At 48.0% G+C, this 72089-nt stretch overlaps 1 protein-coding gene across 2 annotated transcripts; it reads right to left on the reverse strand.

Annotated features, from left to right (window-relative positions):
- Window positions 1-34675: 34675 nt before the first annotated feature.
- Window positions 34676-56454, reverse strand: LOC123397694 (nuclear pore complex protein NUP1-like). 2 transcript variants are annotated; one of them, XM_045092230.1, is made up of 9 exons: window positions 56094-56454; window positions 55709-55752; window positions 51064-51179; window positions 49916-50078; window positions 42760-43032; window positions 41822-41905; window positions 37111-37701; window positions 36665-37014; window positions 34676-36436 (listed from the first exon to the last, which is right to left on the reverse strand). In XM_045092230.1, the coding sequence occupies exons 1-9, from the start codon at window positions 56380-56382 to the stop codon at window positions 35050-35052; spliced, it is 3297 nt and encodes a 1098-aa protein (XP_044948165.1). In that variant the 5' UTR covers window positions 56383-56454; the 3' UTR covers window positions 34676-35049. The 2 variants fall into 2 exon arrangements, with proteins under 2 accessions (XP_044948165.1, XP_044948166.1); XM_045092231.1 differs by lacking the exon at window positions 41822-41905.
- Window positions 56455-72089: the final 15635 nt, after the last annotated feature.

Genomic DNA, 72089 nt, shown 5'->3' on the forward strand with positions numbered 1-72089 from the left:
TCCATTTGAAGATCATCATGAGACTGTCGACATTCTGGGAATGGGGGTACCCAGTCCTGCGTGCGTGTGGCCCAGGGCGGTCCCACTTCGTCATAACAAGATCGGCAAGGAACAACACCACCCTGAACAAGGCCCTCGCGAGGGGCCAAGCCTCGCGAGGAAGAGCGACATCAAGACTCGCAGGGGTCCTCCTCAGGACCCCTCTGGAGCGGTAGATATTTCAAGGCAAGATCGGGCGTCAGGAGTCAAGGATGACACCATGGAAGGGCAGGCGATCAGAAGATGGCAAGAGAGGACAGTTCCCCTTTAGTGCAAAGAAGGTGGGAGCGAATCAGGACTCCAAAGGCATCTCCTAAATGTTTCCGTTCTCACCTATGCGGTGCTGGCAGCGGCTTTGCACGCGAAGAACACTTTTTACAGGGGAAGCATTTTCCCTTGTCTCCAACCAAAACTGGTCGTTGTGGGATCCCTTCCCGCCTACGATAAGGGAAGAGGACCCTGGCCTCCACTATAAATAGAGAGGGTGGAACACTTGGCAGATATACCGGATCATCGAAACCCTAGAGCAACACACCTAGCCACTTGGCCTCCAGAGGCTCGAAAGCACTTTACTAGTTCGTTCATCAACCAACGTGAGAGGCAATCCACCAAAAGTAGGAGTAAGGTTTTACGCTTCGCAGCGACCCAAACCTGGGTAAAGTATTGTGTTATGTGTTCCCCTCACCTTCGAATGAGTTCTTCGTTGTTTCCATCGAGTAGCGGGCCAGGTTAGGTCGAGCCGAGAGAGATCGTCGTGCATGCCCCTGTGTTTGAATCCTTAGGGTTTTGCGGAGCCCGAAATCCAACATTTGGCGCGCTAGGTAGGGGCGTGTGCAGGCTTTCTCCTAGCTTCCTCCTTCCCAGATCGCTGCACCGATGGTCGGCGATCGACCAGCCTCTCCGAACCTCACTAAGCTGGTCTCCAACCACCATGTCACAGTGGCCGGAAGCTCACATGTCGGCATCGCGGGATCAGGCGGCACGTACCAGGCCGTCAACATCGCCTCCAGCGTGACAACCACCCGAGTCAGCCAGGCGCATGGTGGCTGGGCGGCGGCCCAGGCACCCGCAGTGCGCCGCATCAACTTGGGAGACCTCAACGCACATGACGCTTTGCGGATGGCAAGAGAGATGCTCCGCCAATGACCGACGCCAGGAGGCTTCGACGCCTGAGTGGACCACATCATGGAGCTAATCGCCATCGCCCATAAGACTGTCCAGCCTGGTGCATCCTCAAGGCCACAGGCGCCAGGCACCGGGGTTTCGCACCGCGTGCCGGCCCCCGAGCCTGCAAGCTTCGGGGCCGTGCCTACCCTGGGCGGGGCCGAGAGAGACGCGCTTCACGCTGCCCTCCACCTTCTCCAGACCCCAACGACCGTCCATGAAGCGCCCCGCGCCGACAACCACCAGAGAGGCGAGGAGACCGGTTGCGCCACCGACGCATACGGTGGCGCACATCACCAAGACCAGGTCGGCCCTCGACAGCCCAGGGCGGCTAGACAGGAACTCTCCCTCAGGTGCAGCCAGCAGAAGGCGGAGGCAATTGCGCAGACGAACTACGACAATGGAGACATGATGGGACACCAAGGAGGGAATCAACATCGGGCGGCGCCAGGACCAGCCCACGACGGCAATAGAAACAAGCGACTTCACACGGAGGCTTATCGCAGGAAGATCTTCGAGCAGTACGGCACGGGGGATCACCCTCAACCACCAAGAGGGACCGCCACCGTCGCACTGATGACCGGCCGCGATGGACGTGTTGGAAATAAGCCCTCAATGCAATGATAAAATAGTTATTATTATATTTCCTATTTCAAGATAATCGTTTATTATCCATGCTATAATTGTATTGAATGAAACCATAGATACATGTGTGGATATATAGACGAAACAATGTCCCTAGTAAGCCTCTAGTTGGCAAGCCAGTTGATCAAGGATGGTTAAGGTTTTCTGACCATATGCAAGTGTTGTCACTTGATAACTGGATCACATCATTAGGAGAATGATGTGATGGACAAGAACCAAATTATAAACGTACCATGTGATCATGTCATTTTGTTGCTATTGTTTTCTGCGTGTCAAGTATTCATTCCTATGACCATGAGATCATGTAACTCACTGACACCAGAGGAATACCTTGTGTGTATCAAACGTCACAACGTTACTGGGTGACTATAAAGGTGTTCTACAGGTATCTCCGAACGTGTCCGTTGAGTTAGCATGGATCAAGACTGGGATTTGTCACTCCGTGTGACGGAGAGGTATCTCGGGGCCCACTCGGTAATACAACATCGCATATAAGCCTTGCAAGCAATGCGACTAAAGTGTTAGTCACGGGATCTTGTATTACGGAATGAGTAAAGAGACTTGCCGGTAACGAGATTGAAATAGGTATAGAGATACCGACGATCAAATCTCGGGCAAGTAACATACTGAAGGACAAAGGGAATGTTATACGGGATTATATGAATCCTTAGCACGGAGGTTCAACCGATAAGATCTTCGTAGAATATGTAGGATGCAATATGGACATCCAGGTCCCTCTATTGGATATTGACCGATGTCTCGGGTCATGTCTGCATAGTTCTCGAACCCGCAGTGTCTGCACACTTAAGGTTCGGTGACGTTTTAGTATACTTGAGTTATAGGTGTTGGTAACCGAAGGTTGTTCGGAGTGCTGGATGAAATCACGGACATCACGAGGGTTTCCATAATGGTACGGAAATGAATATTGATATATAGGATGGTTTCATTTGGTCACCGGAAAAATTTCGGGCATTACCGGGAGTGTACCGAGAGTGACGAATGGGTTCCGAGTTTTCACAGCGAGGGGCCCACCCACCTGGGAGTGAGCCCAATAGACCTAGGGTGGCGCACCAGACCTTAGTGGGCTGGTGAGGCCAGCCCAAGTGGGCTATGGTGCCACAAGGAGAAAACCCAAAGAAAAAAAAAGGAGGTGGGAAGGAAGGAGAGGACTCCTCCTTCCCCAAACCGAATTAGGGTGGGAGTCCACCTCCTCCTCTCTCGACCGGTGCCCTTGGGGCTCCCTTGAGCCCAAGGCTAGCCCCTCCCCTCCTCCTATATATACTAGAGGTTTTAGGGTTTTTGAGACACAACTTTGCCACGTGCAACTCAAACCTATACCTCGTTGTTCTTCCTCTAGATGGGATTTCTGCGGAGCTCACGCGGAGCCCTGCAGGAATAGATCATCACCATCACCGGCGCGCCATCACACTATCGGAGAACTCATCTACTACCCCGTCTCTCTTGCTGGATCAAGAAGGTGGCGATCGTCTTTGAGTTGTACGTGTGTTGAACGAGGAGGTGTCGTCCGTTCGTTGCTAGATCAGGAAGGATCGTGGGACGATGGTGGTTTGAATCACGAAGTTGTACCACTACATCAACCATGTTCCTTAATGCTTCCCGCTTAGTGATCTACAAGGGTATGTGGATCCGATCTTCCTCTCGTAGATGAACATCACCATGATAGGTCTTCGTGTGTGTAGGAAATTTTTTGTTTCCCATGCAACGTTCCCCAAGAGTGGCATCATGAGTTAGGTTCATCCGTAGATGTAATCCTGAGTAGAACACAAAAGTTTTTGTGGGTGTTGATGTTCGATTTTCCGCCCTCCTTAGTCTTTTCTCGATTTGGCGGTATTGTTGTATTGAAGCGGCCTGGACCAACATTACTCGTACACTTACGAGAGACCGTTTCCATCGACCAACATGCAACTCGTTGCATAAAGATGACTAGCGGATGTCGGTTTCTTCAACTTTAGTTGAATTGGATTTGACTGAGGCGGTCCTTGGAGAGAGGTTAAATAGCAATTTGCACATCTCTGTTGTGGTTTTTGTGTAAGTAAGATGCGATCGTACTAGATACCCATAGCAGCCACGTAAAACATGCAACAACAAATTAGAGGACCTCTAACTTGTTTTTGCAGGGTATGCTTGTGATGTGATATGGCCAAAGACATGATGTGATATATTGGATGTATGAGATGATCATGTTTTAATAGTTAATATCAACTTGCATGTCGATGCTACGGCAACCGGCATGAGCCATAGGGTTGTCTTTAAACTAATGTTTGTGTTGGCAGATGTGTTTACTATATTGCTAGGTTGTAGCTTTAGTAGTAATAGCATAGATAGCACGACAACCTCGATGGCGGCACGATGATGGAGATCATGGTGTGCCGCCGGTCACAAGAAGATCATGTCGGTGCTTTGGTGATGGAGATCAAGAAGCACAATATCATGTCCATATCATATCACTTGTGAATTGCATGTGATGTTAATCCTTTTATGCACCTTATCTTGCTTAGAACAACGGTAGCATTATAAGGTGATCCATCACTAAAATTTCAAGACAAAAATTTTTTCTCCCCGACTCTGCAACCGTTGCGACAGTTCGTCGTTTCGAGACACCACGTGATGATCGGGTGTGATAGACTCAACGTTCACATACAATGGGTGCAAAACGGTTGCACACGCGGAACACTCGGGTTAAACTTGATGAGCCTAGCATGTGCAGACATGGCCTCTGAACACAAGAGACGAAAGGTCAAGCATGAACCATATAGTTGATATGATTAGCATAGATATGTTCACCATTGAAACTATACTCAACTCACCTGATGATCGGACTTGAGTTAGTGAATTTGGATCATGCCACACTCAAGTAACTAGAGGGATGTCTATTTGAGTGGGAGTTTATTAGTAATTCGATTAGTTAAACTCTAATTGTCTTGAACATAGTCTAAGTCCACTTTGTAATATTTTATGCTGTAGATCAATGGCTCACGCAGTAGCAACCCTGAATTTCAATACGTTCCTAGAGAAAGCTAAGCTGAAAGATGATGGTATCAACTTTGTAGACTGGGCTCGTAATCTTAGGCTCATCCTACAAGCTAGGAAAAAGAAGTATGTCCTTGATGCTGCGCTAGGAGATGAACCACCCGCTACGTTTGACCAAGATGTTTTGAACGCTTGGCAATCACGTAAGGAGGACTACTCAGTAGTTCAATGTGCAGTCTTGTATGGCTTAGAACCCGGACTTCAACGACATTTTGAGCGTCATGGAGCATATGAGATGTTCCAGGAGTTGAAGTATATCTTTCAGAAGAACGCCCGGATCAAGAGGTATGAGACCTCTGATAAATTATATGCTTGCAAGATGGAGGAGAATTCGTCTGTCAGTGATCATGTGCTCAAAATGTCTCGGTACTCAAACCGTCTAGCTGAGCTGGGGATTTGTGGTAGCCCGATGCCGGCGTTCCAGAAGATTCCCCTTCTATTCCGTTTTCGTCGTGTGTCTATTTTCTTTTGTCGCATCATCATCGCATCATGCGCATCATCTGCATTGCATCGGCATCTTCGTTGCCGCCAGTTTTCAAAACATGCATCCGTTGTTAGTTGCCGGTTCACGTCGTTGTCCGTTCTGAGCCCGGTCGCACACGCACGCGCCCGCGGCATCGTTCGAACCCTGTTTTAAAAGCGTGCGTAAAACTTTCTCTAATCTAGGTGAAACTTGGCATGTGGTCGTGATTAGATATAGCTAGCCGCCTGTTGAATTTCGTCACGATCGGAGTTCGTCTGGTACCCGAACGGTCGACCGTAGCGACACCGTAGTCGGTCTATCGTCGGACGTCTTTCGGGGTTTTAAATCTCATTCCCACATGCAGAATCGTCCGATTTCGACCGCACGGTTGAAACCGGGGCGGAATTTCGCTAAACCTAGCCCCCCCATTTGTCTGTAAATAGACCCCAGATCAATTTAGACAGCCACCCTCTCTCCTCCTCTCGTTTTCCGCGCAGCCCCACCAAACCCTAGCATGCCCTCTCTCTCTCCTCCCACCAGCCAGGCCCGCCGAGCCCAGATCAGGCCCGTGCGAGGCCCATTCATCGCGCCGCCGCTCGATCCAGGCGAGCGCCGCCGCCAGCCAGCAGCTCGACGGGAGGAGCCCCTGAGCCTGCTCGTGCCGAGAACCAGTGGCGTGCCCGCCGCCTCCGGCCAGCCTGCTCGCAGCCGTTCGCCGCCTGCCTCGCCTGCTTGCCTCGCCGGGCAGCCGCCTCCTGCCGTCGCCTCATCGGAGAACGCCCCGCGCCGCCGCCCCAAATCCGACCGGCCTCCCTGCTCCCGAGGTTGCGCCGCTCCCGCGTGGTCTCCGCCTCGCCCCGCCGGCGGCCAGATCCGGCTGGATCCCGCCAGATCAGGGGCATCCCGGATGCCGTCACCGGTTTCCTCGCCCCGCCTCGTCTGCATGGCCGCCGCCATGGCTGCCGCGAGCTCCTCGTGCGGGAGATCCAGGAGACTGCCCGACCGCCCACTCGTGGGCCTCCCGTGGCTGGCGCTAGGTGGGCCACGCCGGCCAAGCAGCAACCGCCTCTGCCCCGAGGCCCATCCCCCTCTCCAAACCTCGGCCTCCTCCCCCGCGACATGGCCCAGGCCCACCAAGGTGACTAGCCCCCCAGCCTCTCTATTTACGCATAGAAACGTGATAGTTATTTTACGCCCACAGTTAGGCCCGGTAGTTATTTTTCTTTTTAGGGATTTTCCGAATTATTAAATTCCAGAAAATTGATGAATATTAAAACGCTCGTAGATTCTTAACAGTATGTCGGATTGAGGTGATCTATATATGGATCTTGTGTAGTTTTGCGCGTAGATTCATAATTTAAATTTTGCATGCATGTTTGACGTAGTTTGGCTTGCCTTGTGCCAAGTTTTGCGTGCTGTCCCAATAGGAATTGTTTCGTACTTATTTTTCGTGCGTGCCCGAATAGCTCGAATGCCGTAATAGAAATGCCCATGTTTTAGGAACTAATTTTCCATGTATTTTAGAGCGGTCATTGGTATTTTTATGTGTAGGGATTTGCCGCTAGTTTATTTTCCCGTATATAGGTTATTTTCCCGCATTTATGTGTGGCATTATTTTTGAGTTGCAACCCCACATGTTTTATATGTTTTCGGGGTAGAAAAATCCATGTGATTTTCCTGTGCAATTAGTTTTAGCTTTTGAGTAAGTTAGTTCACGAGATATTTTGCCGTGTTGCCCTCTTGTAGGATTTATTCCGTGCTTTGTTTGACGGAGTTGTCAACTAGGGAGTTGTTCTTGGGTGTTTAGACTAGCCCCTGGTATTTTTGGTTGCAATAGAAATACATGTTTAGGTGCGGTTTCATTGCCCTCAAGTTGCTAGAAATAGTGCTGATTTGGAGGTGCTGAAATATTTCTAAGTCTGGAATCTGTTATATTTTGTTGTTGTCTTGTCTTGCTTGTATCTTTTGATCTGTGGCTCTTTTGAGGCTAGTCCAATGGAGGAAGTTGTAGTCCTTGTGTTTCTCTAGCATGCTGTGAATTTTCATGCCATTTGGAGCCCTGTAGCTATAGGTTTTGCTGCTGTCAATATTGCTTCAGATCAAAAACTGCACTTTCATGAAGTGTTATTTTCACCAAGTCTGAAATAGTGTGTGAGATGCCATTTTGTGACTTCTTTTCCTAGTGTTCCTTGCTGCCATGCTAGTTGCTGTAAGTTGTTTGTAGTAGTGATTCTTGCCCTCTTTTGTGCCATGCCTTGCTTGAGTTTATCGGAGTTGTGTAGCCCGTAGTTGTGGGGCGTAGAAAATGCTATGTGGCTGATTTTGGCAGATTGTAGTGATTTCTTGTTTTGCTCGTAGTTGTTGAACCATAGCTCCGATTTGATCGTGTCCTACATGAAACTTGCTTAGAATCTCGTGTGGTTTAATTTTCTCTTGATGGTTGTATGTTTTGAAGTGCTCGTGACCGCCGTTGCACACATATTGCATTCATGCCATCATATCTTGCGGTGCTTGTATCTTTTGATCCGTAGCTCCGTTGGAGATGTTCTCTATGTTTAAATTGCTTGAAATGACGCGTAGAATCACGTGAACATATTTGTTTTGCTGTTTAACAACTAATTAAATGTGTTAATTCAGATCTCGACAGAATCGTAAATTCACATCTGAGGTCGTCTCGGAGATGCTATATGTCATTTCCGACCTCATTTAAAATATCTAGATTGGTAGTTTAATTTCCAATTCACCTCTTGCATGTTTGAAAACATTAATATTGCCGTGTAAATAACCGGGAGTGAACTAAATAATTCATATGTGGAGTTTCAACAATATGCAACTCGTTGCATATTGAACTTCACTTAATGTGTAGTGTTTGATTGTGTGAATTGTCATGCCGTGACTTGCATGTATTCAAATGCTCATGCATCATATGTGGTGTGCATCGTGTGGTGAATTCCATGTGTTGATTTGTGTTTCCGGTTTGCTTCGTCTCGATAGAGTTCCGCAGCGTGCCGGATTGTGAGGACCCGTTCGACTACATCGGTTCGTCTGCTTCACGGAGGAATTCTTCTTCCAAGCGGGATCTCAGGCAAGATGACCATTTTCCTAGATACCATTACTATCATTGCCATGCTAGTATTACCGTTTCTATCGATTATGTCTCGTTGCCTACCACATGTTAAATATCAGCCTCTCAACAATGCCATGATAACCTTCAACCTGCTCAACCTAGCAAACCACTGATTGGCTATGTTACTGCTTGCTTAGCCCTGTTGATAGTGTTGCTAGTTGCAGGTGCAGTTGCTTCCATGTGAAAACATGGGTTCCTTGTCATATCACCATATTAATGCTATTTAATTTAATGCAGCTATATACTTGGTAAAAGGTGGAAGGCTCGGCCTTTCTAGCCTGGTGTTTTGTTCCACCTTTGCCCCCTTAGTTTCGGCTACCGGTGTTATGTTCCATAATTGAGCACTCCTAACACGATCGGGGTTGTTATGGGGACCCCCTTGATAATTCGTTTTAGATTAAAGCTGGTCTGGCAAGGCCCAACATTGGTTTTACATTTGCCCAACATAATATTTTGGATAATACTGAAATGCATAGGGAGTTAGCGCTACCCGAGGAGTAATTTTACATAAACAGGGGGCCAATGCTGATGTTGTTGGTCCCAAAAGGATAGACTGCGGGGCCACCACGGGGCAACTCGAGGTTTGGTACATGTAGGCTTTTCCATCCGTCGTGTCCTGAGAACGAGATACGCGGCTCCTATCGGGTTCGTCGACACGTCGGGCGGCCTTGTTGGATTAGTTTTACCTTTGACGAGATATCTTGTGCATCGGGATTCCGGTGATGCTTTGGGTAATATCACAGTTTAGGTTTTCCACTAGGGAATCCGACGAGATCGCGAGCTTCGTGATTGAGGATTTCTATGCGGCTTGTGGTAATTTGTAATGGACTAGTTGGAGCACCCCTGCAGGGTTAAATCTTTCGGAAAGTCGTGCCCGTGGTTATGTGGCAATGTGGAAACTTTGTTTAACACTAGTTCTAGATAACTTGAAGTTAACTTAAATAAAACTTGCCAACTGTGTGCGTAACTGTGATTGTCTCTTTCGTGAGTTCCTTCTCCGATCGAGGACACGGTGGGGTTATGTCTGACGTAGGTAGGTGTTCAGGATCATTCATTTGATCAACAGTAGTTCAGTCCGTTATGCGTAGATCTTCCCCCTCTTATTTCTTGTACTCGTAAGTTTAGCCACCAAATATATGCTTAGCCGCTGCTGCAACCTCACCACTTAACCATACCTCACCCAGTAAGCTTTGCTAGTCTTGATACCTTTGGAAATGAGATTGCTGAGTCCCCTGTGGCTCACAGATTACTACAACACCAGTTGCAGGTGCAGGTAAAGATTACTTGACGCGAGCGTGTTGATTGTTCATTTGGAATTGGTTCTTCTTCTTCTTCTTCATCGATCTAGGATGGGTTCCAGGCCGGCAGCCTGGGATAGCAAGGATGGACGTCGTTCTTATTTTTCTCGTTTGTTTTCATCCGTAGTCGGACCCTGCTCTTACTCTTGATGATTATGTAATGTACTGATGTGACTCTGATGTAGCTTGTGGCGAGTGTAAGCCAACTCTGTATATATATATATATCTCCTCTTTTCAGTACATGTACTTGTAACGATATCCATTCTTGCGACACGACGAGATGCGCTTCTATCCCTGACGAGGCCTTCGTGCCAAATTGAGGATAGGGTCGCATCTTGGGCGTGACAAGTTGGTATCAGAGCAGTACCGACCTAGGAGCCCCCTTGATTGATCGAACTTGGCCGAGTCGAGTCTAGTGAAAAACTACTTTGAGTCTAGTTATATATCGGAGAGTAGGATTCTTTTTTCTTCTCTTCTATGCTCTCGTGAGGAATCTTGACGTAATATTTTAATTCTACTCCTCTTCTCACTCAAAAAAAATTTAGGATCACGTGGATATATTTGGAATCTATATGATGCCGATGTGACGGAGTATTGTCTTGGTGCCTCCTATCTGCTTTAAGTCTCAGGGGAGTTGAGCTCCAGGGGATTCTTGAGCACATGTTATCATTCAGATTTCTTAGTATCTCAGAACGAAGGATGATTGTAATTGCTTCAATACTAGTAGTGGCGAGATAACCCCGATGTTCCCAGTATTGGTGCAGATTGTTCGGGAGTACTGCCATACTTTGTATCGTTGTGTCACGAGGGTCTGTTGTAGATGAAGGTCCGAGGTTCTGGTTGTGTGTTGACGGATGTGATACAAGTGACGGGTTAGTATAGGAGTTGTGTGTTATTACTCCTTGTATCCGTGTACCAGATTGCATGACCAGATATTTCGGGAATTCTTAGGTGGAAATTCAAGTAGTTGCTTATAGGACAATCTTCCAACAAATGCATGATGTTAGGTTGGGGTTCGACATCTAGTGGATTCCTGTCCACGAAAATATCGGACGAAATCTCTCTCATGAGTTTGTTCTAGCTTGTTTCATAAGCCTCACCCTTTGTTTTGTTGGAATATGGTAATTCAAGTTGCTTCGATGTCAAGCGGTGACTTCAGATCTTTTCTAAGAAGTGTTCTCATATTCATATGGGAGTGCTAATCCTTTTGCTTAATCAATTGTCTTATCAATTCTTGTCAACCGGAGTCGTCATGTTAATTCTTTTCAACCGGTGTGTTTCTCTCCAAGTGGATTCAATCCTCTCCAATTTTTGCAAGATCATTCTCTCATTTTATTCCGGAGTTCATCTCATTTGTCCCAAGTTGTCTTTGTTTTTCCCCGCCCTCCCACCCCTTTTCTTCAATGTTTCAGTCATCATCCTAGTGCCTTTATATTCAGTGATGCTTCCGCTATCTTTTCTTCCTTTCGTAACCGGTGATTCATTGTGAACATTCTCAAGAGTCGAGTTCATCATTTCTTCATTTTGTTCCTTCCCGGTGAATTTAATTCAGTTGTCCGTGTTCATCATATCATTTTCGTGCTTGTAATTCTTTCCTGTGTTGGAGATTCGTTTCAGCCTATCTTCTTTCCTACAGAGGCGAATTTAATTCAACTCTATTCCATCCGGAGCGTTGAATATATCCCAGAGTTTCTTATTTTCAAATCTTTCGTTATTTTGAGGATTTTTTTAACCTCATCTAGTTCTCTTGATACCGGTGCAATATCTCTCTTCTAAGCAACCTTTTCTAACGGTGGTTCTTTGAGTGGGCCCATAACCCACAGGTTCTTCCTAGGATCTTATATAGCTCTGTAATTTTTCCGGAGATCATTAATTATTTTCTACTATGACGTAAGTATGAATTTCATCAGTCATATCCCTTCTCCAAGGTCTATTCGAATTAATTCTCATATTTGGCTCAACCTTCCATTATTCTTTATTGTGGAGTGTCTCATTATCCTTGGTGTTATTTCTCGTGATCATTCTCAGCTTGCAAATTTGAAGGAGTGTTTCTCTCGAATCTTGGTTCATTCTCTTGCAGATTCTTCATTTCAGCTTTGTGGCATTATCTTATTGGTTCCAATCATGAGTAATCTCTTTCGTCCTATCCGGTGCTTCTCTGAGTTGTTTTTATTTCTCGTTCCTCCGAAGGCCATCATTTTAGAAGATTCTTCGTTCTCAGCTTTCAGCTTCATCCTCAGTTCTTCTTAATTGTTGTCTCTTCGTTCGTCTCTCAATTATTCCGGTGCCCTGTTCTAGTTTTCTCTCAGGTGGCTCATGATCTCTTCATTCTCATGTATCTCCAGTCATTCATCGTTGCCTCATTCATTTCAATTCTTACCGGTGCTTCCTTCAATTTTGTTTCAAGTGGTGCTTACCTATCTCTCTCTTCAAGTTTTATTTCAAGAAGAATAAGTTGTATGCTAGTTATGTTTCTTGTCATCAATTAAACTTGATGAAGGATGAGCATAACATAAATCTTATTCTTGTTCACAGTATTCTAAATTCTTCTTTCGGAGGGCTCATGATATCAATTCTTTCCTCAAGTTTTCTTCTCTTGCATTTGCAAGTGCATTTGTTCTTCCTTTTCCTTTGAGGTGGTATTATAACATTCTTGTTAGTGTAGGAGCCTCGAAGAGATTTCCTTTCAAGAATGAGATAATTAAACCCACCAATTCTTTAATCATGAGATATTTCAACCCATGATTTCTTCTTTGAGCTATCTTCGTTTGGATTTCACCTAAAGCTTTTCCTATGAATTGTTGCTATCATGGTGCTTGTCATTAATCCAAGTTCTCAATGTATCCTCTTGGTGCAAGAAATTGTCCATATCTTGTTTCTCCCAAACAATCCTTGTTTCTGTTAGTGGCTAGTTGTCACTTCATTAGTTTGAAAAGGTTTCCATAAGCCCACTACTATCTTGTTCTTTTCGTTGTTGTTTGTCCAACAACTCCGTCCAATTCTTCTTCCAAGGATGCTTGCCTAGTTCATTGGAGTTAGTAGTTGTCATTCTCTCTTCATTCTCTTCTTACGTATGAGCTAGTTCGTATTCTATTGTTCCGGAGGCCTTGTGATATTGCTCTTTTGGGTCAATATTGTTGTTCTATCAAGATCATGGTGTACCCTTGTTCTATTTAGTTGGTTGTTATGAATATTGTCTAATTCTTCCACCTTTTCGAATTTTTAGTCCCATTTTCCTACCGAAGTGCTGCCGAAATTTTCCGTGAATTCTTACTTCTTTCTCATCTCATTCCTCATCTCTTTGCAACCTTCAAGGATTGTTGGTTTCAGTCGTTTGTCAAAGAAGCGACTAAGTTTTGTCTCTTGCTTTCTCATCCTCTTCCCCTTTCATTCTTGGATCTCGGGGCAAGATCCTCTTGTAGTGCAGGAGAGTTGTGGCAGCCCGATGCCGGCGTTCCAGAAGATTCCCCTTCTATTCCGTTTTCGTCGTGTGTCTATTTTCTTTTGTCGCATCATCATCGCGTCATGCTCATCATCTGCATTGCATCGGCATCTCCGTTGCCGCCAGTTTTCAAAACTTGCATCCGTTGTTAGTTGCCGGTTCACGTCGTTGTCCGTTCTAAGCCCGATCGCACACGCACGCGCCCGTGGCATCGTTCGAACCCTGTTTTAAAAGCGTGCGTAAAACTTTCTCTGATTGAGGTGAAACTTCGCATGCGGTCGTGATTAGATATAGCTAGGTCGCGTGTCGAATTTTTTCGCGATCGGAGTTCGTTTGGTACCCGAACGGTCGACCATAGCGACACCGTAGTCGGTCTATCATCGGACGTCTTTCGGGGTTTTAAATCTCGTTGCCGCGCCGCCCGTTCTCCCTCTCGTCTCCGGATATCCCCTCTACACGGCCGCGTACCCGTTCCCGCATGCGGAATCATCCGATTCCGACCGCACGGTTGAAACTGGGGCGGAATTTCGCTAAACCTACCCCCCACCCATTTGTCTATAAATAGCCCCCAGATCAATTTAGACAGCCACCCTCTCTCCTCCTCTCGTTTTCCGCGCAGCCCCACCAAACCCTAGCCTGCCCTTGAGGCCGGGGCAGCCCTCGCCGGATCCGGCCGACCCCTTCTTCACCGGAGGGCTCTCCTCTCCGGCCACGACTCCGGGAGGCCCTCTCCAACGACCGTCACCGGCACCACCGTCACCATCGCGCCATCACCGCCGTCACCTCCGCCTCACGAGAACTCCGGCTTCATCGGGCCGTCTCATCAACGTTGGTGAGCCCCTCCTCGGGCTCCTCCCACCGTCGCGTTGCCCTCACCGTACCGGTTCCGTTCCGGCAAACGGGACCCCGATCCGTCGACGGTAGTGACCGGTAGGAGGGTTTGAAGAAGGTGTTATTCTATGTTGAGTTAGAGCAGAGAGTTGTTCTCTGTCTCATTGTTAACACAGAGAGAGATGAGAGTGTTAAGAGTTAAAAGAAAATAAAACAAAAGATGTATTAGATGTCGTATGTATGTATGTATGTATGTATGTATGAGATGCGATGTATGTATTTGCGTATATAGATATTTGGAGGAATACGATATTTACATGATTATGTATCTGTGAATAAAATCGAGTATTTGGCCTAAGGTCACTTACCGGTGGGGCCAACACACCCGTTGTCTATGACAGGGAGGCCCCACACGATAATTAAATAAATAAAGATAATGTTAATGTTTTTATTAAATAAATAAATAGATATATATTAGTTAAATTAATTAATTGTATAATTAGAATAACTAGAGTATGTCACGTGGGTCCCCCACTAAGTTAATCTGATTAATTAATATTTAATCTTAATTAAAACTTGTGCCTATGACGTTCGGGACCCGCTGGTCAGTTGACCAGTCAACTGTTGATGTCAGCATGACATCATGCTGATGTCATAATAGCTTTTTACTAAATTATTTAAATCTGTTTTTAATTCCTAATTATTGAATAAAACTTTAAAAATTAAAATTAAATAATCCGTAAGTCAGATCGAAATATTTTCAACATGAAAGTTGATCAGCAGAACGAGACGAACCCGGATACACGGCCCGTTCGTCTGTCACGCGTCCCTAGCATAGCAAACATGGAACTTTTCCATCTTTTCCGTTATAACCGGTAGTAGCCCGAGACCCGAAAAATACCATCAGATATTCTTCCGACCCGTCTATGACGGATGTTGCTGCGTTAGCTCATGTCTAGCCTGCATCTTGCCATGTCATGCTTTGTGTTGCATCAGTGCTATTATTTATTGTTTCTTCCCCCTCTTTTTCCCGGTAGACCCCGAGACTGACGCTGCTGCTGGGTACATCTACGACCCTGCCGATCAGTCCTTTGCCGCAGAGCAGCAAGGCAAGCAAACCCCCCTTGATCATTCCTATATCGCATATGTCTTTCTTCCTACTGCTTGCATTAGTATTTTGCTACTGTTGTAGTTAGCTTCTATATGTGATGCATAACCTGTTTTTGATGAACTGCTACTTTCAGTCATGTACCTTTAATATGCTTAGTATAGGTGGAGCAGTCATCCCCTCTGACCCCGTAGTCCAGTTGCCCCGCTTGTTTTCAATCTCGATCCCTGATCGACGAGCCAGACCCGACACAACACCTACACCCCCCTTCATTGTACGACGCTACAGAGATACTATCGGGTACCGAGGGTGACACCTCGCTAAGTACTCCTGATGATATCTATGTAGTATAGCTAGTCGGTCGTGGTTATCGAGGGTGATTCCTCTTTCACCATTCCCGATGACGCCTCTGTCGTGCAACCCCTCAAGTGTGGGACCCCCGAGGGTGATTCCTCTAAGCCCACCTTGACGGGTACATCGTTCGGAATCCAATGAGGGTGATACCTCGGATTCCCCCCCCCCCCGATGTTACAACCACACAGTTACTCGACCATGTTACTGGGATCATTGGTGATTAGTTGTAAGACGGGTGGATTCCCGTGAGACTGCGTTGATGGCCTAATTAAAATGTTAATGGATTTGGGTATTTGATCTGGGTTGGTCGGAGACCTTTTCGCACTAACCAGCTACGCGGGAAGAATTATGGGTACTCGGCGTCGCGGTATCAGCCGAAGGTTTTCAGATGCCACCAATGTAGCGGCGCGCGCCCGAGTGGTCCCGAGATGCATCGCGCTTGTGATTAAGGGATGCTAGGACTGACGTCGGCCGCCCACGCCACGTGCAGGAGCGTGAAGGGGAACTGGGCCCGCGAACCCTTTGTGCTTAGGAGTTAGACCGGCGGGCTGGCCTCTCTGATTAGTCTTAGGTGGGGCTGCGACGTGTCGATATTCCGAGGCCGGGCAGGACCCAGAAAAGTATGTCCGGCCAGAGTGTTATCGAGCGTGACGGGACATGTGGTGCACCCCTGCAGGGATGAAAATTAACTATTCGGATAGCCGTGTCCACGGTTACAGGACGACTTGGAGTTGTGCCCTGATCTTATACAACTACAATTGTTACTTAATTGGAATTAGTTTGCCTCGGGATTGCTTCCTTGCAGGTAGTCGAGGGAGGGTCTTTAGGCGTGACCTCACTTTAATTTTGCTGCAACAATATGACTATTAATGTGTTACCCCTGTTCTACTCTCGTCTATTGCTGCAAGACCCTGAAGATGCTAGTCTTCGATAGGACTACGCCTTCTCTCTCTATTCTCGCATTGCTGCAGTCAGTCCACATGTAACCCCCTTCTTTGATACTGATGCATAATTAGAATAGTTCTGATGTAAGACTTGTGAGTACTTTGGATGAGTACTCACCGCTGCTTTGCTCCCCCTTGTCCCCTTGATCCGTTGCTGCGACCAGATGATGGAGCCCAGGAGATGGAGGTCCCCGCCGCCGACGACTGCTACCCCGACGGTGCCTACTACTACGTGGATGCCGCTGATGATCAGGAGTAGTTAGGAGGTTCCCAGGCAGGAGGCCTCGCCTCGTTCGATCGTTGTATCTTTCGTGCTAGCCTTCTCTAAGGCACCCCATGTTTTATGTCTGTACTCAGATATTTGTTGCTTCCGCTGACTCGTGTGTTTATCGAGCTTTCGTATTCTAGCCCTCGAGGCCCCGGGCTTGTAATATGAAGCTGATGTTATTTTATTTGTGTCTAGAGTTGTGTTGTGATATCTTCCCGTGAGTCCTTGGGTTTGATCGTACGCATTTGCGTGTATGATTAGCGTACGATTAAATCGAGGGCGTCACACATAGATTGCTGAGTCCCTGTGGCTCATAGATTACTTCAACACCCCAACAGGTACAGGTACGCCCGACACAGGTGATCCAGATGGCACGCAGCTGGCGTGGCAGTACGATGAGGAGAACGACCGCCTGTACGTGAACTATCCAGAAGATTGAGGCGTGGTCGTGATCGTGGGCAAGCATGCGGGATAGCATAGCCTTTTCTCATGTTATGTAGTCCGTAGCAGAACTACCTTGTCTGAATAAATATGTGATGTAAACTCTGATATTATCTATGAGATGGAAAACGATTCCCTATTTGTCATTCTTTTATTATGTATGTGCTATGTTTATCTTGCTTGCGAAACGCTTAGATGCGCTTCTTTTTAATTTGGTGCCTCGTTCCCTAAATCGGAAAGGACCGCATCTTAGTCGTTACAAGTTGGTAATCAGAGCCTTACGACCATAGGAGCCTTTGTGTCATCGTACTTCGCCGAGTCGAGTCTAGTAAAATGTTTTGAGTCTTAGTTATATCGGAGAGTAGGTTTCTTTTTTCTCCTCTTCCATGCTCTGGTGAGGTTCTTGACTTAGGAAATCTTAATTCTACTCCTCTTCTCGCTCAAAAAAATTTAGGATCACGCGGGTATTTTGAAATCTATATGATATCGATGTGACGGCGTTCTATCTTGGTGCCTCCTTTCTGCCTTGACTTCTTCCGGGGAGTTGAGCTCCAGGGGATTCTTGTGCACATCGCCATCATTAAGATTTCTCAGTATCTCAGAACGAAGGATGTTCGTAATTGCTTCAATACTAGTAGTGGCGAGATAACCCCGATGTCCCAAGTACTGGTGCAGATTGTTCAGGAGTATTCCCATACTTTGTATCGTTGTGATCACGAGGGTCTGTAGTAGATGAAGGTCCGAGATTCTGGTTATGTGTTGACGGATGTGATACATTGGACGGGTTAGTATAGGAGTTGTGTGAATATTACTCCTTGTATCCGTGTACCAGATTGCATGACCAGATATTTCGGGAATTCATAGGTGGGATATCAAGTAGTGACTTATAGGACAATCTTCCTACAGATGTATGATGTGAGGTTGGGGTTCGACATTTAGTGGGTATGTTTGTTCACGGTCCTCTTACAGCGGTTCTCGTTGTGTCTTAAAGAGTCCTTGTAGCTTGCTACGACTCGGGGATACTTCGTAAGTCGTGTGCACTACCTTGCACAGGATGGCTACTATAAATTCGAGCCCGTGCGATCTTACCCATGAAGATATCGGATGAAATCTCGATCATATGTTTGTTCCGAGCAGTTCTAGCTCATACTTGTTTGCGAGTGGTCTTAATCAGAATTTTGTCGACAGTCACTTTGAGGAAGCATTCTTACTATTTTGTTTGAGTGCAATTGCTAATATTCCTGCTCAGATATTCCTGCCTTTTTGATTCAGCTTTACCTTCAATTTATTCTGTGGGCTAATGTGTTGTCCGTCTTCAAGATGGCTCCACCAACTCGTCAGAATCCAGGTCATGAGGTTGCTGACATGCCACCACCACCTCCTCCTCCGGAGAATCCTCCTCCGCCGCTGCCTCCTCCTGCAGAGGATTGGCAAGCGGTGATGGCTGCTACAAATGCAAACACTCAGATGTTGATACAGTTGTTGCAAGAGAGGACTAATCAGTAGCAAGGCCACTTCAATCATGGTGGCAATTAGTTTGCTAATCTGAGTCAGTTCCTGTCAAATCAGTCAAAGACCTTCACGTCTTGTGACCAGCCGTTTGATGCTGAGGATTCGATCCGCGACATGAACAAGCACTTTGAATGTAGCAATGTTCGTCCAAAGGATTTCGTCAAGTTTGCAACATTCCAGCTGAAGGGGCAAGCATCTATCTGGTGGTAGCAGTTGAAGGATTCCAGGGGTGCCAGAGTGATCTTTTGGGATGAGTTCTGCAGAGACTTCAGATCCCACTACATCCCATATAGCTTTGTGGAGGAAATGCGTGAGAAGTTCACGCGCTTGAAGCAAGGTGGTAACTCCGTGTACAAGTACAACGTCGACTTCCACGAGCTAGCACGATACACCTTGCAGGATATTCCGAATCAGAAGAGCAAGATTTATCAATTCAGAGGTGGTTTGAAAGAGGATTTGCAGCTAGCTCTCGCTTTGCACGATCCTGAGGAGTTCGATAAGTACTACAACTTGGCTCTCAGGGTGGAGAATTCAAAGAAGCGCTTGAGGGATTCCAGCTCGTCTTCCTCAACTCATGTGGTTCAGAAGCAACAGAAGTATTGGGTTTCTCCTCCTCCTCCTCGGCACACACAGCAGTTCAAGCATTCAGGTGGCCGTGGTTCTTCCCACCCACCCAACCCAGCTTTCCAGCAGAGATTCCAGCAGCAGAAGCAAGGGCCTCCTCAGACACAGTACCATCAGCCGGCAGATGTTACTTGTCACAAGTGCGGGCAGAAAGGTCACTATGCCAACAAGTGCACTTCTCAGCTCCGTCTTCTGCCTCCTCCTCCAGGCAAACCTCCAAGCAATGCTATCGTCAAGTTCAACCCCAGGTCTGCTAGAGTCAACATGGTGAATGCAGCTGAAGCAGAAAACATGTCAGATGTGATCATGGGTAACCTCCTCGTTAATGATATTCCTGCTAAAGTGTTGTTTCATTCTGGTGCATCACATTCTTTCTTGTCATATCCGTTTGCGGCAAAGCATGATTTCCATCTTCAAGAGTTGGCTAAGTCATTGGACATTGTTTCTCCGGGGATGCTTATGAGTTCTCGTTGGGTTGTTCCGGATGTTTCTGTCAAGATGGGTAGTTATTCTTTTCTAGCGTCTCCTATTGTCTTGGGCAATTCTGACATTGATTTGATCCTTGGTATGGACTAGTTGGCCATGAACAAGGCATCGATTGATTGTGAAGCTAAAGAAGTGAAGCTAACTCACTCTTCGGACGACGTGATTATCTTCGCGGCGCGCGATGACACAATCCGTGTATTTTCCTTAAGTGAGAAGGGTGAGATTAATCCAATTTTGCAAGTCCGAGTGGTATGCGAATATGAAGATGTGTTTCCAGAAGAACTGCCAGGAATGCCTCCACACCGAGAAGTTAATTCGTTATCGAGCTTGAACCGGGTAATGAGCCCGTGTGCAAACGGCCGTACAAATTGGGTCCAGAAGAGCTGAAGGAACTTAAGAGGCAACTCGATGAGCAGGAGCGTTTGGGTCTGATCAGACCAAGCTCGTCTCCTTGGGGCTGTGGAGTGTTGTTTGTCAAGAAGAAGGATGGCACGGACCGATTGTGTGTCGATTACCGTCCATTGAACAAGAAGACAATCAGGAACAAGTATCCACTTCCTAACATAAATGAGTTGTTCGAGCAGTTGAAAGGGGCTAAGATCTTCTCCAAGCTCGATCTCAGGATGGGCTATCATCAAATTCGCATTCGCGAAGAGGATATTCCAAAGACTGCTTCCAGGACAAGTTTTGGCTCGTATGAGTATACGGTCATGTCTTTTGGTCTGGCTAATGCTCCACCGACATTTTTTCGAATGATGAACTACATATTCTCTTCGTTCAAGAATGGTTCGTCTTGTTGTATCTCGATGATATTCTGGTCTTTTCGGAAACTGAGGAAGAGCATGAAGAACATCTCAGACTAGTGCTTGATAAGCTGAGAGAGCATAAGTTCTATGCCAAGTTTTCCAAATGTGAGTTCTGGTTGAAAGAAGTTGTCTATCTTGGGCACATCATCTCTGTCGAGGGCATCAAAGTTGATCTGTCGAAGGTGCAGGCCATTGTTGAGTAGGAGCCTCCGCAGAATGTGAAGCAGCTTCGAAGCTTTCTCGGGCTTGCAAGCTATTGTAGAAGGTTCGTTGAGAACTTCTCCAAGATTTCTAAGCCTCTCTCAAGTCTTCTTTAGAAGGGTGTGAAGTATGCCTGGTCTCCAGAGTGTCAGTTGTCCTTCGACACACTCAAAGAGAAGATCACCTCTACTCCAGTATTGGTTCCTCCTGATGAATCCAAACCTTACCAAGTGTTCTGTGACGCCTCTCTTCAAGGTCTTGGTGCAGTTCTGATGCAACAGAAGAAAGTGGTAGCTTATACCTCGAGGCAGTTGAAGCCAAGTGAGAAGAACTATCATGTGCATGATCTTGAGCTGGCAGCAGTGGTACATGCTCTGATGACTTGGAGACACCTCTTGTTGGAACGGAAGGTTGAAGTGTTCACCGATCACAAGAGTCTCAAGTACATCTTCACCCAGCCTAACCTGAATCTCCGGCAAACTCGTTGGTTGGAAATTCTCCAAGATTTTAATCCGAGCGTTGAGTACACTCCAGGAAAAGCTAATGTCGTGGCAGATGCTTTGAGCAGGAAGGCTTACTGCAATAGGCTCATTCTGAAGCCTCTCCAGCCTGACCTTTGTGAATCTTTCAGAAAGCTCAACCTTTAGTTAGTACCTCAGGGATTTCTTGCAAATCTTCAGATCTCTCCTACCTTGGAAGATCAGGTCCGAGCAGCACAGCTTCTTGATGCAATGGTGAAGAAAGTCAAGATTGGCTTGGCAAAGGGAGTTCCCAAATATAAGTGCTTCACTGTTGATGCTAGAGACACATTGTTCTTTGAGGATCGTCTTGTCATTCCGAAAGGTGATCTCAGAAAGGTAATCATGGAAGAAGCTCATAACTCTTTTCTCTCAATACATCCAGGAAGTTCCAAGATGTATCAGGACTTGAAACAGACCTTCTGGTGGACTCGCATGAAGCGTGAGATTGCTCAGTTCGTAAATGAATGTGATGTATGTCGAAGGGTTAAAGCAGAGCATCAACATCCAGCAGGTCTTTTGCATCAATTGCCCATTACCGAGTGGAAGTTCGACCATATTGAGATGGATTTCGTCACCGGGTTTCTAAAGTCCAAGAAGGGTAACGATGACATCTTCGTCGTCATCGACAAGTTGAGTAAAGTGTCTCATTTTCTTCCAGTCAAGGAATCCATCTCCGCAGCTCAGCTTGCATAGATGTACACTTCCAGGATAGTGTCTTTCCACGGCATGCCTATGTTGATTTCTTCGGATCACAGAAGTATCTTCACTTCCAAGTTCTGGGACTCTTTTCAGTCTGCGATGGGTACGAAGATACGATTCAGCACAACTTTTCATCCTCAAACTAGTGGGCAAGTGGAGAGTCAATCAGGTCCTTGAGCATATGCTGAGAGCCTATCTTATCTCTTTTGGCATGAAGTGGGAAGACTGCCTGCCTTTCACTGAGTTCTCGTATAACAACAGTTATCAAGCTAGTTCAGGCAAAGCTCCGTTTGAGATTCTCTATGGCAGGAAGTGTCGTACCCCGCTCAACTGGTCCGAGACCGGTGAGCGTCAATTTCTTGGGAATGACTTGATCGAATAAGCTGAAGAGATGTGTCGGGTCATTCGGGAGAATCTCAGAGCAGCGCAGTCCCGTTAGAAGAGCTATTATGGTAGCAAGCATCATGACATGTCACATGAGCTCGATGACTTCGTCTATCTCAAAGTGTCACCTATGAAGGGCACACAATGTTTTGGCATCAAAGGCAAGCTTGCGCCTCGTTTCATTGGTCCTTTCAGAGTTGTTGGCAAGAGAAGCAACCTTGCGTATCAGCTTGAGCTCCCTTCAAACTTTGCAAATGTGCATGACGTGTTCCATGTCTCTCAGCTCCGGAGATGCTTCAAGACTCCCGAACGCACAGTTGATCTTCAAGACATCGACCTTCAACCCGACCTATCCTATCGTGAGCATCCAGTTGTGGTTCTTGGGGCGACTGAGCGCAAGACCCGCAACAAGTCTATCAAATTTCTCAAGGTGCAGTGGTCACATCATTCCGATAAAGAGGCCACTTGGGAACGCGAGGATCACCTCCGTTCTGAATTCGCAGAGTTCTTTCAGTACTAGATCTCGGGGTGAGATCTTTTTGTAGTGTGGGAGAGTTTGTAATGCCCCAGAGTGTAACTTGCCTTATTTGGAACCTTTTTGTCTGTGGGTCCATCATGTCATTGAAATGAGAGTTATATGCCATGGGGTATTTCATGTGCATGCCTTGTTTCCCTTTGCATTCATGCATCCATTCATCCATGCCTTCATTGTCTTGTTTTTGTTGTTGATCCATGGATGTGGTATGTGGTGTGATGTGCTATGTGAAGTGATGTGGAGTGGTGTTTAAAAGTGGGGTGCAACTATGTTAGTTTGCAACTAGGTTTTAAAATCCCCCTCTCTATTTCTCAAAGCTCAAGTTTTACTTGCCCTATCCCTGATTCAAACATGTTTATATTTTAGAGTGAATTGTGATGGATGTGATGCTAGGTTTAATATGTTTTGAATCCATGTTTGAGAGGGGTAGATATTCACTAAACAGATTATTTAATTCTGTTTTGTAAATAATTAAATGCTCCAAAAATTCCCTTTTCAATTTATTTAAATAGGTCATAATTACCTTATGACGAGGGGCATTTTTTGTTTTATTTTAGGGTCAACAGTGTTGCATGTGTTTTTATTTTTATCTCTGTTTTGTTTTAAATAGAAAAACCCCAGTGGGTTTTTCTTTTTCTTACTGGGCATCCGAGTGGGCTTCCTCCCCCTGGCTGGCCCAACTAATCCCTCGCGCAGCAGCCTGCTCCTGTAGACGGCGTCTCCCTCCTCCCTCCTTCCATCAGTTTCGTCAGAGAGAGCGAGGCAGAGAGGTCGACGCCGTTGCTCACGGACGTCGAGGCGACCTCCCTCGCCCTCTATTTAAGCCCCCTTGGCGTGCGTGCCCTGGCTAGGGTTCCCTCGCAGCGCCGCCACCTCCTTTCCCTTCTTCCTCCTCCCTCTCCCTCGTCGATAGCAGGTAAGCGAGCCCCTCCTCCGCCATGGCCGAACCTTGAGGAGCTCATCGCCGTTGTTGCCCTGCCCCTGCTTCCTCTCCAAGCCTTCAGCGAGCACGCGGGACCTCAAGGGAGCCCATTCCCGCAGCCAATCGACACCGATCTACCCTTCTTCCCCTACTTCGACGACGGCCTTCTTTCGCTCCGATGACCTTCTCCGCATCGGCTACTTCCTCTACTTCCCCTGCTTCCTCTCCGACAGGCGCGCCTTCCTAGTCCAGTGGGTGAGCAGAGCAACCTTCCCCCCCCCTTCCCCTATCGGTAGATTGCGTGTAGGATCCATAGCTTCGCCGCCGCGCATCTCTCTGTCGCCGGCGCCGCCGCGTGTCGTCGAGCAGTAGGTGTAGGCCTTCTCGTGGCGAGTTAAGTGTTGGAATGGAACCGTGTGTGTCCCCTCTTCCTCCCAGCAACGAGCCCATGCTCGATTTGTAGTAGATCACCGGCGGTGTGCCTCCCCTGTTCCGGCCACCGTCGGGTTGGGATAGAACCAGAGGGGGTTGCTCAAAAGAGCAGAGTCCCCCTCTCTGTTAACTTCCGCGCGACTAGCAGAGTGGTAGGTGGTGTTTTGCGCTGTAGTTGGTCCTGGGTTCGGAACCCAGCGGCGCCCTTTTTGTTTTGTTGATTTGTGAGGGACAGTAGCAGCAAGGGGTAGACATATCCCGCATACTCCGTGTGTTCTGTCGAGCCAGAGTGTTGTAGCGAAGTGGTAGTGGTATGTGTGTGGTGCAGTAGGTCATGGGTTTGAAACCCCTCTGACCCCCTTTTTAATTTTATTTATTTTGGTGTTGCTATGTTGCTGTTTCAACTAGGTGCCTCATATCATGGCTTGAGTAGCAAGTGGAGGTGTTCCTACCTCATAACCAGTAGGTTTTTCCCCTTGTTAGTTTGTGTGCATGTGGGTATGGTGTGATGTGCTTGTGAGCATGAGCTCATGTGCCCTAGTGATGTATGTGTGTATGTGTGTATGTGTGGTTTGCATCTTTGTTATTTGCTAGGATGTGTAGGTGTTATACCTCACATCCAGTAGGTTTCCACTTTGCTTATTCTGCTAGTAGGTTTGTGTAGTTGATATATGTGAGTTGTGTGCTTGTGTGATGCAAGCACCCAAGTGCTTGTGTTGTTGTAGATGTGTTCATGCATGTGTGAGGGTGAGCTCACTAGCATGTGGAGTTGTGTATGTGTGTGTGCATGTGTGTGGTGACACCCACATGCCTAAGGCATGGTATTGCCTTAGTGAGCTCTTGTGTTTCAAGCATGTATGTGTGTGAAATAGTATTAGTTGATGTGAGTGAATGTATGTGTGTGTGTGGTGGTGTGCTAAGGCACATGAACATGAGGTCTACCCTTCATGTGCACCATTGGAGTGGTGAGTGTGTGCAAGTGCATGTGTAGGTGATGATCTAGTGTGAAACACATGTGATATGGCACTATTTGCATCTATGTGATTCCATGTAGTTTTTCATCTTAGCTTTGTGCCTATTTGTTCTATGCAAGTACCTAGGTATTATATATGTTTTTGGGGAAGAATCATCCCAGGAATCCATTGGTGGAATCAGATTTCCCTCTGGAACACTTTCTGGAAAAGTCATTTTTCTGTTTGATGCTTTGTTTAGAGCTTTGTTCCATGTGATGTGACGAGCCCAAGAGGATGATTCCTTGTTGTGCCAGTAGTGGGTGAACCCCTCTATAGCATGGTGGTTTTGTTTTATGCTTTGGAGTTTATATGTGCAAGTTGTGTCTTGTCAAAGTAGGCATGTGGCTGAAATTGTCAGTTTAGTTAAAATTTGTGATTTTCACTTAGTCTGAGAAACTGCTGATATTTTCTTCCCTTGTAGTTGTGCTTGCAAAAGTTCATGTGTTGGGAATCAGCCCTTGCAATCAACTAGAGAGTTGTAGCTTTTGTGTTTGTCTAGCTCTATGTCAATTTGCATTCCATTTCACTTCATGTAGATATTGTTTTGGGTGTTGTCAAAATGCTTCTGAGCATAAACAGCTGGTGAAAGTCTGAGAATTTCACTAAGTCCCTGAAAACTGATATTTTTGGCCAAGTTAGCAGCTATAGATCTTTCTGTGTGTAACTCCTTTGTATTATCTTTTTGCTCATGCTTGTAGAGCTGTTGAATAGCTTTTTCCACATGTCTTGTTTGGCACATTTGGGTGGCTGTAGGTGCTTTGCATGTTCCTCTCAAACTGCTACGATGCTGTTTAGGAAAGAATGCATAGTTTTGTAGTTTTGAAGCTTGTGAGTGCATAGTTGGTGGTGTGGTGAGTTTCTTTGCACCACCCCACCTATACTTGTTTGTTTGGTGATGTGGCAACCTGGGAATACCATAAGTATGTCATCGGAGAGTGCTTGTGGTAGATTTGATCCGTAGGACTCCATTTCTTGTTTCATAGTTTCCCATTGATCCGTAGCTCCGTTCTCAAAATTCTTTATATGTTTTTTCATCATTTTCGTGTGATGCATCTGTTCATGTCATCTTCATGCATGTCAAGATAGCTTTGGGTGAAGTTCTATCCAGAAGTTTGTAGTTTCTTCTCATGCATATGCAAGTGATTAGAATAGAGATGCATGATCATTCTCTTCTCATGCATCATGTGCATGTTGCATCATGTTGCGCTGTTGTTCATTGGATGCTATTTTTATGTTGGGTAGCACCGGGGTCGAAGAGCGAGTACGTGGATTCAGGATAGTACGTGCACGACGAACAAGAGTAGTTCCAAGCTGAAGACATCACAGGCAAGATGACCATGACCTTGATACCGCCTCTAGCTTTGTTGTGCCTAGATTCACGTTTCCTTCGTCATATGCTCGCTGCCTACCACTGAAATAATTGCCTCCTCATATTGCCATGAAACCCAAACACTTTCCCCTCCTAGCTAATATTGAATGGCTAAGTAGGCTTGCTCAGCTTCTAATGTTAGCGTTGCTAGATGCAGGTGCAATTGTCTCATGTGATAACATGATTTTTGATATCATTATGTTTAATTTTGTTATTTAATTAATGCACCTATATACTTGGTAAATGAAGGAAGGCCTAGCCTCTTGCCGGGTGTTTTGTTCCGTTATTGCCGCCTTAGTTTCCGGCTACCGGTGTTTGATTCCTTAACTGATCGCTCCTAACACGTTCGGGGTTGTTATAGGGACCCCCCTGATAAATCGTGTAGTGTTAAGACTTGTCCGGCAGGACCCAAGATTGGTTTTAATTTGCTAATCACCTAATAATAATCTGCATACGGAATAGCTACCCCGAGGATTTAATCAACACCCCGGGTCAGTGCTCCTCATGAGTGTTGGTCCAAAGTGGTCTGCCTGCAGGGCCACCACAAGGAAACTTGAGGTTTGGTTCTCCTAGCTAGTTCCATCCGTCGTGTCCTGAGACTGAGATACGCGGCTCTTATCGGGGTCGTCGACACGACGGGAGGTCCTGCTAGTCTTTCCTTACCTTAACGATATATCTTGCGTATAGGAATCCCGGTGAAGCTTTGGTTCTCCCCAGAGTTGAGGTTTTCCTCTAAGGAATCCGACGAGATCACGAGATTCGTGATAGAGGATTACTTTGCGGCCCATGACCGTTTGTGATGGACTAGTTGGAGCATCCTTGCAGGGTTTGATCTTTCGGAAAACCGTGCCCGCGGTTATGTGGCAACTTGGAATATTTGTTAACATCCGGTTATAGATAACTTGAACTAATTCTAATAGAACTGCCAACTGTGTGCGTAACCGTTACTGTCCCCTTCGAAGACCTCTCTTCGATCGGGAACACGGTGGGGTTATGTTTGACGTAGGTAGGTGTTCAGGATCACTTAGTGATCACCTAGTCTTCGACCGCTCGCATAGACCACCACATCAATAACTTGTTCTACATAAGTTAGCCACCATAAATGCTTAGGATGCTGCAACCTAAACACTGAATCTTCCTCACCTAATAACTTGACTAGTTTCGGTACCGAGGTCATAGATTGTTGAGTCCCTGTGGCTCACAGATTACTTCAACACCCCAACAGGTACAGGTACGCCCGACACAGGTGATCCAGATGGCATGCAGCTGGTGTGGCAGTACGATGAGGAGAACGACCGCTTGTACGTGAACTATCCAGAAGACTGAGGCGTGGTCGTGATCGTGGGCAAGCATGTGGGATAGCATGGCCTTTTCTCATGTTATGTAGTCCGTAGCGGAACTACCTTATCTGAATAAATGTGTGATGTAAACTCTGATATTATCTATGAGATGGCAAACGATTCCCTATTTGTCATTCTTTTATTATGTATGTGCTATGTTTATCTTGCTTGCGAAACGCTTAGATGCGCTTCTTTCCAATTTGGGGCCTCATTCCCTAAATCGGAAAGGACTGCATCTTAGTCGTTACAACGCTCGCGGCATTGCGTTCGGTAGGTGTCCATCCGGCAATGGTAATGTGGTGCGTCTTCTTGTGTGGCAACGATGGCGGCTGCGAGCGGAGTTGGGTTGCTGCTGGATTTTGGTAGTCAGTCTTTTTCGGCGTGTTCGAGGGGTTGCCTTGCCTCATTTTTCTTCCCGAAGTCGAATCTGCAGAGTAGGTGCCTCCGCGGTGACGATGACAGGAGACGGGTGGTCGGCTCCGGTACCAGCTCGACGCAGGTCCAGCGCTTTTCCCCTACAATGCTCGTGGATAGAGTCGAAGCTGCCTGATCATCGGCGCGTGTGGTGTACTGTTTGCCATTTGCTGGCGCAGGCCTCGGAGTTTGTCTCTTCGAAAGTGTGTATGCGCTTTTGTGTGGGTTGCCAGGTCACCATGTAGGCCTTGTTTTTGCGTGTGTGTTGTAAAGGTTTTTGCCCAGTTTTTCATTAATTAACTGGGCAATTCTCTTCAACCTTTTTAAATGAATCGGGCCTTAAGGAACAGCGTTTCAAAAAAATAGCAAGAAGTACTGGAATGTGCCTCCTAGTAGGGAATAACACTAATGGTCATTCACACCAAATGGATCTGCTGATACTGGTATGGTTTTACGTGATAATGAAGGCGTGATTATATTTTCTTCATGCACAGTTCTTTACTCTTGTTACGACGCGTTGGAAGCTGAGCTTGGTGCATGTATGAAGGGTCTTTTACATGCACTAATGAGAAGTAATTTACCAGTGTGGGCGGCGGTGGGGCGCTTTCTCCTTCTCACGAGGCGGGATCATCATGGGGCGATCTACCCTACCGGGGCGCGGCGACGCTGGGCTGTTATGATGGCGGGTGTGGAAGGCTGCACGAGGAGATATGTGTGCTAGTGATGGCTGCGGTGGCCGACGGCCTACCTGTCGGATCTGCACGGTGCGGGGGGTGGCACCTGGGCTAGGCGGATTCGGATGGTATCCCCTTGGGGCTGCTCGTCGGCTTGGTCCTGTCACGTGCCTTCGGCCTTGGATCGGCGCCGAGGCATCCCCGGGGTGCTCGTGATGTGCCGTTGGTGGTTGTGCATGGCCTGGCGTCAGGCACGGCTACTGACGGCGCTGGAGTCTGATGGCCCTTCTCGGCATGGAGGCAGGCCTAGGTGGTGGTGATCGTCTTCTTCGTCAGAGGTGGTCGGCCTGAGGCTGGGCGGTTGGATCTCTAGATCCGTCATGCAGCCCTGATTGCGAGTCAGGGAGACATAGTTACCGGTGAAAACCGAGCCGACGTGGGGCGATGGCGGCGTTCTGCACCGTTACCTTCATGAAGGCATCGCCGAGTAACTACTATCGATCCACTTGTGTTGCTCTAGGGGAAACCCTAGGATCTGGTCTTTCAGATCGAACGATGGCGGCACTGCGATGTCTTTTCTCTCTTGGGAGCATCGTTTGTGGAGCAACGCTGGAAGACAAAGGCAAAAGGTCGAGCGGTTTCGTCTTGCACGGAGCTTCGGTGGAGATGTCAAGTCATGCATAAGCTAAAACCACAAACGCTTTGGCTCTCAGAGCCACAGCGCTTTCATCAAGTCCAGATCCATTCATGACAACTTCATATACGTCAGAAACACCGCCCGCCAGCTACATCGAAGCAAAACCACGGTCCTCCTCATCAAGATTGACATCGCCAAGGCTTTCGACTCTGTTCGATGGCACTACATGCTGGACCTCATGCATCGCCTTGGGTTCCCACAAAGATGGTGCGCCCTGATGTCGACCATGTTCTCTACGGCTTCCTCCCGGGTTTTCCTCAACGGGGTCCCTGGAAAGGACTTCTTCCACGGGCGGGGCCCAGCAAGGGGACCGCATTTCACCCCTCTTGTTCGACATCGCCATCGACCCCCTTCAAAAAATCTTGGAAAGGGCCACAACCTCCGGTTTATTTCACGAGATGCCTCGAGGCTTGCAGGGTCCCCGAGTCTCCTTATATGCAGACGATGTTGTCATCTTTTTTACCCCCTCCGAGCATGACGTATCGGCCCTGGTCAATATCCTTCAAAACTTCGGGGAGGTGTCCAGTTTGGTGACAAATGTGGCAAAAAGCTCCATAGCTCCAATTCGTTGTTCCAGCATTAACCTTGCGTCGATACTGACAAACTTCCCTGCTGCTACTGTTCAGTTTCCTCTCAAGTATTTGGGCCTTCCGCTGTCACTTGGGAGGCTAAGGCGCGCGGATCTCCAACCCTTCATTGACAAGGCGGTTGCACATTTGAACCCTTGGAAGGGAAGATTTCTAAATAGGGTTGGCTGCACCGCCCTAGTGAAGTTGGTTCTTTCCTTGCTGCCCATTTTCCTGTTATCGGCCTTAAGAGTGGAACAGAGCATCCTAAAGGCCTTCGCCAAGATTAGTCGCGGTATGCTTTGGGCCAGCAAGGAAGTCGTTAGCGGGGGGAAATTCAAGGTCAACTGGCAGAAGGTCTGCCGCCCAAAAGTGCTGGGTGGCCTCGGGGTCCCAGACCTGGATAAGTTCTCTCATGCGCTCAGACTTCGTGGTTGTGGGATGAATGGAAGGCACCGAAAAAACCTTGGGTGGGTTCTGAAACCCCAAATGATTCCATCGACAAAGACCTTTTCAACGTCGCTACTCGGGTCACCATTGGCGACGGTTCTAAAGCTTCCTTTTGGTCCTCCTCTTGGTTGGACTGTACTCCTCCGAAGTCCCTCGCTCCCTTGATGTTCAAAGCCTCAAGAAGGAAGAACCGGACAGTGCGGGATGCTTTGGAGGGTCATAATTGGGTCGCTAACATTAATGTGGACTCTTTCACCGTCGAGCACTTGGACCAATACGTCCGTCTATGGGATCTCCTCTCGACCATTCAGCTATCCCCTCGCATTCCGGACTCCATTATCTGGACAATGTCGCCCAATGGTTGCTACTCAACCAGCTCCGCCTACAAGGCCCAGTTCTTGACCGCTTTGCCCTGCTCTTTCAGAAATCTGGTCTGGAAAACTTGGGCTCCCCTGAAATGTCGCTTTTTCGCCTGGCTCGTCGTTCAGAACCGCCTCTGGACCGCGGACCGTCTTGCCAAACGGGGATGGCCGCACCAGCCTTCTTGTCAGCTCTGCAGATGTGCCCCTGAGACGGCGTGACATATCCTTTCGAATGTCGTTTCTCCAGAAGGATGTGGTCTACTACAGCATTGTGGTTATCTTGTCCCGACCTTCTCCATTGCCTTGGGTCGGGAAGACAGAAAGTGTTAGACTACCGGCATGCCATTGCCAAGACTCCTTCCTCTTCTCCCAAAGGTGTGCGATCCGCCATCATGCTTATCGCTTGGGAGATTTGGAAGGAGAGAAATGAGTGTGTCTTCAATAATAAATCATATTTGCCTTCGGTCATCATGCACAAGATTAGGGAGGAAGGAGAAGACTAGATTCTTGTCGGAGCTAAAAACCTTGCAGAGCTTGTGGGCTGACCCTTTTCCTTTTTTTGGGGGGGGGGGGTCTTTTCCCCTTTCTTTTGATTTTCCTGTTGGCGTCAGCCAGTCCTATGTTTGCTCCGTCTATATCAATACTAGCAAAAGAGCCCGTGCTTGCAACGGGAGAATGCAAGGCCTGAGAATCGGACTCGAAGGCATAGATATTCTAATGGTGCACTATTATCGAACATGTCAAATATGTATCCTTAGGATCCTTGTGCGGGTCAGATAGCATTACGGATTTTTTTTCACGTTTAACTCACTTTTCTTCTTCTTACTCAACCCATTATCTTTGTCTCCCTTGCTTGGGTATCTAGGAACATCAAAAATACAGTATAGCTTAGAATTTATCGAGATGCATTGAATCCTTTAACAAAGGACCACATCACTATAATGAGAAAAACTCATGTTGTCAACCTTGTCATCTCATCTGCATTAACTGAAGTGTGAATCAAATCCTCTAGTTCACTTATAACCATAAAAGTAAAACAGAACTGTAACGGAGCAAAACTAAGACTCATTAACTGATGGAAGTTTACTCGGATTTTCTTTTTTGTGAAATCGTTGTTGGCCTAACAAAATATCAAACAATGGTAGCTAGCTTTCCCAAGAAAATATCAAAACCGCAATCTGCACCAATTACAGAGGAGAAAATTGGAAATTTTCCACTTTCAATATATGGCTTCTTAAAATTGTCATTTTCAAGATTGGCTTCGCACATTTGCCACTCAGCTCGTTGGCTCCTTGATTATCATGCCACTTTCCTCCTACTTTTGATTTTCATTTTCCTTTAACATTTATAAGCATTGGAAAAGACCAAACCAGCCCTGGTGCATATACACGTACTATCCAAATTTCAGTTGACACTTTGAAGCGGTGGACAGCGTACCGACCACCTAGAATACTGGGTGATCTCGTCAATGCAGACTGCTTCACCGATCTCCTTGACGCAGAGTGCCGCAGATCGTCTAAAGTCTAGACGTCGCATGCCGCGGATATTCTCAGCGTCCCGAGCAGGACGGCGGGCTGTGCAGCTATGGCGCGCGCGAAGACGGTGCGAGCAGCAAGCAGCCTAGTGGCGTCGGCGGGGGCTGCTTCAGTAGCCACTCTTATCGACATCCTCAAATAGTTGTCTCCTGTTCTCCAATTCAGTGCTAGCTGAACTTCGGAGGAGACCAGAACCTGTAGCCGCGGGCTGGCTCGAGTGCCCGTGGTGGGCCGCCTCAGCCGTGTAGTAGGCTCTCCTCACGAGCTCCTCGCGGAAGATGGTGTGCCGCGAATGCGCGCCAGCGAGCACGGCGGACGCGGCCATGGGAGCGGCGAGGCCAGCTTCCTCGCGCCCCGCCACGGCGGCGCGGGCCCGTCTCGCGGATGGCGGGCTTTGACAGGGGCACGGGAGGGCTCCCCTTGGTCGGAGGCGCGCGCGAAGGAGAGGGAGGGCAGGGTCCGGCACCGGGTCGCCTGCAGCTCGTAGGCGAAGGCCGGGGCGCCGCGGGGGAGGAGCTCGAGCGCGGCGTCGAGAGGCGGTGGTGGGGGCAGCACTTGACGGAGCAGGCGACCGCCGCCGGCATGGCTGCTGGTTGGCTTGGCGAGCTGGGGTTCGGGAAGGGGAGTTGGTGGAGATTGAAGAAAGAGGCCCCTGAACTGTGGGTTAGTTTGGATTAAATATAGGATGGTTTGTGTAAAATGTAAAAAAGATTCGTTTTTTGACTTAAATCCGGACTGCTGGTTGATTTCAGAAAACGTCAGGGGCTTTTTTATAAATGCCGTGGTGGGTTTTTCGACGGAAGCAATAGCCGCTTTATTATTAGGTATAGATAAGGCAAAAGCTCTTTTTTTGCCTCGTTTCAAAATATGTTAGCTATCTTTTCTCGTATGTAAGGTAGAACCATGATATGATTGGGGTCTGGCCCTCCTGATGTGATTGAGTTGAACATTGTTGATTGTAATCCTCCAGCTGTTGAGTAATACAAGTATTTTACTAGGAAAAAAAAGAGCAAAAAGCGGCTTTGATCGAGGCAAGAGCAAGAAGTACAAGCGGTTCACGGGCCGGAAGTGCGGAGGTTCTTCTACACTTGATTTTAAAATAAAAAAACTACTCAGGTATAGTATGTGTGAAACTTCTTTTCTTGTCGACCCTATGTCTTATGCGCATTATTTACTTGTGAGCAACACTATGATTCATGCTTGAAGATGTGATATTCTGATTTAGAGTTAGAATCATCCAACTAATCTATTACCTTTCTGGATAAAGATTAGGCTATGTAGGGCATTGCATAGGTATGCATAGCTAACTTTCTCCCATATAGCTCTCGTACATGTGCATATCTTTCTCTTCTTTGATGATTTTTCTCCTGTCCGCACCGCCCTAGCGAGTTTGTTTCTCCGGCCTTTACTTTAGCAGATAGCAGCAGAACGGTGGTGGCCGGGCGCAACAGCGTTACACGAGAATATTTATTCCCCATTGCAGACCATTAACCTAGAAATGCAAATCACAGGCAGTTACCGCGCAACAGCGTTACACGAGAATATTTATTCCCCATTGCAGACAATTAACCTAGAAATGCAAATCAGAGGCAGTTACCTACAAGCTGCTAAAACGTCATATATTATGGTACAAATGTACTCCCTCCGTTTCAAAATAAGTGTCTCAAGCTTTATACAACTTTGTACTAGAGTTAGTACAAAGTTAAGACACTTATTTTGAGACGGAGGAAGTAGTAATGTTTGGTGCAAAACCACAAACACAGGCGCCAGTTGGACCCTGTGTAATACGAACACTACAATTGGCAGACGGCAACACAATTGGCGGACGGCAACGCTAGATCAATCTCGTTAAACTAGGAAGCTAAAACTCTGGACAAAATGCAACCAACAAGAAATTCCCTACAAGAATGATGCATGAACCGACTGAAGGAGGTGCAAGGATCATAGGACCAAGCAGTAACAAAAACACATACCCTGAAACATTACTATGATATACAAATGTTTCTGTAATGGTACATCAGGGAATAGACAAAATTCAGTTTACTTAATCAACAAAAATAGACTAGAGAGAGTCCACCATAGGTACTGTGCCAAAAAACCACGGGCATCTCATGCCAGCTCAGTCGGTATCAAGTGAACAAATATGCTGCACTACACTCGCCGATCACCAGAAGCCCTGGAAGCCAAGATCAATTTGCATAGGCTAGTCCACATGCCAAATTAACTGCAAGGTCTGAACCTCTGATCAAGTTTGAACAGAGTGGCCTATTTCTTTACAGCCCAAATTGACTGCAAGTTCTGAACCTCTTGATCAACTTTGAACAGAGTAGCCTATTTCTTTCTCTTTACCTTGACAATTCTTCTGCCAGACTTGTCATTGTCACGGACAGTGCCCACTGAAAAAACACCTGAAGAAGCTTGACTCTGCTGGCCAAACTGGAAAATGCCAGGTGAGGTGGTTGAAGTGGAAGCGAATTGAGAAGCTGGCATGCTGAAAGCTTGAGTTGACAGTGAATTGCTCTGAAAGCCAAATGGTGAGGCCGTAGCAAAAGGAGTCTGGTTATTCCCCACAGTCGTCTGCCCCCCATTCATCTGATCAGCTCCTGTACTGAAACCAAAAGTTGGGATCGTGCTACCAAATAGTGGTGTTGAGGGTGGTGGATCTGGTATTATATGTGTAGCCGAAGTGAATGAAAATACAGTGCTGGAGGGGCTAAAGGGCATAGCAGAACCATTATTCAGCATGCCAAACGATGATGGAGCAGTCGTGATTGGATTGCTGCCAAATATTGGTGACACTGAGAATGCCTTGCTAGATCCCAAAGCAGAAGAAGCCATAAACGGCACAGGCGGTGGAGTAGTTGTAGTCACAGAGGCCGAGCCCGAAGCAGCTGTGGAAGAAACTACAGAGCTCGAACTGAAAGTACTAGGGCTCAGAGGTGCTGAACCAAATGGTAAGCTCCCCATGTTTGATTTGTCCGGAGACATCAAGTCGGACTTAGTTGCTGAACTCTGTGTGCACAATGAATTGCTATTTCCTGGTCGGGCAAACTGGTTTCCAGCCAACAACATTGATTCAGGTGATGTCACTTTGGACTTATCCAGAGAAGCGACCAAATTCACACTGCCAAAGTGCGGAGAGAAATTAAGTGCGGCAGTGCTGCTTCCTACCTTGGATTTGTCCTGGGCAGCTAACAAACTTGCACCACCAAAGTTTGGCGAGAAATTGTAAGGTGCATTGGCACTTCCAGATGTTGGTGCTTTAGCCAATTGGGAAGTTATGCTGGCAAATGTTTTTGATGATGTCGATGAACTACTTGGACCAGTATTAGAGAAAGTGAAACTACCTCCAGTTGAATTGCTGTGCATGCTGAATGGCAATGTTATGATAGGCTCTGCTTTAAATTGAATACCACCAAATTTCTGTGCTGAAGTGAATGAGGTCTCAAGACCAGGTTGAGACGAGAATGGCGGCAATAAAGAAGTTGATGAGACAGTATTTGTAGACAAAAATGAGTTGTTCGATCCATCAGAAGCCAGAACAGCAGAGGCAGTTGATTTTGATGTATGTGCTAGCCCATTACTTAAGGTTACAGGGTTACTGGTGAATGATGCAACATGTCCAGCACCCTTGGAAGAAATCGGTGGAATTTCTCCATTTAACTTCTTGTTGTGCTTGTCTGAAACTGAGCTTTCTTCTGAAACTTGTCTCAAAATCCTGCAAAGACAAATAAATCAATATCCAGGCTTCAACAATTTTCAAATAAAATAAATGGAGAGGTGAATAAACATGGCAAGCTTCAGAATTACTCCCTCTGTAACAAAATATACGGAGGGAGTATAGACTAACAGTTTGAACATCAACTGAGCAGATACCCTTCTAACAGGGAAAATACAATACCACTTCAGAGTAAGAAAATGCTTTCTAGATCGATCAGAATCTGACCATGGAGCATTTTCCACAGAAGTAACTGGCACACTGGGTAGTGCAGAAGATTTGTGCTTTCCAACATGTAGTGCAGGTGGAGATGCCATAGTAGGCGTTGGAGGGGCCTGCGAGTGAGCAACCGGTGGAGCCATGACAGGGAATGAGAAACCATTTGATGAAGACAGCATTTTTGTTTGTTTTATTTCACTAGATAACATCAGATTGGAAGGAGAATAGCTTCGCAAAGAGACTGCTGGGGGATTCTCCTTATTTGTTGTTCCAGAATTGTTAGCAGTATGTTCCTGGACTGGTGAGTAGCTTTTCTCAATTTCAATACTTCCACTGCAGTGGTCCAACTCCAGAGAATCCTATAAGAAAAACATTAATCGCTACAATAATATATCTCAAAAAGGTAGCTGCAGAGTATAGAAGGTAGTATCATATTTTTAGTCATATGGTCCCACCTTGGGTGAAGTTATTAATTCAGAGGATGATTTACTTCCTGGGAGGGCAGAACCGTTTGACATAGCATCAACAGTCTTGACATCTATTGCAGTTGGGGCGAATATAGCAGCAACATTTCTGTTCTTGAGTAAAGAATACTCCTGGATGAATGACGAAGATGATTCCAAAAGGCTGCCCTGAGATGATATTTCCTTTCTCTGAGAAATAGAATCCTCAACATCCAGGGCATTTCCAAGCTTTTGCTTCATTTCTGGTGAGCTTTCCTTCTCTGAAGGTGAAGACACTAGTGTATCAAGTTGTTTCAATATCTTTGCAGCCATCTCAGTTGATTGAGCTGGTGCTTGAACAAAGTTGTTGCCACAGATACCTAGAGTGCCATTGTCAACTTCAGCCAGACACAGACGCTTTTGTGTTTGTGTGGAGTGTTCGAAATCTTCATCCAGTTTGGTTGCATGACTACCAGGATACTCACGATAACCAGGCCATGTTTCCGAGAGTGATGATACTCTGTTGTATCTTTGGTGCATTTTGCGTATGGGGCCAACAGAGTCAGTTTCATTGTTGAGAGCAATATTCTTCCTCTTAAGGAGCTGTTGATTTATAAATAATTAGTAACAGCACAACGCAGTGTACAAAATAAGCCAGTAATATTGGTAGAACTTCAAAGGCACGTATATTAGATAACTTAATTGCATAAGATTGGAGAAATAGCACAGTAGCCATGTAGTTCAAAACTGCCAACATATGGCTCATGAATTGAATTGCAGTTGCTATATCTGGCCCATGAACCTCGTGCAAATCTCTAACCGAACCATTTTGTACAGGATGCTAGGGCTCTTAATATTTATCACCTATCCCACACTGATGGATTTTTATCCTTTTCATGAATCAAATTGCTGGATGCAAATGCAATGGAAGTTACTGTATTCAACACTTATATGTTGTTCGGGGACGCAACTTTCTACTAATAAACCAATACTAAATTAGTGTAAGGAGTTAAAGGTGTTACTGGACACTGAAGCACCTGTTAACATAATTTTGACATTTTATGTGGAATCATGCTTGTATAGAAATACCTGGTATCAACTACAACAACAACAACCAAGCCTTCAGTCCCAAATAAGTTGGGGTAGGCTAGAGGTGAAACCCATAAGATCTCGTGACCAACTCATCGTTCTAGCACATGGATAGCACCCTTCCACGCACCCCTGTCCATGGCTAGTTCTTTGGTGATGCTCCAATCCTTCAAATCTCTCTTTACGGACTCTTTCCATGTCAAGTTTGGTCTACCCCGACCTCTTTTGACATTATCAGCACGCTTTAGCCGTCCGCTGTGCACTGGGGCTTTTGGAAGCCTGCGTTGAATATGCTCAAACCATCTCAGACGATGTTGGAGAAGCTTCTCTTCAATCGGCGCTACCCCAACTCTATCTCTTGTATCAACATTCCGGATTCGGTCCTTCCTTGTGTGGCCACACATCCATCTCAACATGCGCATCTGCGCCGCACCTAATTGTTGCACATGTCGCCTTTTGGTTGGCCAACACTCAGCGACATGCAACATTGCGGGTCGAACCGCCGTCTATAGAATTTGCCTTTTAGCTTTTGTGGCACTCTCTTGTCACAGAGAATGTCGGAAGCTTGGCGCCACTTCATCCGTCCGGCTTTAATTCGATGGTTCACATCTTCATCAATATCCCCATCCTTCTGCAACATTGACCCCAAATATCAAAAGGTGTCCTTCTAAGGCACCACCTGCCCATCCAGGCTAACATCTTCCTCCTCCTCGTGCCTAGTAGTACTAAAAGCGCACCTCATGTACTCGGTTTTAGTCCTACTAAGTCTAAAACCTTTCGATTCCAAGGTTTGTCTCCATAACTCCAACTTCCTGTTGACCCCCGTCCGACTATCATCGACTAGCACCACGTCGTCCGCAAAGAGCATACACCATGGGATATCTCCTTGTATATCCCTTCTGACCTCATCCATCACTAAGGCAAAAAGATAAGGGCTCAAAGCTCACCCCTGATGCAGTCCTATCTTAATCGAGAAGTCATTAGTGTCGGCATCACTTGTTCGAACACTTGTCACAACATTATCGTACATGTCCTTGATGGGGGTAATGTACTTTGCTGGGACTTTGTGTTTCTCTAAGGCCCACTACATAACATTTCGTCGTATCTTATCATAGGCCTTCTCCAAGCCAATGAACACCATATGCAGGTCCTTCTTTTGCTCTATGTATCTCTCCATAAGTTGTCGTACCAAGAAAATGGCTTCCATGGTCGACCTCGCATAGCTTCATTGTATGGCTCATTGGTTTAATTCCATGGTAATTAGTACAACTCTGAACATCCCCCTAGCTCTTGAAGATTGGTACTAATATACTCCGTCTCCATTCTTCTCGCATCTTGTTTGCCCGAAAAATGAGGTTGAAAAGTTTGGTTAGCCATACTATCGCTATGTCTCTGAGGCCTCTCAACACCTCAATGGGGATACAATCAGGGCCCATCGCCTTGCCTCCTTTCATCCTCTTTAAAGCCTCCTTGACCTCCGACTTCTGGATTCGCCGCACAACACGCCTGCCAGTATCATCAAAGGAGTCGTCCAGTTCAATGGTAGAGCTCTCACTCTCCCCATTGAACAGCTTGTCAGAGTACTCCCGCCATATATGCTTAATCTCATCGTTCTTCACCAGGAGTTGATCTGCTCCTTCCCTGATGCACTTGACTGTCAACATCCCTCGTCTTCCTCTCTCGGATCTTGGCTATCTTATAGATGTCCCTTTCGCCTTCCTTCGTGTCTAACCGTTGGCAGAGGTACTCATACGCCCAACCCCTTGCTTCACTCACAGCTCGCTTTGCGGCCTTCTTTGTCATCTTGTACTTCTCTATGTTGTCTGCACTCCTATCCAGATATAGGCGTCTGAAACAATCTTTCTTCTCCTTAATTGCCTTCTGGACATCATCGTTCCACCACCAGGTATCTTTAGCTTCTCTTCTACTTTCCCTGGACACTCCAAACTCCTCTGAGGCCACCTTACAAATGCAAGTCGCCATCTTCATCCACATGTCTGCATCACCTCCTTCCTCCCAAGGGCCCTCCTTAATGACCCTCTCCTTGAAAGCCTGAGCTACCTCCCCCTTAAGCCTCCACCACTTCATTTTAGCGACTTTGGCATGCTTGTCCCGCTGGACACGAATCCGAAAGCGGAAGTCAGCAACCACAAGCTTATGCTGAGGCCTGAGGGAAAACATTCTCTCCAGGTATCACCTTACAGTCTAGGCACGCACGCATGTCTTCTCTTCTCAAGAGGATGAAATCAATCTGGCTAGAGTGTTGACCACTACTGTAAGTCACTAGATGTGATTCTCTCTTCTTAAAGAGGGTGTTAGCTACGACCATGTCGTAGGCTAACGCAAAGTTTAAGACATCTTCTCCTTCTTGATTCCTGATGGATGCCATAGCCAAATCCCCCATGCACACCTTCAAAACATGTGTTAGATGTGCCCACGTGGCCATTGAGGTCTCCTCCTATGAAGAGCCTCTCACCAATCGGTACACTCATAACCATGACCTCTAGGCCTTCCCATAAGGCCCTCTTGGTGTTCTCATTGTGGGGCATACACGCTGATAGCGTTGAGAACTAAGTGCCCAACTACCAACTTACCAAGATAATCCGGTCCCCACGTCTCTTGACGTCTACCACTCCATTCTTGGGGCTCTTGCTGATCAAGATGCCTGCTCCATTTCTGTTTGCAACCGTCCCCGTGTACCATAATGTACCATAACTTGAAGCCGGTACCCTCCACCTCCTTCGCCTTCTGTCCCCTCCATTTGGTCTCTTGGACGCAAAGGATATCAACACCTCTCCTCACCGCTGTATCAACTACCTCCCGAAGCTTACCTCTCAGAGACCCTACGTTCCAGCTACCTAAGCGAATCCTCCTAGGCTCGGCTAGCTTCCTTACCCTTCGCACTCGTCGAGTCAAATGCGAAGACCCTTGCTCATTTTCCACTACGCCCGGGCGCCGATGTAGCGCGCCACTAAGAATGCGACGACCCGGTCCTCGCTCACTTGCCACCGTATCCCACGATACAGCGCACCACCTGGGGGGTGACGGCCCAGCCCTTGCCCATTTGACACCACACCCATGTTCTAATGTAGCGCGTCGCTGAAAGGGTTCCGCCCCAGCGAAAAAAAATTGGGTTTCATCTCCATAAGAGTGGCTGGGTTTTGATGTTGGCTCGCCAAGCCTACCACAACCCTCCTCCTTTACCCGGGCTTGGGACCGGCTATACTGAGACAACATAAGCTTACCTGGTGCCAACTACTGACTGCAAAGATAGCTTTAAAAACCTCAATAATATCAAGAATAAATGTTCACTGAATTTTAAATAAGAAACTTTTACGTCAGTATGTTGAGCTTATTTTACACAGGAAGATAGGCAGGGTGCAGTCAACAAAATCTGAAAGCATAGTTTACGGATGTTACCCCCTGCAGCTTGAAGGGGTGGAGTTAACCGGTGATAAAAATAAGCATGTACGCTTAAATTGCTGAATCCAGATTCTAAGATCTCATTTCATGGCTAATCCCTATGAAAAAATTACAATGTACTAGTACGCTATCAACTCAATACAATAGCACAGAATCTGACAATCAACACAAAGCACATATACAAAACAAGTTGTGCTTCACCAATGAGTACCTGCCTGCCAAACGTATGAATGCTGTTTGCAGTCTGATAAGATGAAGATACAGTACCACATATGTCTGTGGAAGAAACAGGAGCCTGAACAGATTGAATGAACACAAGTTAAAAAGACTAGCCCTGCTGGCTAAAGAAGGAAAAAAAAAGTGTCAGGTGCAAGTTAGGCAGTTTGCCACTGCCTAACGCATAACTCACTTAGGTGTTGCCCAGGTGTGCCTGGGCATTCTGTACGGACACAGCACGGAATGGTTAGTGTGAAGAATATTAGTGTATGGACTGTAGTGTGGAACAGGCTGATCTAGCCTATTAAAGCACTGGCCCATCTATCATGTTCTCTACTAAAAGCGCGTATATATCTAGCAATTTAGAGAGCCTCCCTCACGCCACCTCCCACACTGCAGTGATGGCAACCAGCCACGGCGAAGCTCGATTCCTTGCCGGAATAGGTCAATTTGTCATCAGAGTGGTTGAATACTCACCAGGGAGGATACATACTTTCTGGGAAGGTCAAATCTGGCCGGGGAGATTGATATCTCACCGGAGAAGGCTTATTCCTCATAGGGAGACCTTGACGGCTGATTTTTTTTGTACTGCCAAGTGGCAAAGCAAAGCACGCCTAAGCGAGCACCTAGGGGCGCCTTTTTTCCTTGCTCGAGACAGAGGTACAAAAAGATATTATGTGCATTGGAACCAGACAGGACGTCATTCTATGATACAACAGAAAGAGTATTGCATGTGGTTTCAATACTGCTCTTCAAGGGGTTGATCAAGGTACAATACATAATTAACTTGCGCTTCCGATATTCCAAGTAGTCTATGGTTGCTTATTTTGACTTTGGACAGATAAGAGTGACAGAATCTTGGGTGTGACCTTAATCATACCATAAGCATATAAATTAATAATATACTGAATAAATCAAATGAGGAAATAAAACCTTAAAATAAGGAGATGATGACATTTTGTGTATTGCTGATTTATTTGGTGTCCTATAGTTGCTTCCAAGGCGATCAAAGGGTGTGGAAGCAGACAATCTTGAACTTCCGAGAAGTGGGGCCTTTGGAGATTTAGCTATTTGTATGGTGCCAGATTCTATTGATTTGACAGAAAGGGAGGAGGGTTTATGCAATCTAAGGCGTAACGGTGGCCCCTCTGAGCATCTTGAACCCATATATGCCTTTGCAAGTTCTGCAGGTGAAGCAACTTGATCCTGTAGGAATGCATAAGGTTAAATTAATCATGCGATCAGAAGGAGCATATCAACAGTACAAGTAACAAATGTGTCGAGATATAAAAATCTATCGAGTCAATAATATGATAGAAGTATCTGTTGATAAAGTCCAAATAATGATATATTTAATACTTAACTTACAAATAGCAAATTGTAGTAGTAGTTCCAAACTTTGAAGCAAATTATATTACATGTGATGGCTCCCCCCTCTCCGCCCTGCTCCCCTCCCTGCTCCCCAGCCGCCTAGCCTAGCCAAGCCCACCGCCGCCAACGCCCTCCACCGGTGACCCTCCTGCCTCCCCCTCCCTCCCCGGCCCTCGCCCTCCCCGGAGTCATGGCCCCCGCTGACGCTGGCTGTGGCACGAGCCGCCACCACCGCGAGAATCGCTGGAGAGACTCGGACAGCTCCTCGTCGGACTCGCGCTCCTACCGCGACGTGGTGCGCACTCCTCCGCCTCCACCGCCGGCGCGCCAGCCGCCGGCCGCCCCCGCGCAGCCCCCGCGCGCCCCTGCGTCGACCCGCCTGGGCCCCGCTCGGAGGTCCACCGCGTGGCTGATGCGGCCGTGGACGCGGCAGACGCCGGCGGTGCCTGGGAGCTGCCGAGGAACAAACGCCACCGCGGCTCCCGCCGCGCGGACGCCCCCGCGCCGCGCCCCCGTCGCAGCCCCACGCCGGAGGAGGCCGCCGGCCTCTGCTTTCGTTGCCTCGACCCCAACCACACCGTCCGCAACTGCACGAACCAGGTCCGGTGCCGGCGCTGCCTCCTCAACGGCCACGAGTCTAGAAAATGCACGCCGGAGCGTCGGGCCAGGGACCGCGCTCTGCTGCCGGCGACCACTCTGCCCCAGCAGCGCGAAACCCCGCCGCGGCCCAGCCAGCCCCCGTGCGCCACGGCGCCCGCCGTCGGCCCTGTGGTGCAGCCGCGTGTCTTCATCCCGCGCTCCGTCGAGATCGAGGAGGCGGAGGCGGTGCTGCAGCGCGGGATGGTGGCCACCATCACTGGGTCCAGGCCGCCAGTTACAGCCGACGAGGTCGCGGACACGCTCTTCGCCAACCTCGAGCTGCACCCCGGCGACTTCTCGGTCCACATCCACCACCTGGAAGACTTCCTCATCATCTGCGCCTCCCAGGCCATCAAGGACCACATCTACGGCGACCACCATATAGAAGGCCCCTCCTTCACGCTGTCCCTCCGCCCCTGGAGCAAGCTCGCCCACGCCGGCTGCGAGAGCCTGGATCACCGCGTGGAGCTCGAGCTCCGCGGCATCCCTGCGCACGCCTGGAACCTGGACACCGTGGAGCGCATCCTTGGCGACTCCTGCTGGGTCGAGCGCCTCCATCCAGGGACGCGTTCCCAGACGGACCTCGCCACCTTCCGGCTCTCCGGGCGCACCCGCGACCCGGCGTCCATCCGCCGCCATGCCACCCTCGAGATCGTGGAGACCATCCACGCACGCGTCCCCTCCCAGGCGCCCGCGGTGCGCACTCTCACGTACCGGATCTCCATCCGGGTGGTGCAGGCCGAGCTCGACAGGCCGGCGCCCCCGCCGGACGACCATGCTGGTGGCCGCGGTGGCGCGGTGGGGCACCCCCTCCTGGGCGCACCGATGGCCGCGGCCCGGATCGTCGGCGCGGGCGCAAGCGTCGCCGCCCTAACACGCCGGCCACGCCCGCTGGCCGGGCCTGCGACGCCACCCTCGACGCCCTGACCTGGTCGGCCGCAGGGGGCTCGCGTCGGGCCGACGGGGTCGCCATGGAGACTGGCTGGCGCACCGCCGTTTCCCGCTCTCGTACGGCGCCGCCGCCACTCCAAACGGGGCCCGCCACCAACGCGAGGAGGATGTCACCATGGCCTGGCCAGGCCGGGGCCCGCCGTCCTCGTCGCCGAGCCAAAAGAGGAAAGTGGGTCTGGCAAAAGAAAGCCCGACAGCCTGATCCTGCAGATGCGGACCCCCCCACGGTCCAAGCTGCGACCGAACCGCCTCTGGCCGGGACAGCTGGCGCCTCCCAGTCCACAAGCCGCCCCACCACGCCAGCTTCGGGGCCCGCAACTCCTGTGCACCGTTTGTCGCCTCCCTCACACGACAAGGAGCTGACCTGCGCCTCGCCAGGAACGCTTGTCTCGTGGACCCGCTCGCCACCAGATCCCACGATTGGCAGCTGCGACATGGTCCCGGATTCGCAACCAGACAACGGCCCACTGGCTCGCAGCCCCTGCCGCCCACGGTCCCCAAAGACGATACTTTGTCGGGACAAAGCGCTACTTTGGCGGCGTTATCCGCTGCACCCGAGGAAGATCCCACGTCGGGGCCATGCGACGCTCTGGCGGCGTCACCCACTGGCGCAACACACAGTCACGCGGCCCCGCCTGCCAGCGGTACTGGCCAACCAGCCCGCGACCCCGCCCTGCGGATTCAAATCGCGCCAGCAACGAGTCGGGCCCTGAAGCGAGCCCACAGCAAATGCCCTCGATTGGGTTGGGCCGTGACGCCACCGCCGAGCCTTGCTCCGGGATGAGGACGCCCAGCCCCCTCCCTGCGGAAACGGCCCGCCCCACCCCTGACCGTTTTGCCTCGCCACCGATCACGATGAGGAGATCGCGCCGGAGACCAGAGTCGCACCCAGCTCCCTGGACGCTGGGAGACTTCCTCACGGCGGCCACCGGACAGCTTCGGGCCGCACTGCCTACACCCGGGAAACGCCCGCGCCGCCAATCCCTCAACTTTGCGCCGCGGTGCGGCCGTTCTGCAACGACGAAGAACGCCGCCTCGGCACCCCCCACCGCGGAGCGGCGTGCTCGCGTGCAGGTCCTGCGCACCCTGGGGATCGTCGGGGCCGACCAGGCCATCACGGCCGAAGCTATGAAGGCCTACGACGGGTCTTCGCGACCGAAATCTCGGTTGAGGTGATCGCGGCCATTGCCAAGCTGGTCGACCGCGAGCCACCGGCGAGCCTGGCCGCGAGTCCACGTACGCCTGTACCTGCTGGCTGCCTCGTGGAGGTCTAGCCTGTAGTTGTTTCCCATCATCGAACATGTTAGTTTATGGCTTACAACCTAAAGTTCGTGATTTGGAACGTCCATGGCGTCAACGCGCTGCGCGCGATGCCTAGCGATCCGCTCCCTTATCGCTACGTCCGACGCCTCGGTCGTCTGCCTACAAGAGACCAAGATGGAACTTATTAGTTCCTCCATTGTCCTAGAGGTGCTCGGGCCGGAGTTCGACGGCTACTTATACCTGCCCGCGGAAGGTACACGAGGAGGAATCGTCCTGGCGTGGAAGAGTCGGGTCGTGACCATCTCCGACCCAATGCTCACCACCAACATCCTTACCGCCAGGGTCGCTGCGCCTGAGTGTACTCCGTGGTGGATCTCCGTGGTCTATGGCCCCCAGGATGACAACGACAAGATCACGTTCCTCCATGAGATCCGGGAGGTGCGTCGTGACTGCCCGGGCCCGTGGATGATCTGCGGTGACTTCAACCTGATCCTGCACGACGAGGACAAGAATAACGGGCTCTTAGATAGGCGGATGATGGGCCGCTTCCGGCGTTGCGTCAACGACCTCGCTCTGAAAGAGGTGTACCTCCACGGCCGCCGCTACACATGGTCTTAACGCTCAATCCCCGCCCACACTGGTCCACCTCGACCGCGTGCTCTGCACGTCGGACTGGGAGGATGCCGTCGGTATAGGCCACCTGCACTGCCTCGCATCTGTGGTTTCCAACCACAGCCCCCTCTTGCTGGACTGCAACCCCGCGCCTCTCGCCCACCGTCGTTTCCGTTTCGAGGAGTTCTGGCTGCATCTCGACGGATTCCAGCAGACTGTGGCGCACACTTGGGCGTCAGTGGACGATGTTGATCCTTTCCGGCGCCTCCTGTTGCGCCTGAAGGCCACCGCGAAGGCGCTCACCAGCTGGTCTGCGCGGTCGGTGGGCAGCGTAAAGCACAAGCTCGCGCTATGCAGGGTGCTCATTCTCAGCTTCGACAAGGCCCAAGAGGAGCGTACGCTATCGCCGCTGTAAGTGTGGCTGCACAAAGACCTGAAGCTGGCCTACCTGGGCTTCGCCTCGCTAGAGCGGACCATCGCACGGCAGCGGGCGCGCATCGCCTCGCTACGAGATGGGGACGCCAACACAACGTTCTTTCACCAGCAGTGCTCCTACCGCCGGCAAAAGAACACGATCTTCAGCCTTGCCACTGCAGACCGGCTCCTCACCGAGCAGAGCGAGATGTCCGAGGCCGCGTTCATACACTTTGACGCCCTCATCGGCACCGCCACCGCCCGCGAGTGCACGCTAAACCTGGAGCACCTGATCGACCCTGCCGATGATCTCCAGGACCTCGACGCTCATTCACGGAGGAGGAGATATGGGACACCATCAAGCGCTTGCCCGCGCGCAAAGCACCGGGGCCCGACGGCTTCACCGCGGAATTTCTCCGCGCCTGCTGGGGCTGCATCAAGCACGACATCGTCGCCGTCTTCCATCAGCTCTTCCAGCTACGAAGCAGAGGATTCCACCGCCTCAACCAGGCCATGCTCGCGCTCTTGCCAAAGCGCCCAGATGCCCAGGCCATTGGCGACTATAGACCCATCAGCCTCATCCACCTGGTCGCCAAGATATTTGCCAAAACGCTGTCCCTTTGCTTGGCACCAAAGCTGGACAGGTTGGTCAGCAGGAATCAGAACGCCTTCATCGCCGGCCGCTCCCTTCACGACAACTTTGTCCTCGTCCGGCAGTCGACGCGTCACCTACACCGATTGCGCGCGCCCCGGGTCTTGCTCAAGCTCGACCTCGCGCGCGCCTTCGACACCGTCTCGTGGCCCTTCCTGTTCGAGGTACTCCGTCAGTACGGCTTTGGAGACCGATTCCTCGACTGGTTGGCCCTCCCGCTGTCGTCTGCGCGCACGCGAGTACTGATCAACGGCGAGCCAGGCCCCCCTATTTGGCATCGCTGAGGGCTGCGGCAGGGTGACCCGCTATCACCTCAACTGTTCGTCCTCGTCGTGGACACACTGGGACGTCTCATTAAGCGGGCCGTGTCGCTGGGCATCTTGGAACAGCTGCACCCGCACCGCCCCGTCCCGGAGATCTCGCTCTACGCTGACGACGTGGTACTCTTCTGCCACCCATCCCAGAGTGACATTGCTGCGATCAAGGCGATCCTGGAGCTGGGGCTGCGCGTCAACTACAACAAAAGCTCTCTGCGCGTCAACTACAACAAAAGCTCTGCCACCATGCTCAACTGCGATCCGGGAGATACAGACCTGACCACGGAGCTCCTTGGGTGCAAGATCGCGACCCTACCGCTCACATATCTCGGGATCCCCCTCACCATCAGGCGACCCTCTAGCGCCCAGCTGCAGCCATTGGTCGACAAGGTGGGGGGCATGCTCCTCGGCTGGAAATCTCGGCTCATGAACAAATCGGGCCGCCTCGCCCTCGTCAAGTCAGTTCTCTGCGCTATCCCCATCCACCAGCTCCTCGTCTTCGCCCCTCCGAAGAAGACCACCAAGCTCATTGAAAAAATTGAGAGAGGATTCCTCTGGGAGGGCTGCACCGCCGCAAACGGTGGCAGCTGCCACGTCAACTGGCGACGCATCTTCCGGCCGCTTTCCCTCGGCGGCCTAGGCGTCCAGGACATGGAGCGCGCGGGGCTCACCCTACGACTGCGGTGGCTCTGGTTCAGCCGTATCGATGAGGGCGCGCGGCCTCGATCTCCAATTCTCCAAGGACGAGCTGGCCCTGTTCTTCGCCTCCACCACACTGGCCGTGGGGGATGGCAGAACGGGGAGATTCTGGGAGGACCGCTGGATCGTTGGCCGCTCCGTCAGCGAGGTCGCGCCAAGGCTATACGCTTGCATCCCCAAGCGACGGCGCAAGCAGCGCACCATTGCAGAAGGCCTCCTCAACCACACCTGGGCTAGAGACATCCACGGCCACCTAGGCATCCATGAAATAGGCCAATACTTGCTGCTGTGGCGCGAAACCGAAGGCTTTGTTCTCACCGAGGGACCGGACCAGCTAATCTGGAGGTGGACTTCAAATGGCTGCTACTCTGCGCGCAGTGCGTACCTCGTCACCTTCCAGGGCTCCACTAGCTGTGATGCATGGAAGCTGACCTGGAAAAGCTGGGCGCCACCCCGCGTCAAGTTCTTCCAATGGCTTGCCAATCTAGACAGGTGCTGGACAGCAGACCGTCTGCGCCGCCGCGGCCTTCAACACCATCCACGCTGTGTCCTTTGCGACCAAGAGCATGAAACGATGCGCCACTTGCTAGTCACCTGCCCCTTCTCGCGGCAGGTGTGGCATGACACGCTCTCCTGGCTGCGTTTGACATGCCGGACGCCAGACCAAGAGGCCTCCCTAAACGACTGGTGGATGCAAACCAAGCTGGACACGCCTAAAGCTATGCGCAAGGGCCTCGCCACGGCAACCCTCCTCACAGCATGGATGCTTTGGAAGCACCGCAACTCATGTGTGTTCGACGGCGAACGGCCCTCCACTGCCGTGCTTTCGGCAAAGATCAGAGAGGAAGCCTCCCTTTGGGTTCGGGCTGGGGCCACCGGCCTTGGGACGATTGTGCCGCCTACCTGGGATGTGCACTAGTCTTGTGCAGGCCTTTCCTTTTCCTTTTCTTTTCTTTCTTTTGAGCCCCTGTAGCCTCCTTCTCGAAGGCATGTACTGTACATATTCTCTCCCTTTTCAATGAAAAGAAACGCAAGCCTTTGCGTTTTCCCAAAAAAAAATTATATTACATGTAGTATATGGTTAATTGCAAGGAAATCTAACTTTTCATCAGTGGGTCAGAAACACTTTGAACATTTAAGAGAAGAATAACAGCATGAATTGCATACTCACAGCGACATTGTATGATCTAATGGAGAAATCAACAGGTAAGTCTCTAGACCCCTTTTCCTTCTTAGGAGACAATGTTTGCTTTATATTATTAATTTCTGACTGCACTGTATTGGATCCAATAGTTCTGGATCGCAACAACCCAGTCAAATATTCAAACTCACTCCTACAGAACATACAGACAGTTATACAGAGAGATCTGTCAGTGCTACATTTCAGAGGTAAGCAAAACAATGTGCAACACAGTACTTAAGCCAGCTTGTATATTTGTAATTTGCATAATGCATGCGACAGAGAAGAACATGAACTCAAGTTTAACATTAACAGATATGGGAATCAACAAAATAAATGTGTGATTTGAATTATATAAACAGGAAAACACATAAAGAAGAATAAGAAACAAGGAATCAGAACAATAAGGGAGTTAGTTCCCCAGTGTTCATGTCATAAACAAAACTGGATGTTACTTCGAAACTTGCAACAACAAAATAGAATTAACTACCCTATGTCGCAATTCTATGCTGATCTCCCTTTGTACAAAATGCAATAACTTCACAGTTAGGCCCAACTACTCCATCCTCGAGGAACAATATTAACTGCCTCGTGAACTATAAGTGAAACATGCAAAAAAGGTCGTTGCAAGTACCCAAGAGAATGCAAGGAAATTCACAGAGGATCAATACAGATGAGGATTTGAGGAAAATGTAAAAACAGGTAAGGAACATTGGCAATTATGGTGATCGTACCATACAGATAAGGAGCCAAAATGATGCACGTGTATCAAACATTGCAATAATCCTTCCTATAAAGCAAATAAAGGGAACCTTCCACATCTCGATCCCAGGTATTGGCATTGAAAGATACTTGTTCGCTAACAACATGACAAATATAAGCACTTTCGCTGAGAATTCCAGTAAATCCCAACAAAATATCAAAGGAACCAGATAAGGATAATCCACAGTTCTTGATAGCATATTAACAGAAACGTTTTTCATCATGTACTATTAGTGCATTTCATCGGGACAAGGAGATGTGAATTTCCTACATATCATATCCTTAGCTTGCAGAACATTGAACATTTGAGAAGTTTGGAACGAATTGAGGTGAGTACCACACTGCTCAAATGCTATATTAAAATATCCAGTGCTTGCCTTGTAAAGGTCTTCTGCTTCAACAATTCTTCAAGATCCATACTACCATTGCAACAAGAACTTAGACAATCATCTCCATCAATGGCAGAATTTTCAGGATTATCAGTAGACAGATTCTGCATGGACAGCAATAGTGCTAGGAAACTCAGCTGTGCAGGAAATAATAAAGTCCAAATAGGCTAGAGAAGTAAAATAATTAGCAGAGGAACAGTGTAAAAATGTAACCTTAGAACAATAAGATTATAAGAAAATAGAGAAATTTGTCCTAAGGGCTAAGGTTAGGTAGGCAGGCTATTAGCTGGTCAAAGAAGTAATAATTAATAAAGTGGAGAATATCTGGTAATAGATACCACGCCATAGGTGCTACCGTGCCACCAACGAACTGTAGCGCCTCTAAAAAGTTCTGAAAAATCTGAAAAAATAGTGAATGTTCACAAGATTTATTTTACTTTTTGTTTCTCTGCGGGTAGATCAAATATGAATTTGAAGTTTTGCGGGACTGTAGACATATATTTGATCTACCCGCAGAGAAACAAAAAGTAAAATAAATCTTGTGAACATTCACTAATGTTTTCAGATTTTTTCAGAACTTTTTGCAGGTACTACCTTGTGGATTAGTGGAGGAAGAGGGAGAATGCACCTTGGATGCTCTCCGTTGTATACTCATGTATATATAGCAGGTTTACAACAGAGCGTGGAGCGCCGGGGAGGTAGCGACGTGCATGCATCGTGGGATCGTGCATGCATGGCGTGCGCATGTAGGGAGAGAGAGTGGGGTAGACTAGTTAGCTGTTAACACCCCGCCACAGTTTGAGCGTCCGGTGGACGGATGCACAAGCTGGACCGGAATTCCTCGAACACCGGCGTGGGGAGTCCCTTGGTGAGCACGTCGGCCAATTGTTGACTCGTGGGTACGTGTAGAACTCGCAGCTCACCGAGAGCAACCTTCTCCCTGACAAAGTGGATGTCCAACTCGATGTGTTTGGTTCATCGGTGATGCACTGGGTTGGCAGCCATGTAGACAGAGGAGATGTTGTCGCAGAAGACCACGCTGGCCTTGCGGAGCGGTGCCGCGAGCTCGACGAGGAGTTGTCGAATCCAACAGCTTTCAGCGACGGCGTTGGCGACGGCTCGATATTCCCCTTTTGCGCTTGAGCGGGACACGGTTCCCTGGCATTTGGAGGACCAGGAAACCAGGGTGTCGCCGAGGTACACCGCGTAGCCGGATCGCGCAAAGCAGCATGCACAGTTTTGGGAATGGGTGAGATGGCGGAAGTGGTCGAGGTCATGAGGTTGTGGTGGTACTTTGGGTTGGGGGAAAGATTGGCGGCTTGTGCGCGTGTTTGCATGTGGTGAATGGGCACGGTGCACGCGCGATGGGTCGGTGGTGGCGGAGCTGCTGGAGAGGGCATGGGTGAGACGACAGGAGGAGTTGGTGGACTGTCTTTCGGGCCGGCGACTGGAGAGTCGGCAGGGGCAGGTGTGGGGGGTGGTGTAGGGGTGTCGAGTTCGGGTGGCACGGCAGAAGCCGACATGGTCGCGGCCACGGACGTAGGCAGGGTTGGCTGTGGAGGGACACGGGCGGGCACTGCCATGTCAGGGTGACTGGTGCATGGCCGTCGTGGGACAGGGGGCATGGGGTAGTGCTCATCGGCGAGAGATGGTGTGGTGGGTGTGGTGATGGCAGGTTATGCGTGGAAGGGGAATTTGCTCTCATCGAACACTACATGCCGTGAGACGACGACACGACCAGTAGCACGATTTAGGCAGCGATAGCCTTTATGGTCTTGTGAGTAGCCAAGGAACACAGGGCGCTGAACGCGAGCGAGTTTGTGCGGGGTGGTGGCCATGAGGTTTGGGAAGCACATATAGCCGAATACGTGGAGGGCCGTGTAGTCGGGGTGAGTGTTGTAGAGGAGGAAGAATGGTGTGAGTGTTCCGGGGGCGACACGGGCGGCGATTGAGGAGGAAGGTAGCTGTTTAGAGCGCCTCAGCCCAGTATGAGTATGGCATATGGACATGAACGAGCAGCAATCTGGTGATATCGTTGAGGGTGCGCAAGGTGCGTTCCGCGCGCCCGTTTTTCGGGGAGGTGTAGGGGCACAACATGCGGAGCTGGGTGCCAAGAGAGGAGAGGAGAGCACGAGAGGAGAGGAGAGCACGAGACGCAGCGTTGTCAAATTCCTTGCCATTGTCAGTTTTGATAGTGAGTATGGGGAGGTTAAACTAAGTGCAAGCAAAACTGAAGAAGGTGTGAATGGTGGGTAAAACATCTGATTTATGGCGCAAGGGAAATGTCCATGCAAAGTGGTTGTAGTCATCTAGAATGAGCAGATACTATTGACAGAACAAACGCCGGGGTGAGGGGGAACTTGATCGACGCACGCGGGCGGCTGAGAGTGTCTCCTCCTAGATGGCCGAGGTGGTGATGCCACATCTCACGCGAGGTGGCGGTGAGGGCATGGGTGGGTGCGGGATGTGGAGGCAGGCGACGTGGGGCAGAGGTCATCATCACCGGCGTTACAACGGAGGATCACCTTCTTTGTTCTTCGTTCCTTGACAGAAAAACCAAGGTCATCAAATTTGACATTGAGAGGATTGTCACGAACAAGAGCTTTAGCAGAGAGAAGGTTTCTGATGAGGTGGGGGGAGACGAGAACATTGCGGAGGGAGATGGGGGAGGCGTCGTTGGGTATGGTGGTTGGTTGATGTGCGTGACCGGACTGACCGCCAACGAGCTCCCGTCGCCAACAACAATGTGAGGGACTGAGGAGGTGAGCATACCAGAGGAGGAGGCCATGTGCGATGTCGCCCCTGTGTCGAGGTACCAGTCCGCGCGCTCGGTGGTGGTGGATGTTGCTGCTGCATCGCCATGGAGTTCAGGGCGTGGACGAGGGCGTTCTGGTCCCATGCAGAGCCGACGATGGGGGGCGTCATTGGGGGGCGTACAAGGGATGCGCAGGTGACGCCCCTGGTTGCCAGACAACAGACGACGCGTTCGCAAGGATGCCGGGGATGCCAGGTGTGGCAGGGTAGTGGGACGCCGTGCCGGCAAATGGCTCGCCTCCGTCTGGGAGCGGGCCGAGGATGCCGGCGCCGGGGGCGTGAGGACACCAAGGCATGGGCCAGGCATGGAGCATACCCGTCCATGGAGCAGCTAGAGCGGGGGGTCGCGGTGTGTGGCTACCCCTGCCGGAGTGGGACGCCTGACCCCCCCCCCCCCGAGTTGCCAGCCCTGCCCTTGCCTTTGTTGTACCCACCACCCAGCGTGCCACCCGCGTTGGTGGTGTTGGCGGGAACGCGGGCGGCGTGAAGCGCGGACTTGGTGATGTTGTCGGCGAAGAGGCGACTTTCCTCGAGAGCGGCAGCGCACGAACGGCAAGAACTGGGTCTGCATCGTCAAGATGGGCACAGCATAACAGAAATGCGAGTGAAGGCCGCAGAACATGTTAAGCACCTGATCGCGGTCGGAGACGGGCACACCAAGCTCGGCGAGGCGATAGGCACAATCTTTGAGCCGGGCAAAGTAGGACAGGATGGTCGAGGAGCCTTGCTCGATGCGACGAAACTCGGTGGAGAGGAACACCACCTGGTGCTCGGCGTTCTCGAGGAAGAGTGTGAACACCACCTGGTGCTCGGCGTTCTCGAGGAAGAGTGTGCAGATGGACTCCCAGACGGCGGCTGCAGTGGCACGGCGCTAGTGGATGAGGCCGAACACGTCCGCACTGACGCGGTTGTACAGCCAGGAGAGGAAGTGGGCGTCGTCTTGCGCCCAGGCCGGGTCGTGGGGGCACGCCGGACCGACAATGTGGTCGGTGACGGCGTGTTTGGTGAACATGATCTCGAAGAGGGTGCGCCAATGGGAGAAGTTGGGCGGGTTGAGCGTGAGCACGATAGGAACGTGCTGGTTGATGAAGACTCCGGCGAAAGGGGAGACGATGGGCTGGTTGGCCGTGGAAAAGGAGGCCGTCGGTCCGGCATGAACAGCGCCCCGCGTGCAAAGACAGAGGGGGTGAGCAGTGGCTGGGCGCGGTCCTGGGAGGAGGCCGGCGTAGCGGGCAAGCCGCTGGCGCCATGGCCGGGTCGCGGCAACAGGGAAGGAGGTGGTGGTGGAACTGACATGGCGACGAGGTGCGAGGAGGAGCGGAAGTGGTTTATGGGCGAAGAAGAAACCCAGCGTCTGATACCATGTGGATTAGTGGAGGAAGAGGGAGAATGCACCTTGGGTGCTCTCCATTATATACTCATGTATATATACCAGGTTTACAACAGGAGCAGAGCGCTGGGGAGGTAGCGACGAGCATGCATCGTGGGATCGTGCATGCATGGCGTGCACACGTAGGGAGAGAGAGTGGGGTAGACTAGTAGCTATTAACAAGCATAATACCACCTAAGGCTAGGTATCACTGTTTTTTGTCTTTTAAAAATATATTTGCGAAATATTGCTGAGAGATAGGCAGTTTATAAAGAGCTTAAACTCAGTGGGTAGGCAAGATAAATGGAAAACTTAGTGTACTAGCCACTTAAAAGAGCTTAAATTCCGCCCCTAGTCAGGATAAATGATTAAACAGTGCACTAGTACCCAACAAAATAAAGAACATTAGAACAACTACGTGTACAACATGGAATTGCAGAATCAGCTTACATTAGCAGTCCCTCCTCCGTTTTCTTCTTCAAGAATGTCGTTCTCTACATTCCAAAACCAGCTTGTGTGAGTTCGGTGGAAACCACTAACAATGAAATGAGAATTATTGCCCATTTCACGGGATAGATTGAATTAGCATATTATTTACTTATTGCTGGTAATAAATCGCTAATCTGGTAAAAACAGTAACAATGGTTCAGGCCATCGACTTCACCTATCGGCTGCCATGTGCATTGTCAAGCTATGATGATAAGCTGGAAAAACTTAGATGATTTGATCTTTACAGGATGATACAAAACACTTCGCTCTAGTCGCAGATCAGACAAGTCAAACTACCAATACAGCTACCGGAGAATACACGCAAACGAATCAGCAAGGCACCAACCTAAAGGCGGCGGCGGCGGCGAGTAAGGAGCGTCGACCAACGCCGGTTCCCAAAGCGTAGGCGCAGCGAGCTGCGGAGCCGGCTTGCGAAACACAGAGGAGAGGAGACGCGATGCGCCACCGGAGATGAGACGGGCGAGCCAGCCACTCCCTTCGCTGCAGCGTGACGCTGGGTGAATAGGGGCAGCCGGGCGCGCATAGGGTGACGCAGCTGCGGCGCGGAAGGGAGGGCGCCTACGGATCTTGCCTCCCGTGGCGGAGCCGCCTTCGTAACCTCCCCGAGACGCCATGTTACGGCGCCGATGTGGGGCTAGGGTTTTGGAAAAGAGAATGGGAAATCGAAGAGAGGAAAGGGTAAAATGGTGATTACAAAGGGCTAAGAGGTTGCTGCCAAGAAAAAGGGGAATTTGAGGATTTGCCATGTGTTTCCGAGCACTTCGAGGAATTGCCCTTGTTTGTTTGCCACAGTTTTGCCTGCAATTGGATGATTTGTCCCCCCTAGGACCGACCAATGAAAAATGTCTAAGAGGGTGCTTGGATACGTTTTAGTCCCATGATTAAAAGTAATAAGACTAAAATTTGCTAGCATCATCCATGCTTGGATCCAAATACTAAAGAGACTAAAATCAAGTTAATGAGCATTTATTATCCTCCAAACCCTCAAATCCAGAACTTGCGTGAGGAGTTAAATGAGGAGAGAGAGGACTAATGCACATTTTAGTAGGGATACCCCTGACTAAAAGATTTTAGCCTCAAGACTAGTTTTAGTCTCTCTTTAGTCAGGGATGTTTGAAACTTTAGCCTCTTAAAGATACTAGTTTTAGTCAGACTAGTTTTAGTCTCTTAGATCCAAGCACCCTCTAAAACGCCCCTGCAGTACACATGATCGAGCCTCATCTCTCGTCTTTTTCCCGACGCCGACTAAGTCACGTCGGGCAACGGCGGCGACTTTCCCTCCCAACTCCCAAGCATCGGGTGACGGCGCATTGTTGCGGTGGAAATCTCTTCGGCGGAGATTACCTAAATAGCGGCAGCGACCAGGAGGCTAGTTGCCTTCTCCATATCCCCTTCTCCGAGGCCCTGCCTCAATCCATCTCCTTCAACTCACCTCTATCGACTGTAACTTGGTGGCGCCGGCTTCGGCTACTTGCACTGTGTGGTGTACGAGCGGTGGATCCAATGACCTTAACAGTGGCGCGAACAAGCAGCAACAAGCGGTGGAATGGACAAGCTGCAACAAGCAGCAGCTACCGACGGCGTGGACAATACTGGCAACGACATGGTCAGCTTGCAGGGCGTGCGTCCATGCAAGATAGGTCTGGCGGCTATGACCAACAACCACCTCTGTTCGTTGTCTTTTTCAGTAAAGTATTGACGACTGAACCGAGAGACGCAATACTAGCAATCAATTTTCTTGATTTCTGCTTCATCAATCAAAATTTGTTCTGGCTAGCTTCTTCCAATGATGTAGACAATGATGGATGTCCAGGCCTAATTCATGTCTATGTAGTTTTGTGGTTGTGTCTCGTATACGCCCACGCAGCAAGCAGGCAAAGGGAAATCTGAACTCGAGGGTAAATTGGTCATCCGTCTTGCTGCGTATTCTAAAAACTGAGTGAAGTTGTTAAAAAGGGCAAATCATCAAACTGCAGGCAAAGTTGTGGTAAATTATCAGTTACAAGAAACACGAGGGCAATGTCTCAAAGTGTTGGGAAACATGGGGCAAATCCTCAAATTTCCCCAAGAAAAACTAAGAGCAACTCTAGTCGACCAGTAATAATAATCTCTATTATTAAAGGGGATCGAACATCGTCATGATGGTTCAACCTCCTCCTTCCCACTAGGCCCGGGCATTCGGTATAAACCGAAATTTCGGTTTCTATCATTCGGTTATTTTTAAAATTTGGTTAACAAAGATGAAAACCGAAAAAGACATCCTAAAATAAAAAACTAAAAATTTGGTTAATCGAGGTTTTCGGTTTGGTAATCGGTTTATACCGTATTGCCAAATGAACCAACGAATTAGCTGTGTGGCTAGCTTTCTTTGCACATGTGCTTTATATAGACTAGCTATCCACCTCCTTGTGCGTGGATGGCCGAGGTGGGACTAAACCACCAGCCGGAGCGCCTCGTACGCACTGAATTAACTACGTTGGACACACACAGGAATTGGTAGCCACAACCGCTAGCCAGCTTGGACCTTGCATGCAGATTGTCGTTTGTTGGCTTGGCCCATGTATTTTGTTTTGTCGCGACTCATGAACGCACACGCCCGAGACTACCTAGCACGGGAACAACTCGTTGTTGGATGTACGTTCACACGTTTATGTTCGGTTACCGTGCATATACTGAACCGAATGAATTATGTTCGGTTTGCACAGATACTAACCGAAATTTTCTGTATTAACATTAAAAACCACAAAAATCGGTTTTTTTGGTTTCGGTCTTGGTTCGATATTCGATTCATCGGTTTTTATGCCCACCCCTACTTCCCACCTACATCCATTCCTGTTTGCCTCTTGCACGAGAACCACACCGGCTTTTTTACCGTAAGTCCCACTTCCAACCCTCCGGTTTACAAAGGGAAAAACTAAAAAAGAAACAACCCAACCCACGCACGCACGTCTTCTATGTGATCCTGGACTGCGAGTGGACCTGGCAAAATCCATCGTGAACCTCTACACATCCAGGATTTGCTAGGGCTTCTTCCTCCGTGAACCTCTAACCCTCGTATGCGCTATTTCCTAACGACCTAACCTCGTTTCTCCTTTTTCGTCATGCTCGGCATCCTAGGAGCCACCATGTGCACCCTTTCAATGGTGTTCCTCCGCGAGGAGCGCATCACTCGATGAAGGAGGCAGGAAAGTGGCGGACGCGCGGGGGCGCACGGCTACACGCCAACTCTCGGGGTTGCCATCATGCTCTACCTCCTGGCCTCTGAACTCACCATCACCGGTCACGGTGACGAGGTCGTTTCTATTGTCTTTATCGAGTTGCTCGTGGTGGTCCTGGATGAAGCATTGGCAGGGTTGGTCGTCGTGCTTCTCCTTCCATAGAAGATGGAGGCGGAAGCGGATGAAGCATGTAGTCCCAGTGAATTGCCACAGCTTGTGGAGGAGCAAAAGACAAGTCGCGCCGCGTGTTCGAGCTAGGGAAATAGCGGAAACAATCCAGGTAGGTTTTTCTCTCATCTCTGATTCTCGTTCTCTCTCGGGTCTACAACTACAAGTCGTGCAATAACTGCGAGTACAAACAGTGCCATCGACCACTTAGTGCATCACGATGATCTAAGGGCTCGGGACTCCTTCCTTATAGTGATGGCCATCGCGCTACATCCGAGCAGGAACGCTCGTCTCGCCTTCCCAAAATCGCAGGGAGGGCGAAAGTGACGGCCACCAACTGCTCGTGGGATTAGCGGAGGACGCGGTCATGGCACCTAATCGATGCTTGGGTCAGATGTGAAGAGGCATGCGGGCAAGTGCAGGACAGGCAGTAGCCAGGGCGGCAGGAGAGAACCGAGGACATGTTGTCTTCATGTAATCATGTTTGTCTCTCCCTTCATTCGTCCTCTTTGACTATATTTTTCTCTTGTAGCTCTAATAACGACTTGTGCAGATAAAGATGAAAAATTTAGGAGAAGATTATGATGAAGAAGAAGAACAAGGTAATTTATTTGTGGTCAACAAAACAAGTTTGTTCCTATGATTTTTGTTTATCCAGTAACATTGCATTGAGAGTATTAATGGGTGTAGCATGATGTGGTCAAGAGAAAGGAATAATTTTCTTCATGTTATTTTATGAATGATAATGATACAAATACATCAGGAAATATTAATAAAGTATTACAGTACTTTCTCTCCTTGGTATATGTATATTACATTTCTATGTATAAAAAATCTCTATGTATATGCTCATGGCATAAAAAGTCTTTATTTTCTAGAGACACAATATCTAAAATATCAAATATATTATATGTTTGCTTCAAACTGAAGATTATAATATTTATTCAGCAATCTTTTGTTGGTTTTGAGGTCAGCCATTCCATACTTTTTAGCTTCCTAAAAATGGAGAGGGGACTTATTGCGGATTCATCATCTATGATCTCACGTGCTACATTTCTCATCCAATTTATTTGTCTATTGAATGAGTTTGATTCTTAGTACTCTTAGGTAAGTGGCAACGTTCATAATGCAGTTCTACATGAGTTTATCATCATAATTTAAAGATGGTTTTTGAATCTTTCACAAGTGCAACAAAACAGACATGATAGGCTACCATGCTTCCATATTAGATATGCTGCTAAACTCTAAGCTTTTATATTAGAATTTTAGTGTTCCTTAAGAAATTATATTTACATCTAGCAATCTAGGTATGCTGATCTCGGCCAAGATTAACTAATTAACAAATGGATTTGTGCAATTTTTTTGAAATCAATTGATAAGAAAATCAACTGAATAGTGCAATGATTTGATCGAGAATAACATTATATTTTTATATCTTCCATGGTAACACACGAGCATTCGATAGTAATGGTTAGTACGATGATTTTGATCTGCAAAACCACTCTAGTAGACACATTATCTTGCATGTGATGGTCGTCATTTTTAAAGACCCCTCTAAATTGAGCACCCGAAAACTTCATATTTGGATTATTGTGGAGTGTTACTTTGGAGCACGCTTCATCGCCAAACGCTCGCGTAGGAGGAAAATTTCACCCATCTCGTCTTAGCCTCCCACATCCATCTTTTCTTTTTGCCAGCTGATGGCAAGACGCTCATGGCACGAGAAAGCGTGTCAATTAACTATGATCGCCGCATGCCTGTTGCCCAGTGGCCGCCATGAGTTTCTTGTCATCTGATGTTATAAAATGCTTGTTGCCATTTTCAAATAGCTCATATGCATGTCGTCCACATCCTTCACTTTCCTCATCGTTGTCATGTTGCTTCCCCCGGAATTGGACTGTGTGTGTTTCTTAGCTGAAGAGGAGTGAATTGTGGACGAGAAGGAAGCGAAGGAGAATGCCACCCTCACAACTAAGGAGAAAGAAGAGCACAGTCGTCGTGACATGCTAAATACCATGTAGGAAGATTCCTCTCGCAATGAGTGGTCGGATTGGGATCCTAAAACAGACTTTCTTGTTTGGGATATCGACCACGGCTATGTGCATATCACGTATACGAGGATAGGCCTCGTCCACACAACTCGCATCGGCCTCCACAATGCTCCCCATCGCCTCACTGTTAAAGATGCACGGTGTGAGTGCTATGTCACCTACGCCTTGGGCGTCCGCCCAACAAAACCTCCAAGTATGAGTGTTATGTCGCATATGCCTTAGGTGAGTGCTATGTCGCCTACGCCTTGGGCGTTTGTCGGACAAAATATCCAAGGAAACATCATCGGGGTACGCATTAGGAGTGGAGAGGGACCGCACTATGCTTCATTACGAGGAGGCACGTGCAGATTTAACAGCAGAAAGGTACTGTGTCAATTGGCATAAATTCAACATGGAGAAGATGACATTCACCGAGAAGAATCATGCTATATTGGGGCTTACCCTCCCCTCCCCTAATGACCACCGCAGGGTGGCACAAAGACAAGGTCATCAAAATGTTGCATCGCCACACCTAGAGGATGAGTGGCCTCGTCACATATGCATGTGCCCAATGCATAACATTCACCATTGATGTGGCATTGCTCAAAATCATGATACAGTCACTAAAGAGCAACATTTTTGAACCTATAATGTAAAAAATGTCGATGATCAACTTTTCTCCCTATGTAAGAACTTTGTAATGCAATGTTAGCTCAAATCAGTGTTTTAATCCCTCCAAACGAGTGGATGGCTATTGAGTTGATGCAGAAAAATAGAAAAGAAAAGAAAAAATATACAAAGGTCGCATTACGACGACTATGTGTCTACCCATAGCCTATGCGGCTTCCAAATGCATATGAGATCCATAAATGTTATGAAGGCTACCAATATGGTGAATCTTCTACACTTGCTCTAACTAACCGATTATTAGCAAATATTTGTCACTAAAAATGATATGCCATTTTTTCATCCAACCAAGTATGCTCTAATTGCAAAACTGAAGAGGGGGATAATAATGGCCTACTTATAGTCGGTCGAGGACATGCGTAAGGAGGGATGAGGAGTTGCCCCCTCCTCGCAAAAAGGAGAAGATCCCACAGAGGCGTCTTGGCCGCAATCGAGACAAAGGGAGTAGTCAGATCCCACCAGGGAAACCTTGTAACCATAACTTGACCAGACATATAAGGCAAGCAAAGTAGAACCCTAAAGTTAGTTGAACCCCACCTACCACTATATTAGCGCTCTACCCCGCCAAACCAAGAGCTCGTAACCCAGGAAAAAAATCTCTCGTGCGGTCTGCATGGTCGTGGATGAGCACCTGAGCAATGCAAACACTAGAAGCAGGAGTAGGATCTTACCACCTCCCGGAGGTCCTGAATGTCGATGCTAAAACCGCAGATCTCGGGTAGGGGGCCTTAGCTATGGACCCGAGAACAATGGTAACACGAAGAATAGGGAGACGATGTTTACCCAGGTTCGGGCCCTCTCGAAGCGGTAAAACCTTGCGTCCTGATTTGATTGTATTGATGATGGGATATCGAGTACATGTTGATGATCTACCTCGAGACCGTTGTGTAAGCTCTAAACCCTAAGGCGAATAAGTTGGTCTTATACGGATTAAACCCCCTGGGCTTATATAGATACCCAACAGAGCTAGGTTACATATTTAGGTCGGTTGCAGATATGTCGAATGTAGAGTTGTCCCCGGAGTACATGCTAAGTATTCCATGCTCCTTCTCTTGCACACGAGCAGGTCCTGAGAATCCTGCGACCTCTCGGGCAGTAGCTTAGCGGCCCCTGTTCATCCCATAAGGACCAAACGCCACGGGTTAGTCCCCCTGGTCCAGGACACGCTCAGTAGCCCCTAAGCTAGTCTCCAATCGCTGAGGACAAACATACTCCTCAAATCTTCTAGCTTCGGATGTCTTCGACTTGGCAGGCGAGTTCACCTAGTTAAGTAATATTCGGATCTGAAGTATTGATTATTCGTGAGATAAACCGAGCATCAAACTTCATTAGATTGCCGATCTATTTTAGATGTCCTCCAACAATGCCCCCGTGTTACGCCTTTTATGACATTATTATCGATTATCGCGTTGTTTAGGGGGGGAGACCGAATCCGAATATGATATCTATTCATGTGTCACATGCTACTAGCATGATGAACATGGACATTTTGCATTAGGATCATCTGTGTGATAATAGTGTGAGACCCGGGAAATATCGTTAGATATTGCCCCGCTCCACCTGTGATGTGTAGTACCGCGTTAGCTCATCCCTAGCACTGAATATTGCCTTGTCATGCATCGTGATGCATTTGTTTGCATTATATTATCGTTTCTTGCCCCTCTTCCCTCCAGTCGACACCGAGACTGACGTTGCTGTCGGTTACAACTACGCCGCTAACATTGAGCCTTTTGCAGCAGAGCAACAAGGCAACCAAAACCCCCTTGATCATCCCTATATCGCCCATTATTTCTCCCCATGTTTGCATTAGATTTTGCTATCGTTGTAGATGTTGGAAGTATGCCGTAGAGGCAATAATAAAATAGTTATTACTATATTTCCTATTTCAAGATAATCGTTTATTATCCGTGCTATAATTGTATTGAATGGAAACATAAATACATGTGTGGATACATAGACAAAATATGTCCCTAGTAAGCCTCTAGTTGACTAGCTCGTTGATCAAAGATGGTTAAGGTTTCCTAGCCATAGACAAGTTTGTCACTTGATAACGGGATCACATCATTAGGAGAATGATGTGATGGACAAGACCCAAACTATAAACGTAGCATGTGATCGTGTTATTTTGTTGCTATTGTTTTGTGCATGTCAAGTATACATTCCTATGACCATGAGATCATGTAACCCATTGACACCGGAGGAATGCCTTGTGTGTATCAAATGTCGCAACGTTATTGGGTGACTATAAAGGTGCTCTACAGGTATCTCCGAAGGTGTCCGTTGAGTTGGCATGGATCAAGACTGGGATTTGTCACTCTGTGTGACGGAGAGGTATCTTGGGGCCCACTCGGTAATACAACATCACAAACAAACCTTGCAAGCAATGTGACTAAAGAGTTAGCCATGGGATATTGTATTACGGAATAAGTAAAGAGACTTGCCGATAACGAGATTGAAATAGGTATGGCGATACCGACGATCAAATCTTGGGCAAGTAACATACCGAAGGACAAAGGGAATGATATACGGGATTGTGTGAATCCTTGACATAGAGGTTCAACCGATAAGATCTTCGTAGAATATGTAGGATCCAATATGGACATCTAGGTCCCACTGTTGGATATTGACTCGAGAGTGTCTCAGTCATGTCTACATAGTTCTCGAACCCGCAGGGTCTGCACACTTAAGGTTCGGTGACGTTTTCGATATAGTTGAATTATTGATGTTGGTAACCGAAGGTTGTTCGGAGTCCCGGATGAGATCTCGAACATCACGGGGGTTTCCGGAATGGTCTGGAGACAAAGATTGATATATAGGAAGTATCCATTTGGCTTTCGGAAAGTTTTCGGGCATTACGAGTAAAGTATCGGGAATGACGAATGGGTTCCGGAGTTCTACTGGGAGAGGCCACTCGCCCAGGAGAAGACCAAAAGGGGCCCAAGGGTGGCACACCAGCCCCTAGTGGACTGGTGGCCAGCCCAAGAAGGACTAGGTCGGCCGAAGTGGAGAAAAAGGCAGGGAGAGGAGGCCAATCCGATTTGGGGAAGGAGGACTCCTCCTTCCAAGTGGAATTGGAGGAGGACTCCTCCCTCCTCCCTCTCGCGCCGGCCGAAACCCTAGGGTTTCCCTAGGGCGCTGCCCCTCCCTCCCTCCTATATATAGTGGAGGGGAGAGAGGCTTTTGGCACTCAAGCCAAAGTGCAGCCCTCCTCCCCTCCACAACTTCGACACCCAGTAACTAGATACGTCCGACACGGTGAAGCCCTGCGGGAGTAAATTCCACCACCATCACCGTCACGTCGTCGTGCTGCCGGAGAATTCAGCTACCTCTTCATCTCTCTTGCTAGATCAAGAAGGCGGAGATCGTCATCGAGCTCTACGTGTGCTGAACGCGGAGGTGCCATCCGTTCGGTACTAGATTGGGATGGAGTTTGTGGGATGAATCATGATCAGATCGCAAAGACATTCGACTACACCAACTGCGTTTCTTAACGCTTCCCGCTTAGTGGTCTACAAGGGTATGTGGATCCGATCTCCCCTCTCGTAGATGATCATCACCATGATAGGTCTTCGTGTGTGTAGGATATTTTTTGTTTCCCATGCGACATTCTCCAAAAGTGGCATCATGAGCTAGGTTCATGAGTAGATGATATCTAAAGTAGAACACAAAATAGTTTGTGTGTGTTGATGTTCAATTTACTGCCCTCCTTAGTCTTTTCTTGATTCGGATGTATTGTTCGACTGAAGCGTCCCGGACCAACATTACTCGTACGCTTACGAGAGAACGGTTTCATCGACTAACGTGCAACTTGTTGCATAAAGATGACTGGCAGGTGTCTGTATCTTCAATTTTAGTTGAATCGGATTTGACCAAGGTGGTCCTTGGAGAAGGTTAAATAGCAATTTGCATATCACCGTTGTGGCTTTGCGTAAGTAAGATGCGATCATACTAGATACCCATAGCAGCCACGTAAAACATGCAACAACAAATTAGAGGATGTCTAACTTGTTTTTGTGGGGTATGATTGTCATGTGATATGGACAAAGACATGATATGATATATTGGATGTATGAGATGATCATGTTGTGATAGTTAAATATCGACTTGCACGTCGATGCTAATGCAACCGGCAGGAGCCATAGGGTTGTCTTTAATTTTTGCGCTTGGAGATGCTTTACTTTATCGCTAGTAGTAGCTTTAGTAGTAACAGTATAGTTGGTGCGACAACCTTGATGGCAGCACAATGATGAAGATCATGATGATGGAGATCATGGTGTGGCGCCGGTGACAATGGAGATCATGCCGGTGCTTTGGTGATGGAGATCAAGAAGCACAAGTTCATGGTCATATCATGTCACTTTTTTATTTGCATGTGATGTTAATCCTTTTATGCACCTTTTTTTTCTTAGGACGACAGTAGCATTATAAGGTGACCCCTCACTAAAATTTCAAGATAAAATTGTGTTCTCCCCGACTGTGCACCGTTGCGACAGTTCGTCGTTTTGAGATACCACATGATGATCGGTTGTGATAGACTCAACGTTCACATACAACGGGTGCAAAATAGTTGCACACGTGGAACACTCGGGTTAAACTTGACGAGCCTAGCATGTACATACATGGCCTCGGAACACAAGAGACCGAAAGGTCGAGCATGAACCATATAGTTGATATGATCAACATGGAGATGTTCACCATTGAAACTAATCTCAACTCACGTGATGATCGGACTTGAGTTAGTGGATTTGGATCATGCACTACTCACGTGATAAAATTGATGAGGTTGTAGAACCTCTACTTCAACAAGATGGTGGCGCAGGGCAGAAAGAAATTTCTGTCGAGGCAACACCAGTTTAAGAGAAAGCTAATGATGGTGATCATGAAACTTCATATAAAGTTGCTATCGAACCTCGCAGGTCGACAAGGGCATGCACTGCTCTTGAGTGGTACGGGAATCCTATCTTGTCAATCATGTTGTTAGACAACAATGAGCCTGCGAATTATGGAGAAGCAATAGTGGGCCCATATTCCAACAGATGGTTAGAAGCCATGAAATCTGAGATAGGATCTATGTATGAAAACAAAGTACGGACTTTGGAAGTATTACCTAAAGGCCGAAAGGCTATTCAGAATAAATGGATATTTAAGAAGAAGACGAACGCGGACGGTGATGTAACCGTTTATAAAGCTCGACTTGTGGAAAAGGGTTTTTCACAAGTTCAAAGAGTTGACTACGATGAGACATTCTCACCCATAGCGATGCTTGATACGTCCATTTTGCATCATGCTTTCATGTTGATATTTATCGCTTTTTCGGCTGTTATTTCACTTCACGGTACAATACTTATGCCTTTTCTCTCTTATTTTGCAAGGTTTACATGAAGAGGGAGAATGTCGGAAGCTGGAATTCTAGCCTAAAAAAGGAGCAAGTTTGAGAGGCCTATTCTACGCAAGTCCAAAAGCCGTGAAAATCAACGTGGGTTTTTTTGGAATTTATAAGAAATACTGGGCCGAAGAAGTACCGGAGGGGCGCCAGCAGGAGGCCACAAGCCTGCTAGGGGCAGCCCCCCTGGCCGCGCCTAGGGGGCTTGTGGGCTCCCACTTGGCCCTCTGGCTCCCCCCTTTTGCTACAGGAAGGGTTTCGGTCTGGAAAAAAAATCAAGAGGAGGCTTTTCGGAGGATTCGCCGCCGCCACGAGGCGGAACTTGAGCAGAACCAATCTAGAGCTCCGGCAGGACGATCCTATCGGGGAAACTTCCCTCCCGGAGGGGGAAATCATCGCCATCGTCATCACCAACACTCCTCTCGTCGGAGGGGACTCATCACCATCAACATCTTCATCAGCACCCTCTCATCTCCAAACCCTAGTTCATCTCTTGTAACCAATCTCCGTCTCGCGACTCCGATTGGTACTTGTAAGGTTGCTAGTAGTGTTAATTACTCTTTGTAGTTGATGCTAGTTGGATTACTTGGTGGAAGAGTTTATGTTCAGATATTTGATGCTAGTCATTACCTCTCTGGTCATGAATATGATTATGCTTTGTGAGTAGTTACTTTTGTTCCTGAGGACATGTGATAAGTCTTGCTATAAGTACTCATGTGAATTTGGTATTCGTTCGATATTTTGATGTGTTGTATGCTGTTTTTCCTCTAGTGGTGTTATGTGAACGTCGACTACATAACACTTCATCATTATTTGGGCCCATAGGAAGGCATTGGGAAGTATTAAGTAGATGATGGGTTGCTAGAGTGACAGAAGCTTAAACCCTAGTTTATGCGTTGCTTCGCAAGGGGCTGATTTGGATCCACTAGTTTAATGCTATGGTTAGACTTTGTCTTAATTCTTCTTTCGTAGTTGCGGATGCTTGCGAGAGGGGTTAATAATAAGTGGGATGCTTGTCCAAGTAAGGGCAGTACCCAAGCGCCGGTCCACCCACATATCAAACTATCAAAGTAACGAACGTGAATCATATGAACATGATGAAAACTAGCTTAACATGAATTCCCGTGTGTCCTCGGGAGCGTTTTGCCTCCTATAAGACTTTGTACAGGCTTGTCCCTTGCTACAAAAGGGATTGGGCCACTTTGCTGCACCGTTGTTACTTTTGTTTCTTGTTTCTTGCAACGAATCATCTCACACACAACTACTTGTTACCGATAATTTCAGTGCTTGCAGATATTACCTTGCTGAAAACCACTTGTGAGATCCTTCTGCTCCTCGTTGGGTTCGACACTCTTACTTATCGAAAGGACTACGATAGATCTCCTATGCTTGTGGGTCATCAAGACTCTTTTCTGGCGCCGTTGCCGGTGAGTGAAGCGCCTTTGGTAAGTGGAATTTGGTAAGGAAACATTCATATAGTGTGTTGAAATTTATTGTCACTTGTCACTATGGAAACTAATACTTTGAGGGGCTTGTTCGGGGTATGTTCACCTCGAACGGAAGCACAAAGAGTTTCTCCACAACCTGCTGCACCTACTGAAAATATTTGCTTTGAATTTCCTTCGGGTATGCTTGAGAAACTGCTAGCTAATCCTTTTACAGGAGATGGAACATCACATCCAGACTTGCATCTGATCTATGTAGATGGAGTTTGTGGTTTATTTAAGCTTGCAGGTTTGCCCAAGGATGAGGTCAAGAAGAAGGTCTTTCCCTTTATCTTTGAGGGATAAGGCATTGACATGGTATAGGCTATGTGATGATACTGGATCATGGAACTACAATCGATTGAAATTGGAATTTCATCAAAAGTTTTATCCTATGCATTTAGTACATTGTGATCGGAATTATATTTATATTTTTTGGCCTCGTGACAGAGAAAGCATCGCTCAAGCTTGGGGGAGGCTTAAATCAATGATATATTCATGCCCCAACCATGAGCTCTCAAGAGAAATTATCATTCAGAACTTCTATGCTCGGCTTTCTCATGATGATCGCACCGTGCTTGACACTTCTTGTACCGGTTCTTTTATGAAGAGAGATATTGACTTCAAATGGAATTTATTGGAGAGAATTAAACGCAACTCTGAAGATTGGGAGCTTGATGAAGGTAAGGTGTCAGGTATGAATTTCAAGTTTGATTGCGTTAAATCCTTTGTTGAAACCAACACTTTTTGTGATTTTAGCGCCAAGTATGGACTTGACTCTGAGATAGTAGCTTCATTGTGTGAATCCTTTGCTGCTCATATTGATCTCCCCAAAGAGAAGTGGTTTAAATATCATCCTCCCTTAGAAGTCAATGTAGTTAAACCCAATCCAGTTGAAGAGAAAGTCTGCCTATAATGATCCTATTGTTCCCGGTGCTTACATTGAGAAACCACCTTTCCCTGTTAGGATAATTCCTGTAGTGAAAGCTTCATCTGTGATACGTAGAGGCTACATTAGAACACCTACACCCCCTGAGCAAATTAGAGTTGAACCTAGCATTGCTATTATCAAAGATCTCCTGTCTGACAGTGTTGATGGCCATGATATTCACTTCTGTGGAGATGCTACTAGAACTGCTAAATCACACGCTAGAGACAAACATAGGCCTGTAGTTGGCACACCTGTTGTTTCTGTTAAGATAGGAGATCATTGTTATCATGGTTTATGTGATGTGGGTGCTAGTGTTAGTGCAATACCTCAATCCTTATATGATGAAATCAAAGACGAGATTGCACATGTTGAGATAGAACCTATTGATGTCATTATTCAGCTTGCCAATAGAGATACTATCTGCCTTGTGGGAATTGTTAGGGATGTTGAAGTCTTGTGTGGTAAAACGAAGTATCCTGCTGATTTCCTCGTTCTTGCTACCACCCAAGATAGCTTTTGTCCCATCATATTTGGCAGACCCTTCCTCAATACCGTCAATGCTCATATTGATTGTGAGAAGCAAACTGTCACTGTTGGCTTTGAAGGTGTGTCACATGAGTTCAATTTCTCCAAGTTTGGTAGACAATCTCATGAAAAAGAGTTGCCTAGTAAGGATGAAACTATTGCCTTAACTTCTATTGTTGTGCCTCCTACTGATCCCTTAGAGCAATACTTGCTTGAGCATGAAAATGATATGCATATGGATGAAAGAGATGAGATAGATAGAGTTGTCTTAGAACAATATCCTATACTTAAGAATAACTTGCCTGTTAAACTGCTTGGGGATCCACCCCCACCAAAGGGTGATCCTGTGTTCGAGCTTAAACAGTTGCCTGATACTCTTAAGTATGCTTATCTTGATGAAAAAGAGACATATCTTGTTATTATTAGTGCTAGCCTCTTAGAGCATGAAGAAAAGAAGTTACTAAAAACTCCGAGGAAGCACCGTGCTGCTATTGGATATACTCTTGATGATCTTAAGGGCATTAGTCCCACTCTATGCCAGCACAAGATTAAAACCGATCCTCATTCCAAACTAGTTGTTGATCATCAAAGGGGATTAAATCCTAAGATGAAAGAGGTAGTAAGAAGAAATACTAAAGCTCCTGGAAGCAGGTATTATCTATCCTGTTGCTCATAGTGATTGGGTGAGACTGGTGTATTGCGTCCCTAAGAAGGGAGGTATTACCGTTGTCCCTAATGATAAGGATGAATTAATCCCACAGAGGATTATTACTGGCTATAGGATGGTGATCGATTTTAGGAAATTGAATAAGGCCACTAGGAAAGATCATTACCCTTTGCCTTTTATCGACCAAATGCTACAAAGACTATCTAAACACACACTTCTGCTTTCTAGACGGTTATTCTGGCTTCTCCCAAATACCAGTTGCACAATCTGATCAGGAGAAAACTGATAACCCACAAGTGTAGGGGATCGCAACAGTTTTCGAGGGTAGAGTATTCAACCCAAATTTATTGATTCGACTCGAAGGGAAGCTAAAGAATATTCTCAAGTATTAGAGCTGAGTTGTCAATTCAACCACACCTGAAAGATTAGTGTCTGCAAGCAAAGTATCAGTAGCAAAGTAGTTTGATAACAACAGTGCCAGAAAAGGGTATGTTGACGGCAGATTATTCCTAACTAGTTGTATCAATGGCGCCAGAAAATAGCATGTTGACGGGGAACTATTCTTGAGAATAATGCTTCCCCGGCTACGGCTCCAGAAAAGTGTTGCACCAAGTAACAACAAAGTAGCAAGTAACAGCAGTAGTGACAACAATAGCAAGGAACATCAGTAGTGACAGCAGTAGCAAGTAACAACAGTAGTGACAGCAGTAGCGGCAAAGTAACGTAGCAAGGACCAGTAGTAAAAGACTCGTAGGCGTGGATCGGTAATAGATGTTTACGCCGGATGTGATTCATCATGTAACAGCTATAACACGTAGAGATATGTAACTAGCTCCCGTTCGTCAATCTAATGTAGGCATGTATTCTGTATGTAGTCATACGTGCTTAGGGAAAAGAACTTGCATGACATCTATTGTCCATCCCTCCCGTGGCAGCGGGGTCCTAATGGAAACTACGGGATATTAAGGTTCTCCTTTTAATAAAGAATCGGACCAACGCATTAACATTTGGTGAATACATGAACTCCTCATACTATGGTCATCTCCGGGAGTGGTTCCGGCTATTGTCACTCCGGGGTTGTCGGCTCATAACACATAGTAGGTGACTACTGATACGTCTCCAACGTATCTATAATTATTGATGGTTTCATGCTATTATCTTGTCAAACTTTGGATGTTTTGCATGCATTTTATATATTTTTTGGGACTAACTTATTAACTCAGTGTCA

Source organism: Hordeum vulgare, chromosome 5H, assembly GCF_904849725.1.
Source record: "Hordeum vulgare subsp. vulgare chromosome 5H, MorexV3_pseudomolecules_assembly, whole genome shotgun sequence".
Taxonomy (NCBI): Eukaryota; Viridiplantae; Streptophyta; class Magnoliopsida; order Poales; family Poaceae; genus Hordeum; species Hordeum vulgare.

Bases quoted from the DNA above. Each gene is read 5' to 3' on its own strand.
- LOC123397694 (XM_045092230.1), bottom strand. From the start codon at position 56,382: ATGGCGTCTCGGGGAGGTTACGAAGGCGGCTCCGCCACGGGAGGCAAG. The intron at 50,079-51,063 runs GCAAGCACTGGA...TATGTTCTGTAG, and splicing joins AAGCAGAAGACCTTTACAAG to GAGTGAGTTTGAATATTTGA. The intron at 43,033-49,915 runs GTGAGTATGCAA...GCATTCCTACAG, and splicing joins TTAGATCATACAATGTCGCT to GATCAAGTTGCTTCACCTGC.